Below are 72,089 nucleotides of genomic sequence, written 5' to 3'. Positions count from 1 at the left end.
AACCTACAAATATACAAGGTCTACTTTGTGAATCCAAGGCCTTACATTTCTTTGTAGGAATGTGGGCCCATGCAGGGGAGCCAAAAACTCAAAAGTGCTTAACTGATGGTTTTCAACTGCTCCAAGCTTCAAAAGGAGTAACTCCCTTCATGGCTCGATGAGGAACATAGTTCTGGATATGACAAGCACAGTTAATAGCTTCTGCCCAATACTGTGGTGCAAGAGATCTATAGTGAATCATACAATTTTCCATTTCCTTCAAGGATCTATTCTTCCATTCTGCAACACCATTTTGTTGAGGATTGTATGGAACTGAATGCTATAAATCAATCCCCTCTGAAGTGCAAAATCTTTCAAACTGATGGTTGACATACTCACCACCATTGTCTATGTGCAAAAGCTTGATGGCTTTTCCAAATTTCTTTTCTAAAAAAATTTTGAAGTCTTGAAAATGATCAAATACCTCTAGCTTCTGTTTCAGAAAGTACACCCATGTATATCGAGAAAGGTCATCAATGAATGTGAGGACATATCGAGCCCTGCTGAAAGAAGGATGTTGAAATAGACAAGCCAAATCACTGTGAACTAACTCTAGTATCTGTGAAGCTCTCCATGCCTTACTTTTGTCAAACTTCTCCTTAGGATGCTTACCAAGAATGCAACCTTAGCAAACACCTCCTGAGAATTGAACTGAAGACAATCCTCTGACCATGCTTTGCTGGTTGAGCTGATGCAAATAGTGAAAGTTAAGATGGCCAAACCGCTCATGCCATAATTTACTCACATCATTAGAGTGAGTGAGAAAAATAGATGAAGGAGGATCAGGAACAAAGTGAGAAAATAGATAGAGTAATGATTGATGATTTTCTCTCCCAACTATAACTACAGAATCACTATGCAACTCACGCATCTCCACTGAAATAGGAGTGAACTCAACCCACTCGCCTAAACCTATGTGAGTGATCTAGTATATTGATAGGAGATTAGTTGATAATGAGGGTACATAAAGAACATCATGGAATGTGCCATCCTCCACATCAATAGACCCTCTCCAACACACCTCAATAGGAGTGTCATTACCCATCAAAATAAATGGCATAGAACATGGCTCCAAGGATGCAAGTTCTTCTTTAGATGAAGCCATGTGGTGCGAAGCACCTAAATCAAGAACCCAAGTGGATGGTGAGGAAGCAACTGCAACAAGAGCCTTGCCCTTTCCTTTCCCCTTGTTGTTTTCTTTTGCCTTGTTAGACTCTTCATTAGAACTTTGTTTAATAGACTCAAGAACACTAATATTATTCTTCTCAAGAATGTATGTCAAGTGATCAATTTGTTTCTTCAAACATTTATGTTCATCATGATCGGGTCTTTTATAATAGGCACATTTAACCTTTTCTTTCTTAGGCTAATCGCCCTTAGAGGATGAGGTATCAATAGTTGCTTTTGAAGTAATTGGTATCTGATCCTTCTTTTCCTCACTATTATTTTGTTTCTCATCCTTACTATTGTTGTTACTACTTTATCCTTTTTTTTCTTTTGTGCCTTGGTTGGTTGCTAAGGCATGTGACTTAGAGGACTTAAGAGTGCCCATCTGGATTAGCTTTACCTATTCTTGAGTGAGATTGACAGAAAAATCATCTAGAGATGGCATGGTGAATTGAGTACCAAGTGCACCCTTAGTAGCATAGAAGGTAGAGACAAACATAGAATATTCTAAACTTAGCTTAGAGAGAATACTAAGAATCAGTTGTTCATCTTTCTTTTCAATTCCACATTGTTTTAACTACAACCTTAGTGATTTCAATTTGGTGAAGAAATCTTGGATTGTGTTGAAATTGCCTAGACTTAAACTAATTAATTCATTTTCCAACATATGACCCCTCATTGAATCTTGTGTGCCAAATAGTGTTTCTAGCTTTATCCATACTTCATTTGGTGTATCCAAAGACTCAATGTGAAATAGCAAGTTAGGAGAAATAGGCAAACACAATGTTCCATATGCCTCATCACATTTGTTAAACCACTTAGGCTTATCTTCATCTTTATTAGGTTCAGTTTCAAGTCCCATAGTTATCCCATTTAATCTCGCTTTCCCTAAGTGAATTGTCATGCGTGATTTTCACTCAAAGTAATTGTATGGAGTTAGGATGGGCATATTTGTTTGATCAATGATGAAGAAATGTAGAGAAGAAATGTTAAAAAGAAGAGAACCCAGCCACAACAATGCCCCTTTTAACTCAATCAAAAAATCCCCCCCAAAAGAAATATGATTTGGCACTTTATTTTAGTGTATTTAAAACTACCACTAGAAAGAAATACTTAGTGGTCTTGATTTCAATGCATTACAAACCATCAAAAAGAGCATATGTTGAAAGTGAAACTTAGGCACAATAATCAAGGAAATAAATAGCACCACTATGATCTACTCAAAAAATTATGCACTTTCAAAAAAGAATCGCCTCGATAAGAGGTCATATGAGAAATTTATGATCTTCTAAAGTTTCCAAAATGAGAATTGTGCACAGTTACGGCCAAGAACCTGCAATTTCTAAAAGATTTATGCATGAAAATCAAAAAACAACTCCACTAGTGGATAGAGCACAAAAAAAAGCCAAGGTCATAACAAGAATCGTCAAAATTGGAGTCCATATAAGCAAGAACGATACATTTGATAACTGCATTCAAATTTGCAATTGCCAACGGAGAGGGGTATGGCTGTAGCTTTCCACACTCGATCCTAAAAAATATATAGATTGCATGCAAAATCTAAAAGAAACTAGATGGTTTTTTGGGGCTACGGACAAAACCCAGAAAGCATTTTTCTTGCTAATGTACAGAAGATGTTGTTGTAGTGTAAATCAGACGCCTTTAATAGTAAAAAATGGCTCCAAAAATCAAGAAACGACCCCAGCAACCAAAATATGACATGCAAATGCTGGATCGGCTTCCTAAGTCCATCAATGGCATGCTGGAACCTGCAATACTAATTGAAAACTCCAAATATGCAAGTTGGTTGTTAGATTTGAGATTGAAACCCTAGAGAAAAATCGTTTTTGTCAAAAAAATTATGATTCTCAAGATCATCCAAAGATGCAAGAGAAGAGCATACTTCATTTTTCAAAAAACTACAATAAAATTTATTTGCCACCCCTCCCTCCCTCCCCCCCGCCCTCCCCCCCTGAATCTCTCAAATAAGGAAACTAAAATCTACTCTTGCACATAGAAAAGCTCTAATACCATGTTAGAATTTGAAAAGATTAATAACCCAGAAAACTAGTACAAAGAATAAATATCTAAACTATGAATGCAAATGATACAAAATCAAAATAGCAACACAAAGTTAGTCTCCAAGAGAGTAATGCAAATGCTAGAAGCAAAATAGCATTAAGAGGATGCAAAAAATAAGAGATACAAAATACAAGCCAGGTAGCATGCTTATATAGGCTAAGAAGAGGGAGGAGGTGGCAACACCAACCAATGAGGAGCAACCATATATCAGACTAAAGATAGAAAAGTATATTCCCAAGATAGCTAATGGATGCTCACATGTAGGAAGGTGACACCTCACAACCATTCACCTAATAAGACATGCTTTATTAACGTAAGAAAGATTATTAAAAGTGTAGGAAAAACCTAGCAAAATAGGAAAAATAAAAAACTACACTAACAGATAGCTACATTATTTTATGTTTATATGTTGATGATATGCTTGTAGCTGGGTCTGACATGGATCACATTAAGGGGATGAAATGCCAGCTAGCAAATGCATTTGCTATGAAGGATTTGGGAGCAAAAAAATAAATCCTTGGTATGAAATTTTGTAGAGATAGGAAGAATAGAAAATTGATTCTATCTCAGGCTGATTATGTTGAGAAGGTGTTGCAACATTTATGTATTGAGAATGCTAAAGCTCTCAGCACACCTTTACCTGGTCATTTGAAGTTGACTAAGGAGATGTGCCCCAAGACACAAGAAGAGGAGGATAAGCTATCCAAGGTACCCTATGCTTCAACTATAAGAAGCTTGATGTATCCTATGGTATGTATAACGCCAGATACTACACATGCAGTGGGATTCATTAGTAGGCATATGAGTCATCTAGGGCTTGAGCATTGGAATGCAATAAAATAAATTCTTAGATATTTGAGAGGAACATCCAGTAAGTATTTACACTTTGGGGGCTCTACTACTAACTTACAGGGCTATGTTGACTCAGATTTGGTAGGGGATATTGATACTAGGCAGAGTACTATAGTTCATGTATTTGTTATTGGTGGAGCAGCCATGAGCTGGGTTTCTAGGTTATAGAAGGTTAATGCTTTATCCACAACAGAGTTAGATTATTTTGCTACTACAGAGGTAGCCAAGGAGATGATATGGCTTCAATTCTTCTTGGAAGAATTAGAACACCCTCAGTGGGATGATTATTTGTTTATAGATAGCCAAGTGTCATTCATCTTGCCAAGAATTTAGCTCTAAATTCAAAGACAAAACACATTCAATTGTGATACCATTTCATTCGGTCAATTTTGGATGATGGACAATTAAAGATGGACAAGATACATACATATGATAGTCTAGCAGATATGTTTACAAAGGTAGTAACAAGGGAGAAGTTGAACTCCTCTTTAGCTTCAATTGGTCTTCTAGACTAAACATGAATAAAAGAACAGCTGAGTCTTCTTTACCTAGTAGCATTATTGCTACCAGATCAGTCTCCAAGTGGGAGATTGTTGTTAAGTGTGGATTTTGATCAGTCCCCAAGTGGGAGATTCTTAGATTGTGGTGACTAATCAAGGAAGTATTGTACATACTCCATAATTGCTCAGTGGGGTTTGGGGCCAGGTCAAGCCTCAACCAAGGGTTTGGGCGCAGTAGCCCCCAATACAATTAGGATCATTAGGCCTTAGCTATTCGAAGGTTTCAGGGTGGAGCCCTTAAGAAAAAAAAAATTGGGCCCTATTTTATCAAAATTTTGGGCTGACATGTAATCATTAATTATAAGCCTAAAGCAGTAAAAATACTTGTATATAAGGGCTTAGGGTTAGGGATTGTTTTATTGTGGTTGATGCAAAATTTGATTCTTGTGGTAGTATTGAGTTGTAAGTGATTACAAATTGTAATTAGGTTGTAATCACTAGATCATAATAATATTGGACTTGTTGTTTGGTGGACGTAGCCTAGGGTTTGGGTGAACCACATTAAATCTTGTTGTCTTGTATTCTTTTCTTTGTGATCTATTATTTTCTGATATTGTTTATATTTGCATGTAATTTTTATTTCTATCTGAGGTTTAATCCTAACAATACATGCAGCTAATCAGATTAAGGAAAGCAATAGGTGGAAATAACAATGTCATTGATTATGACCTAGCCCATCTCCACAATGCCTATTTAAAGGGTAAACCATAAGGGTAATGATGATGATGTGAAGGGAAGTATCATATGTGTGAGGAGAGGAATGTTAAGACCATAGAGAGTATTTCATGCTAGAAATGATGGCTAAGTTATGGAACTACAATGCAGAATCATTTTCAGAAGAACAAAGAGAAGCATGAAAGGATAGAGAAGATACATTTGATCAAGAGGATCAAGAGGAGACCAGTAAAGAGAAGATCTAACATCAAATAGAAAGGTACTAATTGAAGGATTAGGTGTTGAATCATTTTAATAGGTGATATAGAGTAAATCTCATGAGAGAGTAGTCCTAATAGACTTTTGTAAATATCCTAAAAGAGTGCTCACTTTATTGTGAGTTTAAAATCCTTTAGTTAAGGCGAGACCTAATAGTCTTGTAAGCCTTTAATAGGGAATACCTTTCACAAGGTAGATCCTAGTTTATGATCAAAACTTTGTAGCCATAATTGGCCACACTTTACAACTATAGTAGTGAAGATTCATGGGTGTCATCCCCACCTCGGTTTTATCTTCTCTTTGGAGGGTTTTTGCATAACCAAAATCTTATGTGTTATGTGTTGATTTACATTATTCTTTTGATGTGATGCATGGTTACTTATGTTAGTTTACATGTTAATTTAAGAGATGGTTTTATGGTGAATTATTTTTATGGTAAACATTTTAAGTGTTTATTTACACCCCCCCACCTCCCCCCCCCCCCCCCCCCCCTCGGCCTTAGAACTTACTTTCCTATTTACATTTCCAAAAAACTAGAGACAAAATTTAGAATACATAGATACCCTACAACTACTCTTTGTATTAATCTTCTAGTTGATAATGATGCATTTCTCTGATATAAGACTCTAAAATATAACAAAGAACTAAAAAATACTTTCTCATTTAATTTTTGTAAGCTATCATAATACAAGCTAGAACGTCATAAACTATGTGTAAAACATGGACCGACTTAAAATTCAAACCCTCACTGCACATCTTAGAAATCCTTTTATAGAACAAGGATTACAACAAGCTTTAGATGGGAGGACACATGTTCAAAATCAGATGTAACAATATTGTTTTGCATAAGACAAGACAATTACATGAGAAAATTTTAGAGATAGCCAAAATTGAGCAGCTATCATTCTAGATGTTGAGGACCAACTTCATTTCTTGAAACAAGAGAATACCCACAGTAGGTGAACCACAAAGATAAGATATCTCATTGAGATAGTTTTCCTTCCTCTTCTTGTTATTTTAACTTCTTCTAGCTTGCTTAGTTGCTATCTCCAGATGGTATTTCTTTGATATCAGCCACAACCTCCAAAATGATAATATTAGAGTCCTCATTTAGCTAGGTAGCTTCTCTAATAGCACTCAACTCATTCAAACACTTGTTCCACTTTGCATCTATTATAGCTCAAACCTCTACAACTATCTTGTTGATATATACTTCAATTTTATACATGATGTCAATAATATAAAATAGTGCATTAATATCAATTTTACCAGTGCAATAAGCAATGAATCTCTCATGCCTCGAGATATTGTCAAAGGAATCAAACCTTTCCTAACATTCCCTTAAGTTAATTTCATCATCAACAATGTTTGGAATGAAGCCATGTGTCCCATTAGCAATGGTCTTCATCTCATTTTTTATCAACTACATTTTTCCAAAAACAAACCATTTAGCTCCTTGACTCTATTTATCATCTTCCTTGTCGGAATGATAACTTCCTTAGGTAATTCTTTCATTGGTGTCAAAATTGGGACAATCCTATGAAAGAATGACATGTATGGCCCCATTTGATAAACAATAGAGACAACAAAGTTAATGCTTTTGAACATTGGTGTTTTACACCTTGTAAAGCAGTGTAACTACTGTGGATATTTTGTGAATATTATTTTAGAACATTTATATTATATGACAGCATGCTTTCCATCATCCTTATTTCCGTATCTTTATCTTCTTCTAATTCTTTTATTTCCATTTGTTGATCCATATCCACATTTGATATATCAATGTTTGTTTGGGTCTCTTCGCCTTTCACCTCAGTATCTAGCCTCATTATATTCTTCAAAATTTTGACCTCATTCTCTAAAGCAACCATTTTTTATTTAAGCACGTATGTTTTCTTCATTTCTTCTTCATATGGCTTCCTTGCCTCAATGTACCTACTATAAGCCTCAAATAGTTGTTCCTCTAACAAGTCCATCTTATATTTCCCCATAAGTGACACTGTATTCATCATGTTGTATATCTAGTCATTGGATATTGTAGTAATATTCTAGAATATCACATTTTCCTATGGGGAATCTCTGACCTCCATAAGTGTTGGCTTATCATATTTAGGGGCCAAACTCTAGATTGTCATTGTCTTAATATCAATATTAAAACTAGCTCCTTGAAATTCTTTAGTAATATCAACTTCTTCAAATGGGATAGACCTACTTTGTCTTCTTATCTGATCCAACATGAAAGATGAGCTTATCTCCCATCCAGGGAAGAGCAACATTCCACTTCTTTTCACAAGCTCTCTAGCTTCATTTACAATAAGAGTTTCACTGCTTGGATCATACTCTTGCAATTTTTTCACTAATTTTGCAAGCTTTTCATCTAAATCCCCTAGTTACAATTGTAATGACAATTCTTTTTTCTTTATCTTGAAAATAAAACTTTTAAACTCCTTAGAACTAATGAATTCATCATCCCTCATAAACTCTTGAGCTTGTATAATCATATTGTCTATCATTCTAGCCTCAAGCTCAAGTTTATTTGGGATTCTTTCATTCTTAGTGGCTTCCTTCATCATGAAGTTGTGCCTCATATCATCAAAATACTTACTCCCTCTTGGTAGAATCTGGAGGTCTTGTTCTCTTTCTTTGTTTGGTATTTTTTGGTTGTTTCTCTTCTTCATTAATTTTAATCATGAAGTCTTATTTGGGAACACTAGGTTCTACCCTATTTCTGACTACTGGAGGCACCTGAGACATTATGTTTTCATAATTTTGGATGCATTTATTGAATCTATATAGTATCTCTCTTCATGATAAAAACCCTTGAAAGAAGGATCTATCATCTTCAATTTTGATTATCTCTTTCCACTTCAAGGTCCTATCTCTGAATTCCTTGGTCTCCAAGCAATTTTTGATCACATTTTCTTCCCAAATAGGCTTGCTATTGGTCAAGTTATGCTTTCTCATTTTCTTAGAACATGTCTAAAAACATCATTAGCATCATAAGTTCTAACAGGGTAGAAGGCAATAGAAATCTCCTCATAAACTCATCCAACTCTTTTTTTGCATCTTTACCTATAATAAAATCCCCAACTCTGATATTTCTACACACAAAATATCATTTTTTGATTGTGGGTCCCAAGTATTCTCGGTTCGTCATAATCAATTGCCAAAATTAATTTTATGTTTTATATGTTACTATAAAAAAAATGTAAAGCAAAAGTGCACATTCTATCCTCTATATAAATACGTGACTATAAATTGCTTTCTAGCTATTTAGATTTGTCAATAATAAAATTAGACTATCAATTATATTTTGGTAGAGATGATGTATATTGACTGCATATGGCACTTTAGATTTTTGTAGTCAATTGGAATCATGGTCTAGATATTGTATTGCATACATGTTGTTTTGTTATCTTGAGGTTGCCTTAGCTTCGATTGTTCATAGTTGTTTCTAGTATTATTTATGTTGTTCTCTTATCCTCAATATGTCAATTATTTTACAATTTATAAATCTTTGTGATGATTATGAACAATAATATATAGTCTATGTTGTTGTGGATAGTTTGTTCTGAATTATTTTTAAGAGTGAGATTATTTATAACTTTATTGAGAGTGGTAGACCTATAGGATTCATATATAATCTTTAAAATGTTTCTGAATTTGAATTTTATTGTATAGTATTTTTTTTATCAAAGATTATGTGATCTGTCATAAGAATGAATTATAGAAAGCATAAAAAGTAAATGATTCATTGAATTTGGTATTAATTTGGATTTTTAAATTCTCCTACTAAAATTCAAGCAAATAGGTTTATGAATTGATTCAATGAATTTGGTATTAATTGGGATTTGTAAATTCTTCGACTGACATCCAAGTAGATAGGTTTATGAATTTAATTATTCACAATAGAATATTTTAACAAAATCTCCTAAATTCTTCAAAAAGTGAAGACAGGAGATATAAAAAAGAACTTGAACCCTATATGGAATGAGGAGTTGTCTCTATGTGTCACACATGCTACACCCCTTTTTGTGAAACCAAAAAGTCTCTACCACTTTTAAAGCACTTTGCCTTTGTTTCAGGTACTTAAATCAGCCCATTAGTGCTCATAGTTTTAGGATAAAGCCCATGAGTGCTTTTTTTTTGTTAAGTTGTGGGTATAGGAAGTGTTTGACAAGGACAAGATGACTGGAGATGACAAGATGGGTGATGGCGAAGTGGATTTGAGTGACCTTGCAAGTGTTGCAAAGATATTAAAGACAAACCCATCACAAGCTCTAGCAATGAAGAAGAACAGTAAGGAGGGATCTTCTTGTATCAAGTGTGTGAATGGGTAAATGGTGGAGAAAGTTTTTTTGAAGCTTTATAATGTGGAGTCTAGTGAACTAGAACTCCACATCAAATGGGTTGATGTCACACACTAATTCTTCTTCTTATCTTTCTAGGAAAGAAAACTTGTTGACTTTTGCATGGTGGAAATTATGATTAGCTAGATATCTTTTGTTTTTGTGTATTTATAATTTCAAACACCTAATTATCAAGCTTAAACATACTCTCTCTTTTCATTGTATATGGTAGCTTTAAATGGATGCTTCGACTACTATTTGTGTTTTGTTGTTTTTATTTAATTTTTCATTATTTGCAAAAAATATCTTATAGATTTTATTATTAAATTATCTTTTGGTTATCAATATAAATAGTGTGATAAATTAATTTAATTATCTATGAATAGAAGTGTGTGATAAATCAATTTAATTATCTTAGGATCGATCTCTTCAACTTCCCGTTTGAGGTACAAGGCTAGTTCTGAAATGTAGAGTAGTTTAGCCCTTTTCTTCATTGCTTCACATTTCACCTTGCACATTTTGGTGAGCTTGCTCATCGTTCTTTCCTTTGTTTGATTTTAAAGTTAGATTATTTCTTTTTGTATCTAGATCTACTTTGTATGATATTTTTTGCATTGGAGGTGTTTAGATTCTCTTTTGCATTGTTAACATATATTGCATTTCATATATTTACATTGTGAAAATACAAAAATAATAATTCATATCTAGTTCATTTTTAGATTGCATTTCATTTATTGTCATTTCATTTGCTTTCAATGGGATTGTTATTTTTGTTTTCAATTTTCATTCAAGATCTTCAAAACATTCAATTTAATGCATATAATGACACTTCATTGTGTTATTTTATTGAGACTAGTCATTTAAAAGATGATGTTGATTCACCTCTAGTGCATCATAATGTTCCTAACATGGATACTCCTACTATTTGGGATGCACCTTTAGATAAGGACATAGATTAATCCCTTCCTCGTGAGGAAACTTTTACACTCTTTGATGATAGTATTATTTCTCCTAATGATCAGCCACTTTCTATGCATTTCCTAGATATTCTTTCTATAGATTCAAGGCATTGATGAGTTATGTTTGTCCTCCTCCTAAGAGTTCTTTAGCCATCAAAGACCACACATTTGATTATTCTTTGTGCCCCTTTCAATATATATCTTAATTCAAATCAGGTCTTGTTGAAAATTATAATCATTATGACCTTATTTTCACCAATATAATCCTACTCATATTGACCCTATAATTGGCTTCTCAACCCTTCAAGATTGGGAAACTTTAGATTTTACACCAACATCCTATATTCTTGACTTCGTGAATCAAACATCTTTATTTAATGGGTATAGGCATATTGGTGGCTTTTGTTTATATTTTCATCTAATTACACCTAAGAGAACCCCTTTTTCTATGCTTCCTTATTTTCAATATAAAAAATTCATTTTTTATGTCATATTTTATATGAATTGCAATGATGAATGATATCTTTTTCACGACCATTTTCTTTGATACATCTACAACCCTATTATGTTGCTCCTAGCTAGGTGAAAGTGTTAGTCTATCCTTTGTAGGCTTGATGTCCTACTTTGTGAGTAATATAATAGTCCTTCCCTAGCCTCCTCACTTGGGGGCAATGGCCCTATTTCCTTTTTTTTCTTTCTATTTAATAGGATCCATTTTTCTCCCTTTGCTAATTTGTTTTCCTTTTATATGATGACATATTTTCTTCCATTCATTTATTGTGATTACTTACAAATTAACATCTCAAGTGCAATCTTATATTTTCTTGAAATTACATGTCTAGTATAAATTTAAACCATTTAGGGAGGCATAATGTGTCCTTATTCCCTTATTATATCCATCTGATATCATTTATGCATTTACATTATTTTATAATTTGATGCCTTCTCTTGCATGCATTTATTGTGTTACATAGGGATTAACATCCTAAGTGAAATCTTATGCTTTTAAGTGCATCTTTTTTATAAGGAATCTATCATTTAGGGGACCTATATTGGATTGTAGGTTTGTCTTCTCTCAAGGATCCATTATCCCTTTGCTATGTCTTTTGTGATAACTAAGTAGGCATAATGTGATATCCTTTCATCCTTCTACCTCATTTCTATATAGATTTGTATTATTTTATGATGTATTCTTCTCTATCAATATGTATTCCTTTATTACATGAAAGACCATTTGTCTTTTCCTAGCAATATATTTTCATGCATTGGATTTTAACATTTCTCATTTAATAATCATCTTTAGGCTTACTCCATATGTGATATCTTTTATAGCATATCATGTTGTTTGGAATTGATTATCCTATGATGTTTTTTTCTTTCATTTTCTCTATGGTGTTGCATTATTTTATAATACTTCTTGTTGGATATGGGGTGTTTGTGTTTTGTGCAGAAATATAGGTTGTTGCTTACAACTCATCTTTATATCTTCCAAGACTGTTACATATTGTGCCCCCTGCCAAATATTTGAATTTTAAATACTTGCCCGCCCAATGGTCACTTCCTAGTTTAATGTTATTTTAAATACCCCAGGAATATTGAAAAAAATTAAATACTAACCTTATGATATTTTTCCCCTGCGCATTTTAATGTTTTTGCGGGCCCGCAAGTCCCCATCATTGGATCAATCAAAATCAACGGTTGGCGCTATCTCGCTATGGGAAGTTGCATGTTGTTTTTCCATAGTGACATAGTGCCCTTTTTCTCAGTGTCAGGTGGGTCCTTCCTTTCCTTGTTGTTTCTCCAGTGCTGGGTTTTGCTATCAATCTAGATCAATGGTGGGCACTATCTCACTATGGAAAGCTAAGAGCCTCAATGATGCATGGCAGGGTGGGGCTGAGTGTTATGAAAACCACAAGGATGGTACCAATTTGGGCTGAGTTAGATGCTAGGTGTGCTAAGTTGGTTCGTGGGCCCAGAATTTTAAGGGCAAAGCACAGTAATACGGTGAGTCTTCATGATTGTCAGATCTAAGGATATCGATGGTAGGCGCTATCTCACTATGGAAAGCTACGAGGATATTACCCATAGTGATATAGCACCATTGTGCCACATGGATCAATGGGGTCAAGTCTCACCAAGATGAGGATGTCAGGTTGTGCCAAGTGGTTGCCAAGTGTTTTGTGGGCCTAGAAGTTTTAAGGAGATAGTGCAATAATATGGCGAGTCTTCACGATCATCAAATTAGTCTAAATCCATGATGGGTGCTATCTTGATATGGGAAATTTCTCAGAGGATACACATACAAACATAGCACCTCAGTCACATGTGTCCCAGTGGGTCCAGTGGAGGTAGTAACTGTCAGATGCGCTGGCAGTTAATGTGATCATCTCAGTTGGAGTTTGAGGGTTGGCGCAATTAGTAATGAACAGAGATGGTCAACCACATTGGACTCTTGCGAGGTGGCAAGAGAAAAGGAGGTTATTGGCCCACGTAGCCCATTTTGGATGAAAAGTTTAGTTGACTTGCTGACCTTGCTAATTCAGGTGCTCAAGAATGAATAGAGTCAGGATTTTTTATGCGATTTGATCTTCATGATCAATGCCACCCACTCTAGAATGAATGTTGAATGCAGAAAAGCACTCCATTGCCCCCAGTCAATCCATTTACCTAATCAGGACAATCAATGGCACCATTTTCGTCCTCTCAAGGCATTATTTGACACAGAAGATCAGATATCATTGCATCTAGATCCGTATCCAAATCAGATTTTCTCTATGATTATTCTCTACAAGACTTAATGGTAGGTTGTTGTGAAGTAATTACAATTGGAGGACATCCCAGTTATGCCTGAGCTATAAAGGCAAAATTTTATGAATTTTGTAGGGTCGACCTTTCTCTGTTTTCTTTGTTACTGCTTTGCAGATTCTCAGTGTAAATCCCCCTGTGCCTCTGAACTACATGATTTTATGTCTTATCTCCTTTAGCCATTGGTATGAAAGTGCAAGAACCCTTTGCCTCTTACTAGTGTTTTGTAGAGATCTATGATCTGCATGACTATATCTCCTTGGCCTATGAATGATAATATAAGTGAATCTCTCTTTCCTTGTGTCATTCATCTTGGTCTTCTAATTTGCATGTGATTATTAGATTAAAGCAAGTTTGAATGTGTATATCCTTACTTTCATTATGGTTCAATAGTGCATATATGGGCAGAGTTTGGTCCGAACACTCTATTTTGGTGCATCACCTCTTTAGACTAGATTAGGTAGATTTTCTTTCATGCTCTCCTTCTCCCTTTTCCTCTCCAAGAGTAGTTAGGTGCATCCTGGTAGTAAGAGGAAGCTAGCCTTCTCTAGAGACTCAACCTTATAGTTCAAGTCCCATAGCTTGGAGGTGGTTTCCATGTTTCACTAGGTTGTCCTCATACATAGGCTTTGGACAAGGGTGCAAACCTAAGTGACAACAATTTTTGGCATACCTGATGAGACAACCCTTTTCAAAAAAATTTAAGCCTACTAGTGTCAAAAGGGAAGATTTCAAGATCAATATTGAAAAGATAGTACTGGCTTTGATGTTTAAGCCTTCAAGAGGCTCATTCTTCAAAGTACTTGGTAACTCTGAGCTTCAAATACATATCTGGTTCCAGACCAAAGTTACAGTGATTTATGCTCAGAGCTGAGACAAGGGTATCTTCTAGAGGTAAGTTTTAGTATCAAGAGCTTTCATTTTCAAACCCTAGAAGAAGGAAGACTAGAATATCTTTATCACCAATTAGGAGTGCAATAGTAACAAATACACCTACAAGATCTATCTCTACTCCTCCTACTATTAGATCTCAGCCTAGACTGCCATCAATACATATCAATAGATCACTTGTCTATATGGCGTTGCCTAGAGCTCATACTCTTTCCACCTTTAATGGTGGGATCCCTCTCTTATTAGCCCAAAGACATGACATACCAGTAGCTGCCCTCAAAAGTATACAAAATTTTACTAGTGAAACTTCTATCTCTCCCTCAAAACACATTCAAGAGATTGCAAATGTCTGCAATATCCATGGTATTATAGAGGATGATGTTGCAATTAGGCTCCTAGCCTCATCCTTGAAAGTAAAAGCACTACAATGGTATAGAGGTTTAGCTCATGGTTCTATAACAGATTGCGATGGATTAGGAGCAAGATTGTGCAAACATTTTGAGGATAAAAGTGACTATTTGTCACTTTTAGAGCAGTTGACTACTATAAAAAGAGCCCCATATGAATGTATGACTGACTTTAATTATAGATTTCAAAAGACATGGGATAGAATACCTACTTCAGTGAAGCCTACCCCTGGTAATGCCTTCTTGCATTACCTTGGAGCTTTTAACAGTGATATTGCCACTACAATCCAAACTATGGGAGGAGATACCTTTCCTAATGCTTATGACATAGCAATAAAATCAGAGAACATCCTAATACAAGGAGGTAAGCTAGCTCCAAGGCCTCCTATGCCTTTCTTCTCTAATGTTCCAAATCATCAACCAGTAATGGCTCCTCTTCCCACAACTTCTACATCACAATCACTTGTCCCTGTCCCTCAAGCTTCCACATACTCAAATGGGATAGATGAAATCAAAGAGATGATTCAATCTCTGATGTAGAACATGGATAAAAAAGAAAAGAACCTAGAGAAAAGATTGCAAGATTATGGGAAGAAGCTTGAGGATAACTACTCTATGATGCAGAAAGTAAGCAACAAGGTGGTGACTTTAGAAAGACAGCAAGCTCAAGGTAGTAAGCCTCATCAATTGCAATATCAAACTCCAAGCAATGGTAGGCCTCCAAATCCTAATCATTGGAACAATTCTTTTGATTAGAGTAGGTAGGGTGGCCATGCTTCAACATCAAATGTAAACTAAAGTAGGGCCATAGTCCCTCAAAACAATATGGCTCAAGATCAATATTTTTGTCCTTCCTATAACTACTCCTATGCCTATTGTATGTGTTAGAAGGCTGAATCTTTTATGGCTTTGATAGTCCAAGAGCCAACAAAACAATCATACAAGGAGGACCAATTTAAAGATGCCTCAGATATGCAAAGATAGGGAAATTTCTCTTTTATGAATCATTAGATGGAGGAGCATTGTAATGTAAACTAGGATTCCATTGCTCATAACACTAGAAGCAAAAGAAGAGCTATGGAAGATGTTATCCCTCCTCCTCCCAATCAGGCCTCAACTTCAAATGCGATATCTCATGAGCAAGCATAAAATAATCAATCAAGTACCTTTTAGCAGCAAAGGCAAAAGCATGGCAGAAAGGATGCAAGTGATCCTCGGGTTATTCCATCTCAACCTCATGCAATTGCAGCTCCCAAAGCTTCTACCAAAGCACCTGCTATGCCATTCAGTATGGTAGAGAAAATGAAGAAGACAAATGTGAATATCTCCATGTGGGATGTTGTTTCTACTATACCCATGCAAAAGAGGTTGTTGCAGCAAGAATTGGAAAGAATTGAACCAAAGGATCAGCCACCTAGTATGGAAAGTGCCACAAGCCTAGTCCAACCATCAAGGGAGGTAGAAACAAATAAAAAGGTTAGACCTCCTCCATTTTATGTTTCTCTAATTATAGGGGGCAAAATAGTCCATAATTGCATGATTGATTCAGGGGCTAGCAGTTTAGTGATGCTTAGGTGTGTTGTTGATGCTTTGGAGATGAAATATGAGCCCATTGTTAGGGATGTATTACAGTTGGATGGTAGTACTGTCAAGACTATAGGGATCCTTAGGAATGTGGAGATGGCCTTACATGCATGCCCTAGTTGCACTATAACCCAAGATATCTCTATTGTTGAGGTCAAGCCATATTTTGCCATCTATCTGTCAAGAGACTTTACTGCCCAAATAGGTGGTTTCATATATTCTGATTGGTCATATATGTCTTTTAAAATGAGATATGGATCCAATGCTTCAATCAGAGTAGAGCCTCAAGCCCTCCATCATACTGAATCTTACACCCCTAACCTCATCAACATGAATTGCCCTATTCTAGAGATGGATGGGAATGACATAGTGAATGAGCCCATCACTCCCCTAGCAGAGATACCTAATTTTTTCTTGGATGAGTGGGCTAACACATATCAATTTGACCCTATGCCAGAAACCCTTGAGATAGGTCTCAGTACATATTGAATATTGGAGAAAGATGCTCTAGTTCCCAATCTTGTGGAGACTAAAGAAGATATGAGTGGGATATGGAGTATGTACTTTGATGGATCAAGGAATAAAAATGGATCAGGGGCTGGTGTGATGTTGATTTCTCCTGCACAAGTACAGTACTACTTCTCCTTTAGGCTCCAATTTAGTTGCACTAATAATGTAGCTGAGTATGAATCCTTGATTCAAGGTCTCCTACTTGCTCAAAAAAGAGGAATCCAAGCCTTAAGGGTGTATGGAGATAGTGAGTTGGTGGTTAATCAAGTGAAAAATTAGAATACCACCAAGAATGGTTTTCTCAAGTCTTATAAAAATAGGGTATGGGATTTTCTTGAAGGTTTCAATGCATTTAATATTCAAAGCATCCCTAGAAAGGAAAATAGATATGCTGATAGACTTGCAGCAATAGGTGCATCTTATGATGTGCTAGAGAATCTTGAGGAGGAGAAGAAGCAACAAATTAGAGTGGTAGTAAGGCTTGCTATCCCTGATAACAATATCCATTGGTAGATGTTTGAATCTAAAGAGAAAATTGTGAGCTTCTTGCAGAATGAGACAAAAATTTTAGAGAGAAATCAGTCAAGACTGCAGGATGAGTATGGTGACCAAATCATTAACCTCAGCTCCAACAAGCTACCTAAGGGTCTCATTACCTTAGAGAGTGTTTTTAATCCTTATGATCAAGCAAGAGGTAGTGCCATGAACCTATTTGTTGATAAGGATGATCACATTCCAATCATGGTTGCCGATGGAAAATCCTTAAACATGGGGAAGGTATGTTTTGAAATTGAACAAGAAAAATTTATTCATCTACGTCAAGAATTTAATAATTTATTTGCTTGGACATATGATGACTTAAAGGGCTTTGACCCAAGGTTGTTTCAGCATACCATAGATTTAATTAATGATGTAAAACCAGTAAGACAAAAATAGAGACAGTGAATCCCAAGATTGAACCCTTAATGAGAAAGGAGCTATCCAAGTTGATTGAGGCCAATATATTTTTTTTCCATCAAACACTCATCATGGGTAGCAAACCTTGTCCCTGTTAGGAAGAAGAATGGAGAAATTAGATTGTGTGTGTGGACTTTAGGGACCTTAACGAAGCTTCCCTTAAAGATCACCATGCTCTCCCTTCTATGGAGCAGATTTTGTCCAAGGTTAGTGGTTCAAAGAGATTTTCATTTCTTGATGAATTTTCTGGCTACAATCAAGTGCTGGTTAAAGAGTATGATAGATACAAGACTGCCTTCACCACTAAATGGGGTACCTATGCTTCTTGTAAGATGCCATTTGGGCTAACCAATGTAGGTGCTACATTTTAGAAGGCAATGGAGATGGCCTTCAAAAGATTGATTGACAAGTTTTTCTTAGTTTACCTTGATGATATTACAGTGTATTCTAAGAATGCAGAGGATCATTTTGATCATCTAAGATAGGTATTCCTAAGATGCAAAGAGTTTGGGGTTTCCCTTAACCCAAGCAAGCGTGTCTTTCCTACTAACCAATGAAAATTATTGGGACATATTGTATCTAAGGATGGCTTAACCATTGATCCAGAGAGAACAAAATAAATACTTTCTCTCCCTCTTCCTAAACACAAGAAAGGGTTGCAAAGTTTCTTAGGCAAGATAAATTTTGTGACAATATTTATTCCAAATCTTTCTACCATGGTGAAACCTCTTATAGCTATGCTCAAGAAAGGTATGGTCTTTGCATGGACCAAGGAAGGGAAGGAAAGTTTTGAAGAGATCAAGACAGCCATAGCCTTAGCCCCTACCCTCATGAATCCAAATTTTGAGAAAGATTTCATTCTTTATACCCTAGGTGGTGAGTCAAGAATTTCTACTGTCTTGACTCAAAGAAATGATAATGGTGACAAGCATCCCATAGCCTTCTTTAGTGAAGGGTTAAATACAGCTATGAAGATAAATACAGCTATGTAGAGAGGCAAGCCCTTGTAGTCATCAGAGCTTTAAAGAAATTTAGACACCTCATGTCTCATAACAAGATTCATTAGTTAGTACCCCATGCCAGTGTGAAGGATTTCCTTTTGAGCAAAGATATTAGTGAGAAAAGAGCTAGCTAGATTACTAAAGTGATGGAATATGATATTGACATTCAGATTACCAAGCTAGTAAGAGGGAGGGGATTGTGTAAATAGATGCTATCATCTCAGGAACCTAATGAGGAAGCTGCTATGATACTGACAGAGCAACATGAGGTAAGAAATAGCAACCCAAGGAGTTGGATGAATGATATGATGAATTTCTTATTAGGCAATGGATACCCTCGAGGATTAGATAGAACTGAAAGGAGACAGTATAGATTACAGTCAATTCCTTATGTCATAGTTGACAGTGTCCTCTTTAAAAAATATTTTAATGAAGCCCTACTAAGATGCCTTGATACAGACTAGGCTGAAACAATGATCAAAGAACTTCATGATGGTCCTAATGGTGGTCATTTCTCAACAAGGACAACTGCAATGAAGATCATGAGGGCTAGTTATTACTGGCCATCTCTATTTCATGATTGTCATAAGTATGTGAAGAAGTGTGAAAAATGTGCCTTCTTCTCTAGCAAAAAAAGACTCCCAGCTCTTCCCCTTCATCCTATCCAGGTGGATCAACCTTTTACTTAGTGGGGATTGTATTTCATAGGCCTTATCAATCCTCCTTCTAATTTAGGTCACAAATGGATTTTAGCTGCTACAGATTACTTCACCAAATGGATAGAGGCAGTTGCATTGAAGGATGCCACTGAATCTTTAGTTGTTGAGTTCCTTGATGGAATTGTGACTAGGTTTGGTGCCCCTTCAACCATTATTTCAGATAATGCAAAGTCTTTTGTTGGACCTCAGATTTGTGCATGGACAGTGGATCATAATATCTATTTGAGCACATCCTCAAATTACTACCCTCGGGGTAATGGTTTGGCTAAGTCCTCCAACAAGAACCTGATTAGAATCATGAAAAGGACAAAAAAAGATAACCAGAGGTGCTGGCATAAAAAGCTGAAGAATGCACTATGGGCTGACAAAATAATGCCAAAAAGGTCAATAGGGAATTCACCATTTGTGTTAGTCTATGGTAGAGAAGCAAGGCTTCCAATTTCATTGGAGTTTCCATCCCTAGAGCTAGCTCATCAGCTGGAGATGATTGAAGATGATACCATGATAGTAAGAATGGCAGAGCTGATGGAGTTGGAAGAGAAGAGAAGTAAAGCTATGCAGACCGTAGAGACACACTAGCAGTAAGTAAAAAAGAGCTTTGACAGGAAGGCTAAGGTCAAAATCTTTAGGGAGAGAGATTTGGTTCTGAAATGGGATGCAGATAGGGCAAAATCAAGAAGACAATCAAAGTTTGATGCATTGTGGAGTGGCCCCTATCTTACTATCAGTTGCAAATAGGCCAATGCTTTTTAGTTAAGCAGGCCTAGTGGTGAAATTTTTCCCATCCCAATCAATGGGATCTATCTCAAGTCATGTTTCTGAGGGTTTGAGATTCCATGTACATAGTTAGCTTAGTCTCATTTCCAATTTGTTCCCTAATTTTTCAAGAAGTGCACGAGCACAAGATTGTCTCTGTGAGACAGCAAGTTTTTAAATTTTGAAGGTCACAGAAGGAGGTTTTGGTCTTTGGTTCCAGTTGCAGAGACAAGAGTTTCAAGGTTTTCCTCTCAGAGGTAGGGTTAGGGTTTCATAGTATACACAAGATCCACATCTTTTTTACTCTCTAGCCCAATGGATACTTTAGGTCACTGGTCTTATGCATAGCAGGCTAGCATCCCCTGTGAGTTGCCAAAAATGTTACATATTGTGCCCCCTGCCAAATATTTGAATTTTAAATACTTTCCCAACCAATGGTCACTTCCCAATTTAATGTTATTTTAAATACCCCAGGAATATCAAAAAAAATTAAATGCTAACCTTATGATATTTCTTCCCTACGCATTTTAATGTTTTTGTGGGCCCGCAAGTTCCCATCATTGGATCAATCAAAATCAATGGTTGGTGCTATCTCACTATGGGAAGTTGCACGTTGTTTTTTCATAGAAATATAGCACCTCCAGGTGGGTCCTCCCTTTCCTTGTTGTTTCTCCGACACTGCGTTTTGCTAAATCCATGATGGGTGCTATGGTGCTATCAAAAAAATCCATGTTCCTTGCCATTAGCGACATAGTGCCTAGACGAAAAGTGATACTATGGCAACATCAGAAGGAAGGTGGGTCCCAAGTATGCCCTGTTGGATATTAGTGATGAAATTTGGCACACACGGTGGGATTTCAGGCAACATGGAAGGATGACTGTGCTTGGAACAAGGCTTTGATTCGTCGCCAGCTGGGCAATTTTTTGATGCCAGCAGTTACCTAGACCCACGCCCCTTTCGAATGCACGAAGATTTCCTCACCCTTGGATCAATTTGGATCAATGGTGGGTGCTATATCGCTATGGAAAGCTGCGAGGATATTACCCATAACCACATAGCTCCTCAACAACGTGTGGCAGGGTGGGGCCGAGTGTTATGAAAACTATAGAGATGGTACCGATTTGGGCCGAGTCAGATGCTAGGTGTGCTGAGTTGGTTCGTGGGCCCAAAATTTTAAGGGCAAAGCACAGTAATACAACGAGTCTTCACGATTGTCAGATCTAAGGATATCGACGGTAGGCGCTATCTCGCTATGGAAAGCTATGAGGATATTACCATTAGTGACATAGCACCATTGTGCCACGTGGATCAGTGGAGCCAGGTCTCGCCAAGATGAGGATGTTGGGTTGTGCCAAGTGGTTTTCAAGTGTTTCATGGGCCCATAAGTTTTAAGGAGATAGTGCAGTAATATGGTGAGTCTTCACGATCGTCAGATCGGTCTAAATCCACGGTGGGTGCTATCACGCTATGGGAAATTGCTTAGAGGATATGCATAGCAACATAGCACCTTAGTGACATGTGTCCCAATGGGTCTGGTGGAGGTAGTAATGGTCAGATGCACTGGCAGTTAATGTGATCATTGCAATTGGAGTTTGAGGGTTGGCGCAGTTAGTAATGAAAAGAGATGGTCAACCATGTTGGACTCTTGTGAGGTGGCAAGATAAAAGGAGGTTATTGGCCCATGTAGCCTATTTTGGATGTAGAGTTTAGTTGACTTGCTGACCTTGCTGATTCAAGTGCTCAGGAATGAAGAGAGTCAAGATTTTTTATGTGATTTGACCTTTGTGATCAATGCCACCCACTCTAGAATGAATGTTGAATGCAGAAAAGCACTCCACCACCCCCAGTCGATCCATTTACCTAATCAAGACAATCAATGGAGCCATTTCTATCCTCTCAAGGCATTATTTGACATAGAAGATCAGATATCATTACATCTGGATCCGTATCCAGATCAAATTTTCTCCATGATTGTTCTCTGCAGGACTTAATGGCAGGTTTTTGTGAAGTAATTACAGTTGGAGGACATCCCAATTATTCCTGAGATATAAAGGCAAAATTTTATGAATTTTGTAGGGTCAACCTTTCTCTGTTTTCTCTATTACTACTCTACAAATTCTCAGTGTAAATTCCCCTGTGCCTCTGAACTACATGATATTTTGTCTTATCTCCTTTAGCCATTGGTATGAAAGTGCAAGAACCCTTTGCCTCTTACTGGTGTTTTGTAGAGATCTATGATCTGCATGACTATATCTCCTTGGCCTATGAATGATAATATAAGTGAATCTCTCTTTCCTTGTGTCATTTATCTTGGTCTTCTAATCTGCATGTGATTATTAGATTAAAGCAAGTTTGAATGTGTATATCCTTAGTTTCATTATGGTTCAATAGTACATATATGGGCAGAGTTTGGTCTGAACACTCTATTTTGGTGCATCACCTCTTTAGATTAGATTTTATTTCATGCCCTCCTTCTCCCTTTTCCTCTCCAAGAGTAGTTAGGTGCATCCTGATAGTAAGAGGAAGCCGGCCTTCTCCAAAGACTCAACCTCATAGTTCAAGTCCCATAGCTTGGAGGTGGTTTCCATGTTTCACTAGGTTGTCCTCATGCATAGGCTTTGGACAAGGGTGCAAACCTAAGTGACAACAAAGACTTTTTATATAATCCACCATAGACTTTTCTATCTTGTCTCACACTTGGGAGAAAGGTAGTTTGTACATTCTTTTTCTTTCTAAGGATCTACTTTCCTTGGATCTAAGTAGTGCTTGTTTATTATGTGACATCTTCTTATAAATAATTATGTCTTGACTATGGATTATATCTTTTAAAAGAGGTGCATGTCATGTGTCATCACCTTTTCTTTATCAAGAAAAGATATGTCTAAATTTTAAATACTTTCCCCTTCTGTTGAGTTAAGTTTGCATCCTTCCTCAAAAAATCATCTCTCTCTCTCTCTCTCTCTCTCTCTCTCTCTCTCTCTCTCTCTCTCTCTCTCTCTCTGACATAAAAGGCTAGATGGTTGAATGTGTGTTCCCCTCTTCTTGGAGATTTTATAGTGATCAAAAAATTCTTTTAGGTGCATGTCTTGTATTCAAGATTCCTCCCTTTTTAGGATCCTCTTTCCATAAGTGATGTAGGAGCATCCTGGGCTGACATGTTATCTTGATCATATGTGTTCATTCTGCTAGTTCTTGTCGAGTTGTAGCCATTGTCAAGTTGTAGTCATTGTCGAGTCCTAGTAATTATTCAATATCAACCAATTTGTAAGTTTTCCCAACTCATTTTAAAATAGGATAGTTTCCATGTTATCCAATTCATTCTATCAGTATTGACCAAGTTATTCAGTGTTGATTGAGCTATCTAGTGTTGGTCGAGCTATCTAGTGTTGACCAAGCTATCCAGTGTTAGCCAAGTTATCAATTATTGGTTGTCTGTTCCTTCATGTGCCGAGTGAGCATATTATTTGTTGATGCTTGGCTCGTTCTTTGACCAATTTTTTCATGATTGGTTCTTTGTGTGAGCTAACTTACATATTTCATTTGGATCATGAATTTAATGATAGGATCTTGTCTTGGGATGAGTGCATACTATTTTAAGGTTAGTCTTTTTGTTATGAAATGTTCTAGAATCTTTTGTAAGCCATTTTGGAAAGTATAAGTAGAGATATTTGGTTTAGTTTAAGAGTAGAAGGACATGGAGAGTCAAAGCAGATATTTCTAGAATTATGAATTTGAAGTTGGATCATAGATCTTGAAGTTATATTTTGTATCTAGCTATAACTAGAAGACCTTATAATCGGGCATGTATGTTGATAACTTGATGAATTGATAAAAGTGTTCTCTCTCTCCTTGGTGTTGTTCTCTATGTATTTTCTTCCATTGTGTTTACTAAGCAAGTTGGTTGGATAGTTCGGTGTGCCTTTGGCCCTAGCTATTCATATGCCTCCTTGTGTCAGGTGATATTAGAGTTTGAGGTTCGCCCTTATGGAGATTGGATCATGTAGAATCCTAAGTGGAATTTGGTTTTTAGGTTGTAGATCTATGGATTTCACCTATAACTTGTAGAGGTTTACAATCTTGCAAGAACCTATTTGTAAAGATGGTGTGAGCTAGAGGAAATGGTGACAATGCTATTATGGACATGTTGAGAAAAATTGTAGCCAGATTAGATGTTGTAGAGATAACCCAAAGGAGAGGAGAACATTTTGATGATGTGGGTGATGATGCCCATTCATCAAGAAGAATATCCAGGACATTGTCTAGCTGGGTTCTATTTTCAACAGCGGCATGATATTCTGTTTGGTCAAATGCAAGCAGGTTCGCATTGACAGGACTAGGAACATAAGGCTCTATATGGTTTTTTGCAAGTAATTCAGATTTAATCGTTACTTTTGTGCCATATCTAGTCCTAAAAATCATGTGGGACCAATCGGATGACAAATAACCACCAATCTTTGCCGTGAAATCTCTAAATAAACAGATGGCAAAGTATGGAGGTAAATCTATAACATAGATATCTTGCTAAATGGAAAAATTAGGATAGGCATGTAGGGTGACACTTGCATCTCTAATCATGCCTATAGTACCTACAGATGTTCCATCAAGTTGAATGACACCCTTTTCAATGGATTGGTATTTTAGTCCTAACTGGTCAGCTATCTTTTTGGCATGACTGAGCTCATAGTTCCACTATCTACCATATAGTTATGGACTAGTTTATCACCAATGATCAAGGAAAGATAGAAAGGAGGAAGTTTTATTACCTTATTTGGATCCTTGGCAATTTTATTGCTATCCTCCTCCTTTTCATCAGTGTTGGTTAACACTGCTCTTACTGGTTCATCCATCACCCTTTTTGGATTTGCTTCATCCAAGAGAGCCTTTTGCAATATATTCACTTTACCAGGAATAGCCAAAGTCTCCCACATTGACATAGACACATTCATCTTCTTCATGTTCTCCACAATATTAAATGGCACAGCAAAGTGGAATTTTTGATGTGTTTTAACAACACCATGCTCCGTTGGTTTGTGAATGGTTTTCTTGGTGACAGGGACATGAGCGTCTCCCACCATGTTTATAGCACTTGATAATTGCTCAATTGTATCTAATAGTTTACCCTTATTTTTTGTTTGCTCTTCTTCAAGGGCTCTTTTCTTAGCTTGGGTATTTGTTGATATTGGTGAGTCATTATTGACTACACAAAACTCATCTTTCTACCAGTTAAGGAAACTAGTTTCAAGAGTAGATGCATCATGCTACTGTTCAGATGCATCATAAGTGACATTTTTTTGTCTTGCCATCGTATTTTGTACCATTAATGCCTGATTATGTGGTTCACTATAGGGGTAACACCACTCAAAATCCACTATGAGGTTGTTTTTCATGGGGACTATGTCTCTTACTGGATTTGCAGCATTAAGAGGGGTTAAGTTATAAGGTCAGAAAGGTCTTTGATTAATATTTTGCCTATAACCCATTACATTACCTTGAAACATTTCTCTATTTCCTTAGGCTTGACCTTGATTATGCTACTGGTAAGGCAACTTTACAACTGGATTTTGTTGTTGGTAAGGTGGCCTAGGCTGGAACTACTACTTTTTTAGATTAACTAGCTCATTACTAAAAGTTTGCATCATATTTTTTATTTGAGCTAACTATTCTTAATCTCCTACAGCTCTTGTGAAGGGCCTGTAGTACTTGAAGGGCCTGCCACAATAATTTCTTTGCTGGGAACAGCAAGTAACTAGTTAAATGGTGGAATTGTCAATGGTATATTTGGGTGAATGTCTGGAAAAATAGGCATTGGAGGCCTAGGGGCTATTTTACTAGCCTAGATAAGACCATTTTCAGCTCTAATGGTGATATCATAAGCTTGAGGCAGCGAAACACCTCCCATAGATTGAATCATTACTGATATATTACTATTTAAGCTTCTCAAATAATAAAGAAAAGCATGATCAGTTGAAGGTCTTACTGTAATGGGTATTCTAGTCTAGGTTCTTTAAAACCGATTGTTAAAATCCATCATTTGTTCTTGTGGTGCCCGCTTTATGGTTGTGAGCTACTCTTCCAATGACAAGAAGTCAGACTTATCCTCAAAATGTTTTGTCAAAGTGTCACCCAAAGTATCCCATGAGCTTATGGAGCCAACAGTAAGGCTTTTGAACCATTGTAGTGCTTTCCCCTTTAAAGATGATGCCAGTAGCTTGGTAGTAACATCTTCCTCTATAATGTGGTGTACGTTGCACAAGGTAGCAACATCCCTTATGTGCTCATAAGTTATAATCTAGTTTTCTCCAATAAAATCTGGCAAACTCTTCAATGCAGCCAGTGGTGTGTCATGATGTTGAGAAAAATTCAAGGGACTCCCTTGATTAAAAGGCACAAAAGAAAATTGTCTCACCATTGGTGGAGGTTGTTGTACAGGCTGTTGCACTAGTTGTCATTGTATAGGATGTTGTTGAGCAGGAACACTCTACTGCAAGCTTGTATTTGTTGCACTAACTAGTATAAAACCAGTGTTTTCTAAATTTTCAGTAGAGTTAGTAGGTATGTCAAATGATTCAGCACTAACTGATGGACTTGCTAAATGCTTAACTTTCCCTTGATGTGTTTTGCTATACACACAAAGACCAGAGGCTGAAAGTCATTTCCTTGATACTGGCTTCATTCTAGTAAGACTCCTTCCATGTCTTTTTGGAGTTTCTAGCTGCAGATATTCAAAAGAACTAGAACTTCTTGTTTGTATCTTTCTCATAAATTCACCATCTCCTGCTAGCTAGTTGAAAAATGACTTTCAGTTGTACCAGCATAGTTGGAAAATGTGTTCGAGTCCCACTGGGCATGCCAAAACTATTAAGTTTCAGGATTTGCACCCTTTACGGCACTGGAAACATTCATTAATCCTTACTTAACATGGGATTCATTCCACTATGTGAGACTAGATAATGAAATGAAACCTTCAAATTCTAGGCCGGTTCCTATTGAATTCTTTAGTGATAACCTCTAAAACTTTAAAGAAAAACTTGAGGGAAAAGGAGAAGAAATCTATTGAAAACCAAACCTAAACCTAAAGTTTAAACTAAGGAGGTGACACACCAAAAAGGAGTATGGGAATGTAACCCACATGTAACAGAGAGGATTATATAGCCCTATGAAACACAGATGAAGCACAACTTCCTATAAAGGCTTGCACAAATGATTTATAATAAGGTTTTCACACTGAAACTACAAAGAGAAAGATAAACTAATACCTCCCTTTGACCAATTTCACCTAAAAACACATGTCATAACCTACAAACAAACTTACTGTTCTACACAAAGGTGATGAAATGAGATAGAAAAACAAGGAATAATGAAACATTCACAAGTTAACCTATCCAATCATTTGAAAATGCAAAAAGAAATTGTAGAAAGGAAAAGGGCTAATTGATAACTTCACCAAGCATAATCAAACTATTGTAACCTGTATTATATCTCTAGAAATGAATTACAGACTCTATAGAATAAAGTCCAGGACTCAGAGAATAGCCACAAAACTTCTATCCATAAAATCAGAACCCCCAAAATGAGTTGAAAAACTCATACTTAACACCTTTTTTCAACTGTATTTTACAAAAGCCATAAATGCTAGGTCAGATTCAGCCCTTGAGGCCAACTTGAGTCTCTAAAAAGATATCAAAAAGGTGTACCGAATACCCCAAAAGGCATGGTCTAATAAGTCATCACAACTGCCCCTCATAAATGTAGTTATTGTCTCTGAGCAAACTCCAAAAGTCTCAAAAATGAAATAAAGACCTCTCAACTACCCTGACAAAATCAAATCTGACCTAGACATATAAAACTTCTAGATATTTCAAAATATCTAATATAAAGGCTATGAGAAGGAAAAAGATGACCTACCTCCTTTTGCATTTAATGATAGAAAACATTAAGTGATTTATAAATTTATCACCTTAATATTTTCTTTACAAGTAAACTCATGCAAAAGAAAATAAATGAAAACCCTTATTCTTGCATTTCACTATAGGAATTAACATTAATGATTTATAAAAGATCATTAAATATTAATCTTTTACAACAATTTATATTAATGCAAGAAAACAACTTTAAAAAGATGCCCTTTTATTTTGCATTTGGAAAGAGAAAATAATATTAAATGATTAATCATTATCATTTAAATATTATTTCTTACAATAAAAGCTATGCAAAATAAAATACAAAACACTAATATCAAAACAAAAACTCCTAAGGGAAAACATAAGCGCCCCCCTCCTTCACACTTAAAACAAAATATGAAAAGGGATTAAAATCTAGCGAGATACCAGCAGACTCCAAACTTTATAGAAAGTAGGAAAGGGCATGGATATTTTGAATACCCTAAAAAGGGTTTACTTTCATTATTTTTCATATCCACATTTAGAAGTCTCTAGAAGAATGAAGAATTTGCGAGGAGGTAATGGGGTTTTAGTTCGCACCATGGAAAAGTTTGATGGCCGCCATGCTTGAGATTTACTGCTGTTTGAAAGTTGAAGCCAAGATGAGATGCATTTACTAAAAGGTATCGAAAACTATACTATTATATGTTTTTTCTCTTTTTGATACACCTGTAGGTTGCATTTGGAATGAGAAAATTGATTGCTTGCTACCATTGAAAAAGTTTGAAAAGTAGCTCAATGCATTTGATTATTTAATTGTTTCCTGTTGGCCGCCATTGATGAACACAAAGGGTATTGTTTGAGCAGCCATGTCTAGATTCTTAATGCTGTTGGAAATCAAATAGTATTTGGAGTCTTACTTGAATTTTATTTTCAAAACTTGAATCGAGTTTTACTGCTGAAAGTTACTAATGTCGTCATGATAACTTGTTCGCTGGTTGAGCTCGTGGGCTCTTCCCTTTCTCCCCCTTCTGTGTAGCACCAAGAGATTTTCTGGGTATTGATAGCTTTATCTTCATTGTTGGCAGTTGTGTTTCTCTACTTACTGTAGTCGGTTGTTCTTGGACTAAAACAAACTTGTGTTGGAAGAATTCTCCATTTCTTCAGCTCATATTGAGAAACACATTATCCTTTTCATTTATTTGTGCTCTTTACATCATAGATAATCAAAACAAGGTTAAAAACAACTATTGTTATCACCATTGGTTTGGCATTTGTTCATGTTGTGCTCTATTTTAACTTGTATTGATCTTCATTTCTTCCTACTCAGCATGCTGTTTGGAAATCAGATCTTTTATTATTCTTTCATGTTGCTCAGAAATCCTTAACTCTTATCATGTTCTACCTATCTATTTGTTGGTATCTTTATTACTGTATTGTTGTAGCATATTCCTTTTCATTTATTGCTTTGTTAGATCTTGAAATGCAAGATATTGATCAAATTGCTTGCATTGTGCTAATATTCCTGAAAGCTCTTCACACATTTGACTACCATGCATCTTCATTCCTTCCTGCTTGGCATGATGTCTTATGCATCTTTTCATTGAATAATTCTATGCATTCTCTGGACTCATGTTAAAGAATTATTGCATTATGTTATCCTAGTAGATTTTACTGATGGAAAATGCCATGTTTACTTTGTTGATTTATTTAATGAATGCCTCTAATGAGGAAGGAAATTTTGCACTTTGGGGTCACTTTGGCATTCTTCTGTTGTGTTTCTTTTCTGAAGCTGACTATTAGGTGATGCCATGAAGAAAATATATGGATTTCTGAGGCATTTTTGAAGCCCTTTTGTGTGTTTTTGGTAATGTTGATTTGTTGTTGCTATGAGGAATTTTCTATAAGAGGCCATCAGCTCTGAGAGGAGCATTATCCTCAAAATGCGGGTCTTTAGCATGTAGTCGTAGAGGTAGGTAGTCATTGCTTAGATCCCTCAGGATCTAACATCAATTGCTTTTATGTTTTTCAGATGTTGGAGATCATGAAGCTTGGAGCTAGATGGGCGTGACAGGGATCTCGAGAATACATATCCAGTTTATAACTAGTCAAAGCAACAGGCAATAACTGGTTATCTCTATCACTATTTCTTTTGTGCATATGTATTTCTGTTTATGTATTTCCTTATGAAAGAAACCTAGCTAATTAGACTCACGGCTTATGTGAGATCTTCTCTAATCAGCATGTTAATTCATTTCATACTTTTTAAAAATGAAAATTGTACATATTAGTTGATGATCTATACAATGAACATTGTATCTCTTTTGCTTAGGATTTCATAAATGATTGCAAAATGATGGAATAGTAATGAATAGAAAATGTACGTTTTCTTTTGCAATGTTACTTCTATGATGTTTACTTGAAGTAAAATTCAGCATGTGTAAAATTTGGTAACACTAACAATTCTATGCAAGATAAGGAAAAATCGGACTAGAATAATGGTGACAAAGGCAAGACTGAATGGAAAGTTGGTAATTCTTATTGAGCAGGTACTAGTTCTTATCAAGGAAGAGGTAATTCTTATTCTAGAGGTGGTTTTTGTGGTAATTGTTTCAAATGTGGGAAAGAAGGGCATAGATTCTTTGAGTGCAGATCCTCTAGTGAGAATGAACAAGGTAATAGAAATGTTGTGATTCAAGGATATCTGGAGGGTATCTAGAGGGTTCACCAAATGGACTTGAGGTTGGAGAAAATCTGATGGTGAGAAGAACTTTGTGTAATAAGTGAATTGATGAGGAACCTATTCTAAGGAGAAGTCTTTTCAAGACCAGATGTAAGATGGTTGGAAAATGCTACAAGGTGATCATTGATAGAAGAAGTTCAAAAAATTTGGCATCAGAGGAGTTGGTTACAAAGTTGTATTTGTAGAGGCTAAACTATCCTAAACCCTATCATGTTTCATGGATCAAGGATGAGTATAAGATATTGGTATGTGAACAATGTATTGTGAAGTTCAAGATTGGCAATTACTTTGATGAAGTTCTGTGTGATGTTATACCCATGGATTGTTTCCATATTCTGTTGGGTAGACCTTGGCAATATGATAGATATGATATGAATGAAGGAAGATTGAATCAATATACTCTTTGGGTGAATGGAAAAAAGAAAGTATTATTGTCTTTGATTGAGTCTCGTGATGAGATAAATTGTATTGCTATGAGAATTTGCATGGTTAATGGAAAGAAATTTGAAAAAGAAATGAAAAGAAACTAAGTTTGTTTTGTTATAATTCCTAGAGGAAGGAGTCTTGCTAGTAATGACAAAGCAGCAAAAGCTGGTAATGACCAAGTGACAACAGAAGCTGGTAATGACTGAGCAACAACAGAAGTTGGTAATGACTAAGTGACAACAGAAGTTGGTAGAGATTGAGTAACAATAAAATTGGTAGAGGTCAAGTACCAGTAGAAATTGAAAACCTATTGTATTTAGGAGATTGTTACAGAAGATATACCTGATAGTTTACCACCAATAAGAAGTATTAATTCATTGTATGGACATGATTCCTAGAGCTAGTTTTCTGAATAAATCATCATATAGATTGACCCCTATAGAGAATGAGGAACTTAATAGACAAGTTCATGAGTTGTTGCAGAAAGGTTTGATCAAATAAAACTTGAGTCCATGTGTTGTGCCTATTTTATTAGCACATCAGAAGAATGGAGAATGGAAAATGTGTACTAATTCCAGAACCATTAACAAGAACACAATGTAATATAGGTTTCCTATGTCGAGGATGGATGACATAATGGATTGTTTGAGTAGAGAAAAGTATTTTACCAAGATTGATTTGAAGAGTGGTTATCATCATATCAGAATTAGAGAAGGTGATGAATGGAAGATTGCTTTCAAGATAAAAGATAGTTTGTATGAATGGTTGGTAATGCCTTTTGGTTTGACTAATGCACCTAGTACTTTCATGAGGTTGATTAATGATGTTCTAAAGAAATTTTTGGGTAAGTTTGTGATTATTTATTTAGATGATATTATGATATTTAGTAAGACTAAGGAAGAATATCATGAGCATGTTAGACAAGTGTTGCATTGCAAGAGGAGAAGTTGATGATTAACTTGAAAAAATGTTATTTTATGCAAGAGGAGATTGTGTATTTGGGATTTTGGGATTTTAGCTGATGGTTTGAGAATGAATCTTGAGAAGGTTAAACCAATTTTAGAATGGCCTACACCTCACAATGTGGGTGAGGTAAGATCATTTCATGGTTTGGCTAGGTTATATAGGAAGTTTATAAAGAATTTTAGTTTTGTTTGTAATGCTATGATTGAGACAATGAGAGGAGATAAAAAGGATTTTAAGTGAATACATGGAGTTAATAAGATTTTTGAGACCTTGAAGCAAAAGGTTGTTGAGTTACCTATATTGGCTTTGCCTGATTTCAATAAGGTATTTCAAGTTGAATGTGATGCAAGTGGTAGTGCAATAGGAGTTGTGTTGAGTCAAGAAGTTAAACCTATTGCTTTCTTTAGTGAGAAGTTTAATGATTATAAAAGGAAGTGTTCTACGTATGATCAAGATTTTTATGCTATTTTTCAAGCCTTGTGGAGTCATTATTTGATTCCTAAGGAATTTTTTTTGTATACTAATCATAAAACTTTACAGTACTTGGGAAGTCAACATAAATTGAATCAGAAACATATGAAGTGGGTTGAGTACTTGAAAAGTTTCACATTTGTGATAAAGCATAAGAGTGGAGTTTTTATCCAAGTTGTTGATGCATTTGAGTAGATGACGTTCTTTTTTTATCAGATGAAGGTTGAAGTTCTTGGTTTCAATGAAATCAAGGAATTATATGATATTGGCCCTAATTTTTCTGAGGCGTAGAAAGAGTGCAGAGCACCAAATCTATCAGATCACATGAGTAAGTATGATTTGTATTTCATTCAAGAAGGTATTTGGTTTAAAGGAATTCAGTTGTGTATACCAAGAAGTTTTATGAGAGTTAATTTGATTAAGGAAAAACATTGTGGTGGATTGGCTAGACATTTTGGAATTGATAAGACATTGAGTTTGTTGAAGGACAAGTATTATTGGCCATAGATGTATAAGGATGTTTAGACATTTTTAAGCAGTTGTGGAATTTATCAATTTGCAAAAGGAATAAGTTAGAATACTAGATTGTATACACCAATTTTTGTTCCTAAGAACCTTGGAGTGACATTAATATGGATTTTGTTCTTGGATTACCTAAGATAGCAAGAGGGTATGATTCCATATATTTTGCTGTGGATAAATTTTCTAAAATGGCTCATTTCATACCATGTAAAAAGACATCAAATGTTGTGCATGTTGCTAAGATTTTCTTCAAATAGATTGTTAGATTGCATGGATTACCAAAAAGTATTATTTCTAACAGAGATAGTAAGTTTGTTGGTTATTTTTGGAGGACTTTTTGGAAGAAGATGGATACTGAGTTGAAGTTTAGTTCATCATTCCATCCATAGATAGATGGAAAAAAAATGGTTGTGAGTAGAAGCTTGGGTAATTTGTTGAGATATTTAGTTGGAAATAAGCCAAGTAATTGGGAGCTAGTATTGGCACAAGGTGAGTTTGCATATAATATTTTTGTGAATAAGAGTATAGGAAAAACAACTTTTGAGATTGTTACTGGAATGAAACCTAGAGGAATATCAGATTTGAGGGATGTTACTGATGAAGGGAAGAGAAGTGCTAAAGGGGAAGAATTTTTCTAGTTTTATGAAGTGTTTGCATGAGAAAGTGACATTGGCACAAACTAATCAGAAGTATAAAGAGGATGTTGATAAGTCTAAAAGGCATCATGTTTTTAAAGTTCATGATGAGGTGATGGTTCATATGAAAAAAGGCATATTTCCTATTGGAACATACAGTAAGCTTAAAATGAAGAAGTTTGGACCTTGTAAGATTTTGAGAAATTTTGATAGTGGTAATGTTTATGAAGTTGAGTTACCTGATGACATGGATATATCTCATATATTCAATCTTGTTGATTTGTATAAGTATCATGAGTCAGATGATGAAGTTTTTGTACCTGATGATTATCCTAAGAAGCAGATTGAAGAGGTTGAACAGATATGGGATCAAAGAGTTGGTAAAAGCACAAGAGGAAAAGACTACTATAAGTATTTGGTGAAGTCAAAGAATAGACCAGTTGAAGATGCTACATGGATTTGTCAATTTGAGTTGGATTTAGCTCAGGTTGTGACACTTTCATGATTTAGGAGAATCATTTATTTCTACCCTAGTTGTCTAATGTAGGAGCATCATGGGTTGACATGTTATCCTACTCATTTGTGTTCATTCTATCAATTTTTGTTGAGTTGTAGTCATTTTCAAGCTGTAGTCATTGCTAAGTGCTAGTAATTATTTAGTATTGACTGATTTGTAGTTTTCCCAAGTCATGTTAATAGGATAGTCATTGTGTTATCCCATTTGTTCCATCACTATTGACTGAGTTGTTCAATATTGGCCAAGCCATCTAGTGTTGGTCAAGCTATCCAGTGTTGACTGAGCTATCCAATGTTGGCCAAGTCATCCAGTATTGGCCAAGTGTTCCTTCATGTCTCGAGTGAGCCTATAATTTTTTGATGCTCGATTCCTTCTTTGACCAAGTTTTTCATGATTGGTTCTTAGTGTGAGTCACCTTACATATTTAATTTGGATCATGAATTTAATGATATGATCTTGTCTTAGGATGAGTGCAGACCATTTTAAGGTTGGCCTTTTTATTATGTAATGTTCTAGAATATTCTATAAGTCATTTTGACAAGTATAAGTAGAGGTATTTGGTTTAGTTTAAGAGCAGAAGGACTTAGAGAGTCAATGAAAATGTTTTTGGGATTGCAAATTTGAAGTTGGATCATAGATATTGAAGTCATATTTTTTATATGGTCATAACCTAGAAGGCCTTATAGTTGCACATGTATGCTAATAACTTGATGAATCAATAAATGTGTTTGTTCTCTCTCTCTCCTTGGTGTTGTTCTTTGTGTATTTCCTCCCATTGTGTTTACTTAGCAAGATGGTTGGATAGTTGGGTGTGCCTTTTTCCCTAGCTGATCATATGCCTCCTTGCATCAATAAGTGATATATCCTTTTCATGATTATATATCTTCTTGGATTATAAAGGTTATTTCTCTTCAATATGAATATGGTATGTGTTGTTTCTTTAGGGATATCTCATTGTTGTGCAAAGTATCCTCTTTGTCTTCCTTATCATATCTATTAAATATAGACATGGTAAGGAGGGGGCATACATATGCCCTCCTTTGTATTATAGTTTTAGACTTTTACTTTTATGATATATGATAAATCTCATATATGGGTAATACATTCAAGCACGAAATTATAACTCCCATACATGGGTAATGCTTTTTATTGGACCATGTCATGGTGATACAAGGAAATTGATCTATGGATGGAACAACTATGGGTTGACTAGTGAGTTACCACTATGTTAGACAATTAAATGCCCTCTTTTACAAGAATCTCTTCATGTGGTTCATAGTAGGGTGGTCACCCTATTGGGAAAGGTAATCTCTCTCTCTCTCTCTCTCTCTCTCTCTCTCTCTCTCTCTCTAGTAGGAATAGATCATGAAGCTACATTATTAATGATGTTTCTATTGCATTTGTTATTTCATCCCTTATGCTCTTGTAATAGCTTTCCAAACATGACATTAGTGGCTGAGACATTGTTGGTTGGGGTCTCTTCACTAGTTGATTTTGGTTTTTGTTAGTATTAACCCCTTTTGTGTCTTTGTCTTTTTTTTATTTTTTTTTCTTTTGCTTTGATTTTTCACCCATGTGCATGAATGTGGAGTTAGGACCCTTTGTCTTAGGGGATTATTTCCTTTGACTAAGTGATATATGTCTCATTGAGATTTATCATGCTAGATTATCTTCTCCACTTTATTGTGAGTATGGGTTGACCCACACTCTTGCTAAAGTGGGGGCTAAATGTACCATCTTAAATTAGAATAACCTCAATTTAATAATGATTTAGCACCCATTTAATGTGACAACAAATCATTTATTTGCATGTCTCCCCTTTTTTATTATCTCTATATATTCCTCCTCGACGGAATTGGGGTAGGACCTAATAAGTCCTCCATATTCTTTTTTTATGATGCAAAGATTGAGGTAGGACCTATTCGCTTGGGTACTCTCTTTCCTTCCTTCAATCACTCAAAATCTCTTTTCTACACTAAAAATGAGTTCACTCAGAATTTGCACTTGATTTTTATTTATTTTTATTTATTCATTTTATTTTTAGATCCGTATTAGGTTAGTTTACTTTCTCTTTTAACTCCCTTGACTTTTCACTCATAGTTTTCTTCATTGCCCTCTCCTATAGGTTTTGTGTTGCCTCTATTTCCTCTTTTAACTCTTATTTAGTTTCTTTTCATTTATTTTTATTTCTTATTGAGTTGCTTTTATTTTTACGTTAGTTGTTTACTTCTTGATCATTCTCTTATCTATTTATTATTATCATTTTTATTATTATTACTTTATGTTATTTTTGTCTTCACTTCTTTTTTCTCTTTTTATAATACCACTTTAATTTTAATTGATTTTTTAATTCATTCTTTAGTTGGTAGTTTGTACTTTATTTTGGTTTTTCTTGACCTTAATTATTTTTCTTTTCTTCTTTTTTCTCTTGATTTGTGTGTGGCTCTCCTTTACCCCTCCCTCTCCTCTTATTACTTAGCCTAGTCTACAACATATCATTCTTCTAAATTCTTAACTCTCTCATTAACATCCTAATGATAGATCATGGAGTATGATCTGAAACATTAATGTTAAAAAATCTTACACAATCTCACCCAAAAGCTCAAATACAGGTGAAATGTGCCTGTCTCACTATGTCATCGCTCACACAAGGCCATCACCATCACCATATACATACGTGTATAGGGAAATCTTTCTAGGTACCCTAGGCCAATGTTCTCAATCCTAATCCAGTATTTCAATGTAATCTACTCTCTAGCACATAGCATGGGCGCTCATCACTTGCGTGACACCAAAGCGTCCAAGGACCACTGCCCACAAACCAATCACATGTCAGTACTCCTTTTCATATTTACATCCCCTCACTTAAAACCCATCCCCCTACCAAATCTTTTGTTGTCTACATACCTTTCCCTTTTTTCCCCTTTTTCTCATGTTCCCACAAACACTTGCCAACTCATGATCCCACTGACCATTGTTCCTACGGTATCAATCTTTGATAGTTTGACCCCTTAGCAAGCCTAACCTAAGTTTCCACCAGCATGTTCTCGCACAAGCTAAAACTCAAAATCCTACTGACCGATGTTCTTGCAGGATCGCGCTTGAACTTCCCCCCCGGTCAATCCCTATCATGTTCCTGCATTGACCTCATCTCATGTCACAGAATCGTGTTCGCGCAACCTAACACATATTTTTTCTAGTGAGATCACATTCCTGCTACCCTAATTGCAATCCTAAAAAGAATCCCTATCCAAATTTGTGATCCCATGAAAACTATTTTCTAACCCTTTTTTACCCTTACCCCTAGCCATTTTTGCAGTATCGCAATCCCACCGATTCCTATAGTGATCCTACCAGACCTGTGTTGATGGGATCACATTTTCTCATTTGCAGGAATGCTATAATTGCTCAAAAATAAAAAATGAAAGAATGGTTTTTGACCCTACCAAATGATTTGGTGTTTGTTGCACTCATACTCATCGTACCACATCTGCCCGATGCTTTGGTCATCCAAGCACAGCCATCGTCTTGTCCAAATTAGAGCTCCTAACAGCAATATCTCCTCATCCGTATGAAAGCAAATTACCCTTTTTCATCCCCTTCTAGCCCCTTATAGGCCCCTCGGAATGCCCTATCTTCCTCTATGATTCCTCTAGTGACCTCTTTTTGCCCTCCACCTTATTTTTTTTTTCCATTTACTATCATTTTCACCTTCTTTTCATCCTTCTATGTCCTCCTGTAGCCCCTAGTTTACTACAACTTTTCAAGAAGTCATTGTGCCTCATTTTCTTTCCTCATTGCCTTCTTGAGGGGGCAACATACAGTCCATTCTCTCCTTTTCTACTCAAAACTAGGGCATCATACAGTGCATTCTCTCTTATTTGCGTCATTTATATTCAAACTTCTTTGAAATAGTGTTGTTCAAACACTATGTCAAAGAGGGGAAAAATGTAGACACCTAAATCTAATTACATCATTAAATAATCATATTTAGTCATCTCCTAGGAAATTATTGATTAAATATTTATTATTTAATTAATTAACCATCATCCCCTAGTTAATTAATTAATTTAATTAACCATAGTCGAATTGATAAAATCAAATGATAACCCAAAATCAACTTATCAATTAAATCCCTATTCCTCTATTAAATTAAATAAATCCTCAAATCTATTTAATTTAATCTCACATCCCCCATTTATTAAATAAATCATTTAAAAAATCATTCTAAACCCATAAACCATCCCTAAACCCAACCTTTACCCCTAGTCCAACCCAATCCACCTATATTATCCTCACTTAGCCACCTAACTAACCCATCCCATCAAAGCTAAACCACTTGCCTCCTAACCCCCTTTCTAAACTAAGTCTAATCCCCCTCCTCAACATGTGCACAACTTTAAGCCTATATTAAGACTTTCTAACCCAAACCAAAGTCAATAGTCTCCCCCATGTGCTTACTTGCCTTAATGGCTCTTACATACCATTTAATGTCCCTTGCATCCCTCTTACACACTCATCCTCCCTCATTACTCCCTTTGACCAACCATTTGCACATCCCCTTACACTCATCCTCCTTGTGACAAGTGTCACTCCCTGGTTGGCTACAAACAAGCACAATCCATGTGCTCTCCTCTCCTTGCATCCTAGCCCTCCCTCATCCTTTCACCATCCTCACATCCTGACCCTCCATCTGATCACCCCTTAGCCTATAAATGAAACCCTCTCCCTTCACAAATATCATCCACTTTTCAAGAAAGCTTATAATGCTATTTTGAGAGCCTAAAAACTACCAAAATACCATCATAATGTTGAAACTCCTTCATACCTCCATCATTGAATCATCCATCCACCCCCATACTTGATAATCACCCATCCATTGGAAGCTTGAGCACATTGTGAGCACACATCTCCATCCATTAGGGACATATCCATGTCATTGCGAGTTATACCATAAGGAGCCTACCATTCTTGGTTTGCCTTCTTTCTTGGTGATAACCTTGGTCCTGTCACAAGTGTTAACTATTTAGTTTTGTATATGCTTTTGTTATTAGTTAGTATTCCTTTTATTGCACTGCTAGATTAGGTGAGACACCAATATTTATATGAGGGTTCATACTTAAATGGGAAGTTGAAGAGTGAATTTAAAATCATCATAGATAGAGGGTTTGAACACATAATACATTTTCCATCGGTGTTTGAGGTCGAACAAGAGAGATACGATCCAAGTATAATTCATTACTAGCTCATTTGGCTGCATAAACCTTATCATATAATCATTAAATCTATCCATTATGCAAATGGTTTGAGCGCAACCAATGAGGTACATTATCATAGGATTTTTCCACAAGATGTTGTAACTAAGCTCACAAGATCTCGATGAGACAAGAGAGAAATTATTGTAAACCATATAGAAGATCAAGATATGAGGTTAGGATCAATTATTATTGGCTACAAAGTGTTTCACTCTACTAGAGTGAACAATATTCCTAGTGTTTCCATTCATGTTGCATATAAAATCATAAGAGAGAATAAAGAGTGTGATCTATGTATTGGGTATGTGCACAATGATGGGGGACCAAAAAGTTGCCACTTTATGATTTTTCCCTATAAAAGACATAGTGTGTATGCACTATATTGCATATGCACTATCCTTGTATTACGCAAGCCATAAGCTTGGGCAAGGAAAAACATAGTATGTAAACACTATTATTTTTTTATAGTGTGTATGTGGTATTTTTTTAATGGTGCATAAATTTTATAGTGTGTATACACTATATCCTTTTAAGTGTGTATGCACTATGCTTTTTCATAGTGCATATACACTACTTAAATATAGTTTTAAAATACCAATTTTTTATATTTCTATAATGCATACACACTATAGTGTGTGTGCACTATGGAAGACAATTAAGATTACCATTCCTAAGGGTTGGATTTTTCCCTTGGATATCCAATCCAAAGGATTGGACTTCTTAAACATTTTAAGACATATTTTCTAGCAAACCAAATTTACAAAAACAATTGTATATTTGGTTGTGTGGCATCCATCTGGTATACTCACAGTTATAGAATGAGAGAATTGGGTTACACGAGATTATACATCTCTTTGTTAGCTATCTAACCATATAGTTATTTTTGAATTCATATTATTTTAAGTCTTTCATCACTAATTTTTTATCAATGGATGTCCATTTTTTGTCAAAAACCAACGTGTAGTATTCTGAGGATAGATTATTGCTCTTTCTTTATTTCTTGCAAAAAGCTACCTTTTTAGAAACTAGACTCTAGAATTTATGCATTAAAAAAAAGAAATTTATGTTTTTTATTAGTCTTCAATGATTTTTAGAGGTGCCATAACAAAATTTCACATTTTCAGGATGACTCTCCATCACAAATTCATAATAAATCAAATATAGAGTGAAAAATTACTAAATAAATTGGAATAAACTATATAGTGTTAGCTAACTTTTGACCAGAGCGAATAAATTTTTTCAAAAAAAAAAAAAGATTTTAGGGGAAGCATACCTAACACTACATTAAAAATTTACACAAAAAGGGACCAATTTGTGTGCTTTCCCTTCTTGAGAACTCGAAACTCCATCATTTAACAAAAAAGTTAGTAGTTTAGAAACTAGATTTAGAGGACTACTAATTTTGTTCTTGTCGAAGTTTAGATTTATTAGATGTATCCCAAGGGGATCCATTAGAGAAAACCTGATCCAAGAGAAGCACAATGGTGCTTTAAGTGGACATTTTGGAGTGCATAAGACAGTGGATTTGGTCCAAAGGTTCTACTACAACCTACCTTGAGCAAGGATGTGAAGCAGTATGTTGAATGTTGCATGGTTTGTTAAAAAGCCAAGGGATTTTCCACTAATGCAAGACTATACCAACCATTTCCTATTCCTCAAATACCTTGGGAATTTTTAAGCATGGACTTTTTGGTGGCACTTCCAAAAATCGAGCAGGGTTTTGATATTGTTTATGTCATTATGGACAAGTTCAGCAGAATGGCTCACTTTGTGCCATGTAAAACTACTTGTGATGCATGTGTTATTGCCAATTTTTACTTTAGGGAATTAGTAAGGATACATGGAATTCCTCTTAGCATTATTTCTGATAGGGACACTAATTTTATGAGTCACTTTTGGAAGACTCTATGGCACAAGTTGGGTAGAAACCTTTCATTTGGATTTGCCTACCATCCTCAAATGGATGGGTAGACAAAGGTGGTTAACAAGAGCCTAGGAAACCTCTTGAGATGCTTTACCAAGGAGTATGATCATATTTTGGATCACATTATTGCACAATAAGATTATTTCTATAATGATACTATGAATAGGTCTACTAGGAAGAGTCCTTTTGAAGTAGTCTATGGAGTGCATCCTAGAGGTGGTGCAAGAGCACCTAGGGGTAAAGGTGAAACCCTAACTCATATTTGGTTTTTAAATATTCTAACTAACCATTTAGGCAATAAGGACTAGGAATAAATTCCCAAGGTAAGTTTAGGAGGTTTGAATGGGTAGGATTTGGAATGTGGGTCAAGTTTTGTCAATTAGGTCCTGATAGGCAAAAATTGCTTGGAACTACTCACTAAGGGAAAATGTGGAAAAAAGTCCTAAAAGGGGGAAGATATGTTCAAAAGTTTCACTTAGTTATTTTAGGTTCATTTTATAAGGTTTGATAACAAACTAGTCATGTTTGAAGGCTCAACTTGCAAAATTGCAAAAGTTGTCAAAAAGTTGCTCATTGACAACTTTGCAATTTTTGCAAAGTTGCATAGCAACTTTTTGCATAGTTTTAAAGAATGAACTACATGGGTAGTTATGGATTGAACCAAAGGCTAATATGAAGGATGGAGCCTACTTAAGCACCTTCCAACTCATCTCCAAGGGTTGGATTCTAAATTGTACAGACAATACATTATGAAGGAGAGTTTTGTCTGAAAGAAAATGTGGTTTGAAGGATTGAATAAAGAAAGTGGATTGAATAACCTATTGTTTTGAATGAAATAGTGTCTTGGGATTAATTTTTTAATCTTTTCATACTTTTTTTGGTCTTAGTCAATCATTTTATGAGGTTTTAAAAATTAAAGTTTTGTGTCCTCCTGTCCAATTTTGTATTACTAGCATTCAAATGGCTATGGCTTGAACTTCCTTGGTCAAAACACCATGGCTCTTTGAAATAAATAAATATCCCCTTTATACTATGTAAATAATAGTTTTGGGGTTTTTGCAATTGAAGTAGTTAATTTTTCAAGTGAGCCCTAAGCAAGCAATCAAGGCTTGGCAAGGTGAAATGGAAGCTTGAACTAAAGTTTTTGTGAGAACAATGGATTGACATGTGCAAATCTTGCTTATTAAATGAATGATTATGATGTTAAGGGTTCATAACTTAGAGGAGGATTTTTGAAGTAGATTTTGAAACCATTAGTGAGATATTCATTGTCATTGCTTTTGAAACCATTGAAATAAGGGTTTTCTAGAGTGTATTGTACAATCACCTCAAAGACCTAAGACCTCGAAAATCTTCTAGCCTAGGTCATTAGGAAGAAATTTCCTAAAGGCACAAAGTTTCCTTGTTAAGATTTTTTGGGATTTATTGCTTGTTCATTTTTTTTAGGAGGGCTAATAGGGGCTCTTAGGGCTATAAGGGGAAACATGGCAATATGGAGTTGTGGGTGTGTGAAACTTATAAGAATGATGCAGAATGGTAGGAAAAGTGTCAAGAATCTCATAATGATGGTTCAAAATTTATTTTGGGCTTTTAATTTTACTTGTTTTAACCTTGGCATACTAGGTCAAATAGTGCATAGTTGGTGAACTGAAGGTAGAAGATGGAGACTTGAATTGTTGGGTGAGTTTCTTGGTGAAAGGGGATTGGGAAGGAGTCCTCTAGGTTGGGGTTTGGGATAGTAACCCTAAGTAGGATAGAAGTAGGCTTGGTAGAGAAATAAATCTTTAAATTTAAGAAGCTCCCCATCAAGATGTTTTCTTGAACTCAAAGACATGAAGGCAAGTGTAGAGGTCAATGAAGTAGTTAATGACTTTTCCATTTACATGAAAGAGGTTCATGACATGGTGAAGCAAACCTTGGAGTAGAATACAATAAAGATGAAGAAATGGGAAGATGCAAGGAAGAGATATGTTCAATTTGTAGTTGGGTAATATGTTATGATTCATCTTAACAAACATAGGTTTTCCAAAGGAGAATCTCACAAGTTCCAAATGAGGAAGGTGGGCCCATGCAAGATTCTAGCTAAGTATGGAGCCAATGAATATCAAGTTGATCTACCAGCAGATATTGACTTATCCACTACATTAAATTTTGAATATTTGGTAGCCTAAAAGTTTCCTATTACACCTTTCATTCTCCCATTGGATACAAACTTTCAAGACATTGTAGCTACCTTGCCAAAGCCATATACAAGAAAGTTACAAGCTGAGAAGATTTTGAGTTCTAAAGTGAATAAGGTGACTAGGAACAAAATATACATGAAGCATCTTGTGAAATGGCATGGGAAACCATCTAGTGAAGCCACTTGGGTTGCACAAGGAAACTTCAAGAAGCATTGCATTGATCTTTCTCTTATTCCCTCTTAGAGTCCTAGAAGGACTTTCAACTCATTGGGGGAGTATGGTGTAGGAGCACCTAGGATAGGTCATCAAGAAGAAATAAGGGTCTTAGAAAGACCTAAGAGTAATAAAGAGGTCCTTATTTTATGGTTCCTCATTCATTTGAAGCACCAATTTAGTGCATTATAGGAAGCTTGATATCAAAATGTTGCATTGGCTAAATGTTGTCAATTAGGGGCAAAAAGTGTAAAAGTTGTCTTAGAGGGCTAGTTAAGTGTAGAAGGGTAGTTAGGAATGGAAATGACCTAAAAATTGTTTGAATAAATTCCATGGGTGATTTGGATTCATGTTTCATAGTTTTACAAGGTCAAAAGTGTAAAAATACAAAAGTTGTCAATTTTTCAAAAATTGACTATTATCAATTTTGTAATTTTGCAATTGTCTTGTCCAAGAAGTTGCAAAAGTGGTTAATAGGAACAAGGAGTTTACCAATAAGAATTATTTGGTTTAGTTAGTTGAAATTTTTTATTTTAAATCCCTCTAATTCATCTTACTACTGGTTAGAAGTTTGAGGAGTATGGATGCATACAATAGATAGAGAAATAATGATAGTTTTTGAATAAAAGAGAGTGGATTCCATAGAAATGTGATTGATCTAAGTTTTGGTGTTTGGTTTTTATTTTTGATAATTTACTAATTTATTTTTGTTTTTTTTTTAAGGTTCTATCAATTTGGTTGTGTCCACAATAAATGTTTTTGTAAACTACTTGATTGCTAGCCAATACTGTGGTAGACTTTACAAAATGGTGTCTACCAACATTTCCCATGGTTGAAACTATCTTAAAACTTGAAAACTTTTAGTAGACACATTTTACTTTGTATAGTAGGAAGTATGGAGCAATAATTAAAGGTCTAATCCATTTCCTTGGAAGCCCTAAGCGATATTGTAGGTTGTTCTCGGCTAGAAGTTGAAACAAGGAAGGCAATTTCCTTGCAAGGGTGAAGTATTTTGAATGGAATGAGTGTTATGGAAGGATATATTATAGTTTGAAGATGCTATGACTGCAAGGAGAAGCTTTGGAAGTTTTTGGTGAGTGAGAAAGGGAAAATTTGCCTTTGACTAGTCTAAATTGCTAATAAACCCTAGCAAACCCTCAAATTTTGGGTTAGGGCATCTGGTAGATTTTTGGAACCTAAGACCTTGTGAATATTGAAGGCCTTTGAAAAGGCTATCTCAAAATGAAGTTTTTTTTCTAACCTTGTTAAGGAAATATTTGCAAAAATCCAAGTTTGGTCTATTCAGAGGGCTAATTGGGAACTATTAGGCCTAAAAGGAGTTTTTCATTGGTTTGAAGAGATTGTACAAAAAGTTAATGAATGGATTATGAAATATAGATGGAAAGAAGTCTAAGACACCCTAGGAAGATCCTCCAACCCTTGCAAGATCATATAAGTCATTAGGGAGGCCTAGAAAGAAGGTTCAAGCTAATATACAAGCCTAAATGGGTAGGTTGGTTTAAGGGAAAGTTGTCTCTAAGTGATTAGGGTTAACCTTGTGTAAGTAGAGAATATCAAGGAGTGAACATCATCTACCTACACTACCCTAGACTAATCCTATCATTACCATTCCTTGCATTTCCTTTTGAAGGTCTTCCTTTAGCTTAGGCGCAATAATCACAATCTTTCTTCTTTTTTCATCCCTTTTGTTTCACAACTGGAAGTTCTTTACCTTTTCCTTCCTCAACTTCTTAGGTTTGTCTTGACCCTTCTCCTTGTTCAATCTAACTAACCTCGGAAACTTTTCTTTTTCTTTTCTTTCCTACCTTAGGTGTGCATTCTTTAGTAGTCATCTCAACAATAAATGTTTCATATGTGCCAAATTTCTCGACACTAGCATCTATTTCTTCTACTAATAATGCAATGACAACTGTTGATAAGTCATCAACATTTACCTCATAAGGCATAGGTCTCAACCATGCTACCCTAGGTATTATTTCTTGAGCATACAAAAAATCTATGTCCATAATGAAACAAATTTCATCATAATATTTATCTACAACTGATTTTGGAATCCTCATCATGTTCTTCATTTTAATTTTAAATTCATCAAAATAGTTGTCCGTGACTACTTCAAAATTATCTCATAATCTTTGTATTAGGTCATTCATCTAATCTACAGTAGTTATGTTTCTATCACATGCAACCCTTCCAATAGTAGGGAAATAGTTTTGTACATAGAAAAATATGCAAACTAATAAGGATCCAAACTTACAAGATGTGTTTTTAGCTTTTCTTACTACTTCCAAGTTGTCTATAAGTTGTTATAGTTATAGCTCGGCAAGATCGTATTCATGATCTCTCTTCACAATTTTATATCCTAGATCAATTGCAATGCATGACACATTGTTCAATCTACAAGATTGATAAAAAGTATGTACAATCAAATGAACAACAAATTCAATTAGTGGATCCTCAATGTCATCTATTGACATTCCACATCCATTCCATTTTTCCTTAGTTAGGTTTTCAATTTCTTTTTCCTTATGCTCTTAGTTTCATCCAATGTAGGATACCTAGTTACTCTTTGAATAATTATTCTATTGATCTTGATTGGTCCACCTTCCAACCATACTTTCATGTCATGAATTCAGCTTAAAATAATTTGTATCCATTCATTCTTGAAAACTTTGGGAAAATCTAGGGCATGAGTCAACCCTTTATTTGCAATGATTTTGAATTCATCTTTCAGATCTCCATTTATACATAACTTGTTAAAAGTTGTTCTAATTTCAAAATCCTTGATTTCTCTGATTTAACATTGATAACATGATCTGATGTCTTGCATAGTCAAGACACTAGGTGCAATGGATGAGAATGCTCCATCATTATCATCAGGGGTTTCAATATTAATTGTGTTTCTAAAATTTTGTGGAGGCATGTGATTATTCATTACGATTTGTGCATTATTATCCTTTTCTACTTCACTTCTAGATGCCATTATGAACTAGGGTTTTCAATAAAATCTTTTCACAAAATACCTTACTCGGCAATGAGAGTAATACTTAATTATTTTCACAAACTTGATAATTCCTTGTTGTGATTCTTTGCTCTGGTTGCTAAGATTGCCTTTAAATATTCTTCTTCAACTCGTTGATTGCTAGGTAAGAGAAATAAAGTTCAAATTCTATATATACCTTTGATATTTCAACTTAGGTCTATAAAAAAATTCCTTAAACTCAGATAGTGTATGACAGTTGGGCTCAACATTAACTTTAGTTTGATCAACAAAATGCACTTGGTCATAACCAACTCATTTGGTCAGTATGTAATCCTTCCTGATCACTCAGTCTATATTGTAGAACTCAATCAATATAGACTATACAAATGATGCTCAATACTTACTAAAATTTTCATTTTTAATAATTTTCATGCATCTTTAATTATTAAAATATATATTTTCAACATTTTAATGCTAGGAATTGATGTAAAATATAGCTATCAAGTATTCAGTTCCTATATACCTTTTTCTTTCAGTAAGATGTCGTGTGATCACCAAATCCATCAAAATGGGTGATCAAATGGTCTTTTTCTTTGTTGCTTCCAGCTCACACTACCTCTATCCATGTCTTCTTCTTTTTTATTTTTTCATTTACATCTCTTGACGCTGGTACAGGTCTCCCGATTTTGTAATTCTTACTAATGTATCACACTCTAAGACAACTGAAACATACTATCTCACGATTTAGCCATTTCTTGTAATTTCCATGAAATGTGTCCTAAAGAAATTCTCAAGGATATGTCCATATTCTCCATAATAGTGACCATTGTGATTTCTTCTTAACTTTTCACTCATAAGGCTTATGTCCATACTTTTAAAAATTATTGTGGTAACCTTGGAATCTAGATACCTTTCTAGTTGAATCAGTGTTCTTTGTCCTACATTCATGAGCTTGATGTCCTATTTTCTTACATTTAGAACAATTACTATTTGGCTTAGGTATAGGATTTTTCTTTCCATTTTTGCATCTAAAAATGTTAGTTGTATGTCTAAAGTTTCCACAATAATAGCACATAGGCTTGCCTTTAGTTTTTGCATTCCTTTGTTCTCCACTTTTGGATGATTCTCCTTCCTTATTAGTTGAAGATTTCCTATATCCAAGTCCAAATGCATCTTTTTCTCTTGGCGACTTCATCATATCCTCAAAATATTTAATTGCTTCATTTGGTTTGTTCAACCTTTCCATGAGTTCCTTTTCATGCTTTAACTCATTCTTCAATTTCTCATTTTGTAACTTTAGATTTATGATCTCCAAGTCATTTTTGATTGCTTCCTAATTTGCAATTACTAATTGGTTTATCATATCAAGCTAAGTATTTGTAAGCATCTGAACTTCAAATGATATTTCTTCAAGTCTATTATCTATCAATCTTTTTTCTTCTCCAACTACAAGATTATCTTCTATTGATTTCTTCTTTTGTTCGTTAGCTTCAGGTAGTGTGACAGATTGGATTTCTTTTTCTATCTTCAAATCTTTTACTTCCTTCACTAGGGGACTATTCTTCTCTAGTAATTATGTCATTGCTTCATTTATATATATATATATATATATATATATATATATATATATATATATATATATATATATATATATGTATACATACATACATATATATATATATATGTATACATACATACATATATATATATGTATGTATGTATACATACATATATATATATATATATATATGTATGTATATGTATATATATATGTTGGAAATGATTGAAATGATCATAAGAAAATTTGTTGGAATAATATATGGAACTAGTAAAGAATGTCCTCAATCATTGTTTTGTCATTGATGTCAAACTTGCTACTTGCAGGGATGACAATTGCTTTAGTGATCCAAATACTATCAATTAGTTGATTTTCAAGGTGGAGGCAATCAATAAGATGTAACTAGAACACCTAGAGAAAGGTTGAAGTTATGATGTTGTAATGAAGTACAAGGATCAGTTAAGCCATTGATGAAACAGTGTATTGGATGACATACTAAAAGATACAAAGAATGAGCACGCTGAAACATATCAAAGATCTAAAGTTTTAGCTAAGTCTTTTGTAAAGCTCAAACTAAGTTCATTAGAGAGAAGGAGCTGAGCAAGCTAGTAAGAGCCGAGCAAATTCCTAGTTAAAGTGCCAAGTAGAATCAAGTGCCGAGCAAAACCAAGTGTCGAGCAAAACCAAGTGCCGAGCAGAATCAAGTGCCGAGCAAAATCAAGTGCCGAGCAAAACCAAGTACTGAGCAGAATCAAGTGTTGAGCAAAACCAAGTGCCGAGAAAAACCAAGTGCCAAGAAAAATCAAGTGCCGAGCAGGTATAGGTGCCGAGTAACATAGAGGTGTCGAGCACCAGTAACTCAATAATGTCGAGTTGCTGCATTATTTTGGAAATCAAAGATTCGTCAGATCTAAGCTAACAAAGTTGTTATCTAGAAATCTATGAATTAAAAGGAAGATAAGAATGATGAGTTGGTGGCACAGAACACCATGTAGAATGTTTTTAAGATACAACTGGCGAAGTTTCTAGAAGAGAACAAGATATGGGGTAGATACATTGTATCCTACCTAATCCATTTTGAAACCCTTGGAAAGGAAAAATTGAGCGGCAAAAGGCAAATCAGACCTCTATATAAGAAGACATAAGTTAATAAGATAAAAAATGTGAAAAGAAACAAATAGTGAGAGAGAGAGCCGTGGTCAAGCATAAAAGCATGAAGTGTTGTAGAATGTGCTAAGGTGAAGAAAGCACAGGAACTTTGTTTAAATAGACGACCACAAGAATGATTGCATTGGTAGAATGAGTAATAAGGATCAAGGAGGCAAAGCTTGAGAGGGAAACAAGCAGTCAGAACTGAAGTGATTGAAGCCAAGCATAAGGATTGAGTTGAAAGAGTGATCTGAAATCTACAAAGTATGTTGAGAGTTATGTCAGATCAAAAAACCATTATAGTTACTTTCTAGCAATTGTAACAGTAAGATAAATCCTATGGACTTAGGTTGGTTTAACAGCCATTAGATAAATCCTTTAAGGTGAAATTCCAAGTGAATGTTCTAAAGACCTTTAACCAGGCCCATTCCTAATAGTTTGGTGAAATCCTCTAACAAGGTCACATTTAATAGTGTGTTGTAAGCCTTTAACAGGGCAGGCTTTTAATAGGGCATTGTTAGATTGTGGTGACTGATCAGGAAAGTACTGTACATACTTCATAAATAGTGGGGTTCGGGGCATCACCCCGAAAAAAAAAATTTTGGGAAGTAGCTGACATGGTAGCCGACATATTATGGCCGACATATGGCTGAGATGTTATAACCCTAAAGCGGTTTAATACTTGTATAAAAAGGGCTTAGGGTTGGGTATTTTTTATGTGTGGTGATACGAAATTGGTTCTTGCGGCGGTATTGAGCTGTAAGGGATTACAGATTGTAATCAGGTTGTAATCACTGGATTGTAATAAGATCGGACTTGCTGTTTGGTGGACGTAGCCCAGGGATTGGGTGAACCATGTTAAATCTTGGTGCTTTGTGTTCATTTCTGTGTGTTCTATTATTTTCTGTTATTGGTTATATTTGCATGTAGTTTTTATTTCTATCTATGGTTTATCCTAACAAGTGGTATCAGAACAAGGTTGTCTTTCCGTTATCCTCTGCAGGAAAGTCTCACGGTTAAGTGGGAGTCTCACAGTTGAGTGGGAGCAATGGTAGATGAGGGTAAGTTGAGGGTTGACAGGTTTAATGGGTAGAACTTCCAGTCATGGAAGATGCAAATGGAAGACTATCTATATCAGAAGGATTTATGGAAGCCGTTGGAAGGAAAAGCCAAGAATCAGGGAACTATGTCAGAGGCTAAATGAGATCTTTTGGACAGAAAGGCACTCAGAAGCATTCGGTTATGCTTGGCACCATCGGTGGCATTTAATATTACAAAAGCAAAGACGACAGAAGATTTGATGAAAACCCTAGCGACACTGTATGAAAAGCCCTCTGCTTCAAATAAGGTATTTCTCATGAAGCGTTTATTTAATATGAAAATGGCAGAAGGTGGATCTGTTACAGATCACTTAAATGAGTTTAATACTATTACTAGTCAATTATCTTCTGTGGGTATCAATTTTGATGAAGAAATTAGGGCTCTCTTGATTTTGTGTTCTTTGCCTGAAAGCTGGAATGGCTTGGTAATGGCGGTGAGTAATTCTGTTCCTGGATCTAGTACCCTAAAATATGATGATGTGATCGGTGTTATTTTAAGTGAGGAAACTCGTAGAAAATCCTCAGGTGGATCTACATCAGGAAGTGCTTTAAATGCACAAAGCAGGGGCAGAACGACTAAAAGAGGAAGTAACTCTGGAAATCGTGGGAAATCAAGAGGAAAGTCAAAGGGGAGGAAGTCTCAATCGAGAGGACCAAATGATTGCTGGTACTATGGAAAACTAGGGCACAAAAAGAAAGATTGTTGGACTCGAAAGAAAAATGAAGGAGATAAATCAGATGGAGACAAAGAGGCAAATGTGGTAAGTAACAAATCCGAAGAGGATGCTTTGCTTCTGTCTTTAGAGAGTGTTGATGATTCATGGGTTTTAGATTCTGGTGCTTCTTTTCATGCTACACCTCATAGAGGTTATTTCATTGATTATGTCCAAGGGGATTTTGGGCTTGTTTACTTGGGGGATAATGAACCCTGTCAGATTTTTGGAAAGGGAAAAATTAAGATTAAGTTGCAGAATGGGAATCATTGGCTACTACATGAGGTAAGACATGTTCCAAAACTAAGTAGAAATTTAATTTCAGCAGGGCAACTTGGTGATGAGGGTTGTGTAGTTACTTTTAATGATAAAAATTGGAAGGTTTCAAAAGGTTCCCTTGTAGTAGCAAAAGGTGTGAAAGTAGGCACCTTATATCTTTGTACAGGTCATATTGTTCCTTCTACTTTGATTGTTTCAAAGAAAAATGAATATTCAGGAACAATTACTGCAGTTGAGTAGGGAGAACAAATAGCTGTTGTAGATTCTGATACAGCGTTGTGGCACAATAGACTTGGGCACATGAGTGAGAAAGGTATGAAAGTACTTCATTCAAGGAAAGTTTTACCAGGTCTAAAATGTGTGAATATGGATTTTTGTGAAAGTTGTGTGTATGGAAAACAAAAGAGAGTGAGTTTTGTAAAGACAGGGAAGGAAAACAAAAAGGAGAAATTAGAGCTTGTGCATACAGATGTATGGGGACCGGCTCAGGTATCTTCCCTTGGTGGCTCTCATTATTATGTTACATTTATTGATGAAACAACTAGAAAAGTATGGGTTTATTTCCTTAGACAAAAATCTGATGTATTTCAAACTTTTAAGAAATGGAAATGCTTGGTTGAAAATGAGACTGGTAAGAAATTAAAATGTCTCATATCTGATAATGGTGGTGAGTATTGCAGTCATGAATTTGAAGATTATTGCTCCACTAATGGTATTCGTAGACAAAAAATTGTTCCAAGGACTCCACAGGAAAATGGAGTGGCTGAACGCATGAACAGGACTATAATGGAGCACGCAAGGAGCATGAGGTTGCATGTTGGGTTGCCCTTACACATGTGGGCGGAGGCTGTCAATACTGCAGTATATTTGATTAATAGAGGTCCCTCTACTCCTTTGGGCTATGGTATTCCAGAGGAAGCATGGACTGGTAAGAAGGTGAGTTATTATTTTCTCAAGACCTTCAGTTGTGAAGCTTTTGCTCATATAGACTCTGAAAATAGAACCAAGCTAGAAGCTAAATCAAAAAAATGTGTCTTTGTTGGATATGGCATTAATGAATTTGGCTATAGGCTTTGGGATTTTGAAAATCATAAAATTATAAGAAGTCAGGATGTCATATTCAATGAAAAAGTGTTGTACAAAGATCTGTTGCAGCAACATGAGAAGAAAGAAGATGATTATGTAGTGCTGGATGATACTCCAAAAGCTAATGTTCCATCCATTCCTCATGATGTGCAACAACTGCAACAACAAATACCACACACACCAGTGAATGTTAGATGATCAACAAGGCCAATTAGACCTCCACAAAGGTTTTCTCCCTCTTTGTATTCTATTTTACTTACTGATGCTGGTGAACCTGAAAGTTATGATGAAGCTATGCAGGTGGATACTAAGATTCAGTGGGAGTCTGCAATGAAAGATGAAATGGACTCTTTGCTGAAAAATAAGACATGGGATTTGTGCAAGTTGCCTGCAGGTAAAAAGGCCTTACAGAATAAATGGGTTTACAGGTTGAAAGAAGAGGAAGGAGGTAAGAAAAGATTTAAGGCCAGGTTAGTTGTAAAAGGCTTTGCATAGAAAAAGGGAATTGATTTTGATGAGATATTTTCTCTTGTTGTTAAAATGACTTCTATTCGTACTGTTTTAAGTCTTGTGGCTACTGAAGATTTGCATTTGGAGCAGATGGATGTTAAAATAGCCTTTCTTCATGGTGATTTGGATGAAGAAATATATATGGCTTAGCCACAGGGTTTTGAGGTCAAAGGTAAGGAGAACTTAGTGTGCAAATTGAAGAAAAGTTGATATGGCTTGAAGCAAGCACCTCGGCAATGGTATCTGAAATTTGATAGTTTTATGCATGAGCATGGATATAATATGTGTCATTCAGATTACTATGTTTATTTTAAGAGGTTGGATGATGATAGCTACATTATTTTATGTTTATATGTTGATGATGTGCTTATAGATGGGTCTAACATGGATCATATTAAGGGGTTGAAACACCAATTAGCACATGCATTTGCTATGAAGGATTTGGGGGAAGCAAAACAAATCCTTGGTATGAAGATTTGCAGAGATAGGAAGAACAGAACATTGACGCTATCTCAAGCTGATTATGTTGAGAAGGTGTTGCAACGTTTCTCTATGGAGAATGCTAAAGCTGTCAGCACACCTTTACCTGGTCATTTGAAATTGACTAAGGAGATGTGTCCCAAGACACAGGAAGAGGAGGATAAGATGTCCAAGGTACCCTATGCTTCAGCTGTAGGAAGTTTGATGTATGCTATGGTATGCACTAGGCCAGATATTGCACATGCAGTGGGAGTCGTTAGCAGGTATATGAGTCATCCAAGATTTGAGCATTGGAATGTTGTCAAGTGGATTCTCAGATATTTGAGAGGAACATCCAATAAGTGTTTACACTTTGGGGGCTCTACTACTGATTTACAGGGCTATGTTGACTCAGATTTGGCTGGGGATATTGATACCAGGTGGAGTACTACAGGTTATGTCTTTACTGTTGGTGGGGCAGCCGTGAGCTGGGTTTCTAGGCTACAGAAGATTAATGCTCTCTCCACTACAGAGGCAGAGTATGTTGCTGCTACAGAGGTAGCCAAAGAGATGATATGGCTTCAATTCTTCTTGGAAGAATTGGGACATCCTCAGAAGGATAATTATTTGTTCACAGATAGTCAGAGTGCCATTCATCTTGCTAAGAATTCAGCTCTGCATTCTAAGACTAAACACATACAGTTGCGCTACCATTTCATTCGGTCAGTTTTGGAGGATGGACAGTTAAAGCTGGAGAAGATACATACCAATGAAAATCCAGCAGATATGTTGACAAAGGTTGTAACAAGGGAGAAGCTGAACTCCTCTTCAGCTTCCGTTGGTCTTATAGACTAAATGTGAATAAAAGAACAGCAGAGTCCAGGGTGGTTTGATCCAGTGGGAGCCCCATGCGGTAGTTGTATTGCTACAGGATCAGTCTCCAAGTGGGAGATTGTTGTTTAGTGTGGAGCCTGATCAATCCCCAAGTGGGAGATTGTTAGATTGTGGTGACTGATCAGGAAAGTACTATACATACTTCATAAATAGTGGGGTTCGGGGCATCGCCCCGAAAAAAAAAATTTGGGAAGTAGCCGACATGGTAGCCGGCATATTATGGCTGACATATGGCCGAGATGTTATAACCCTAAAGCAGTTTAATACTTGTATAAAAAGGGCTTAGGGTTGGGTATTTTTTATGTGTGGTGATACGAAATTGGTTCTTGCGGTGGTATTGAGCTGTAAGGGATTACAGATTGTAATCAGGTTGTAATCACTGGATTGTAATAAGATCGAACTTGTTGTTTGGTGGACGTAGCCCAGGGATTGGGTGAACCACGTTAAATCTTGGTGCTTTGTGTTCATTTCTGTGTGTTCTATTATTTTCTTTTATTGGTTATATTTGCATGTAGTTTTTATTTCTGTCTATGGTTTATCCTAACAGGCATCACTTTAGAAGAGTGAGAATCAAGTAGCATGTTACTGGTGGTTTTTCCCAAATTGGGTTTCCACGTAAATCATTGTGTCATGTGTTGATCTTGAATGTTTTATCTTTGCATGTTGATTTACAGTAATTTGCTTATATGACTGATTTAAGTTTGAATAGATGAAAAGGGTATGGATTCATTAAAAAGGTATTAATAGGGCATTTGGACCTTGAATAACTAATTCACCCCCCCTCTCAGTTATTCTAAAAGAATTCTAACAATATATATATATGGGAAACAAGATACTAAGAGGGGGGGGTGAATCAATATCATAAACTTTTGACTTCAAATCCATTTCATTAGATCATACCTAATTCATCATTAAAAATGTAATGCTGAAACATAAAATAAATTGATCACATCCATAATAGTTCAACACATAACACAATGATTTAGTTACCTAGAAATACTTCAAGATGAAACCCACAATTCTTTATTGTTGCAACAATAAAGTTAAAATTTTAAGGTTACAATTTTTGATCATAAGATATGATCTACCTAGTGAGAGGTTTGTCCTATTAAATACTACAAGACTATTCGATCTTTTCTTGTTAGAGGGCTTGATACTTACAATAAAGTAAGGACTCTGTTAGGAGATTTACATAGGCCTATTAGGACCACTTTGTTAAGAGATTTTCCCTATCTCAATTACAAAATAATTGAATCAGTACATGACCCTCAGTATGCTCTATAAGTTGGTCTTGGGTCTCCTCTTTCCTCTATCTCTAATTTGATTCTCCTAATCTAATAAATCTATTCATTCCTTCACTACTTAATTATTCTCTCTCTGTGTGCTAGATCTATCTGTAACTCCACATGTGTGAATCCTTTTTTTCATTTTATCCAAGATGATTCTAGGGTTAGAATCTTCCTTCAATAGACTTCATGTGAAGCTCCCAAATCTTGAACAACAACATAAATTTCATTATCTTTTGTCCTTTATGCCCCTTTTTCTAATTTGTTAAATTATTTTCCTAGGGATCATCACCTTCTGCTAATGATGTGTAAATAGAATCTAGTTTGGCTCTACAGATATTAAATCTCATAGAAATGTCAGCCAAAATGATTCTCATATGAGTTTTTTGTATTACAAACTCACATATCAAAACTGTATTTCTTAGCCCATGAATGGTCTGACGCTCAATCATGTATGTTGTTTCTTGACTTCTATACATGTGTTCAATATTCTCGGTCATCATTATATTACTTGGCTCATACTATATTCCTCAAGTTGTGTATCTTCTCAGTCTCTATTGAATGCTCAAAATCATTCATCTACTAGATCTAAGTGTAACTTGCTTGGCCTTTACTAGAAAACTCGGTTGCAATGATGACCTTGTAATCTTGCCTAGTAAATGAATTGGAAATGACTAAGTGTGTGGTCACTAATTGGCAACATAGGCTTAGAGATCAACAATGCATATGTGATAAGGACCTTGGATAGATAATGTGTTTTCTAGGAAGGACCTTAAAGGGAGCACTTCATAAAAGATGGAGAAATAAGTGAGGACCTAAGGATCCTCACTAGGGTTTTTGATCCTGATATGGAGATGTCATTAAGGTCGGGGTTAAGATATAGGGTATAATAGTATAGTTAGATTTATTATTATTTAAATTCTAACATTTTTTGTAGGTATTACTTGTCCCACATTAGCCCCAGTAGTGGGGACATTACATATTTGTAGAGAATCCTAAGTTAGGTTAACCAGAGTTGATTTTTATTTTTATTTATCTTTGATGATCAAAAGTTCCATCCCTTGTATTATTTCCATAAGCATTGGTCTACAATTTGATAGGCTTTCTAAATATTGTTCCCAAAAATAATATGTCACAATGGACCTCTCATTAGCGACACCCTAATTAGGAATGGTCATTTATAAAAAAACTATTTTTAATGACCTTAAATAGTGTAATTTAACCCTAATTGATTGTATAGGTTTAAAAGTACATACATAAATTAAAGTGATGATCGATGAAGTATATCCTTCCTAAAGTTTTCTACTAGGATTTTTGACCTCAATGGTCAATAGTGGGTATGTTTTCATATTAAACTGAAGTTCTTCTAGTCATTTTTATGGTAGAATTTGTTTGATTCTTATAGGTTTTAAATTGTTCATTGATTTGTATAAAATGGTTTCCCTACAATTCTTATTGCAAGGGACATTAGTAGAGTATTGACCTATTGCAAAAATCCTCCATGATCATGATTTCCATAATGTTTTGTTTCATAAAGTGGATGTATGTGCCCTACTCCAAAGCTATCATTTTGGCACAAATAGGAAGAATACAAACAAAGGTTGTGGAATTTGGATTTACAATGATCAATTGCATTTTTTTTTTAAATTCTAAAATATTTTCAATGAATCCATTTTATGTATACCATGCAATCATTCCATTAGGATCTTGTTTTAGAAAAGGCTAGGAGGATTCTAGAAAAGGTTTTAGAATTTGGTTTTGGCAGGGGCTTCTACATTTTGCATACATGACTATTAGGGTGCTTGAAACTACAACACCTAATGAAAAACAATGTTAGTTGAGACTATGGTGGACATTCAAACCCAAAGAACATGAAAACATTGAAACATGTTCCTATCAAAATTAATAGTGGATGTGAAAGAATTAGATATAGTACCTCCATGGAAAATTTTAGACCTAGATAATATGAACATGAACAAATTAAGCAATTTGTTTTCCAACTTACTAATAATAATTTAAAGCATGTCATTATAGTCTCTTGCTGATACAAATGATTGCAACTAGTCACATCTCACTACTAATTCATTAATGTTTGATTATCATCTTGTAACCATCTAACAAGTTTACATGCTAAGTACTATTAGAAACTACAATTGGAGCAATTTTTATATTGTCATTAATGTCAAACCTATGGGTAAGATAGAATGTAAAACCTATTGGAGAGACATTTACTAATAGAGTAGAGTTCCATATCATTTGATTGATGGAGAGGATTTGAAAACAAGAGTTAGCAAGGTAAGCTAGCGAGTTTTTTTGAAGTGATGAGAAGTTAAGTATCATGGAAATACAATGTGCACTTGATAAGTTAGTCCTTGAAAAGATAGTGTGGTGTTCAATTAATACATGAAGTGAAGAAGACAATTGGATGAAGCTTAGAGTTGAAATAAGTCAAAAGGATAAGCTTGACCAATTATCAACATTGGTTGGTCAATGAAGAAGTTGAAGAAGAAAATTAATGAACTTAAATAGATGTCGAACAAAATAGTTCAAGACAAGTGCTAGTTATTGTCAAGCAAAGGTATGAAGAAGTGTTAATAGTGATCGAGCATAATAATGACCGAGTGGGGTCATTGATGTTGAGTGATACAATATAGTGTATGTCAAGCTACACATTGATGACTAAGAAGAACACAATGATTTTCAAGTGACAACAAAAGTTACATTTTGGGAAAGATTTGAATTTGAGGCAAACATAGTTGGAATTTTGAATTAGTCAAAGTGTGTGGAAGATAAGGATTGTTGTGCTAGCATATTTAATGCATGAGGAGAGTTTGTTAAGTGATCAAAGGCAAGGATTTGATTAGAAGTTTCTAGAAGAAGGAGAATAAAAAAATAGAAGGATTCAATGAATTTGACCTAACCCTAAGATCAACGGTGATGTTTAAGAGAAAAAGATTAAAATGTTTTATAAGGTTGGTTCATTGTTGATTGGTGATCTTAAGGAGAACTTGTGAAGAACATAGAAAAATAAGTAAAGTGTGAAGAGTGATTGATTGAGGAGATGTCAAGCAGATCAGTGATGGAGATGATAATGGAGTCTAGTCAATAAACCAATACATGAGCAAGTGGAGAGTTGAATTTTCAAAGTGATTTGTACTTTATAGATCAAACCTATAATTACATTCTAACCATTATATCAGTCACAATCCTTTAATCAAGGTTGACCTAAAAATAATTTTGTAAATCCTTTAATCAAGGTGGCATTCTAATAGAATGTTCTAAAGTCCTCTAACAAGGCCACTCCTAACGCGGTGATTAAATCCTTTAACAAGGTCACATTATATAGTGTGTTTTATAACCTATAACAAGGTTAGCTCTTAACCAAGCTCACTTCAAAAGAGTGAAAAATTGGTAGCATGTTACTTGGTGGTTTTTTTCCAAATTGGGTTTCCATGTTAAATCCTAGTGTCAAAATGTTATTTTCATGTGTGGATGTTATTATTATGCATACTATATTTTATAGTAGTTTATTTACTGATTGTAAACGCATATAGGGAACCAAGAGTTAAGTAATTACATGAAAAGATATTGACTAAGTGAGTATGTGAGATTGTTAATCTATTTGAAGTTATTAAAAGTTGAATTGGTACATTTGGATCTAAGGATAACTTATTCACCCCCCTTCTCAACTATTCTAAATCATTATAAAAATTGGTATCATAACTTTGGTGCTTGCAAGTAAAGTTCGAAGGACTCAAGCCAAAGATCAAGATGTACAAGAGAGAGATACCTAAGTTGAACAAGGAGAACTTCCCATCATGATAAAGACTAATGAGATTGCACTTATTTGGTATTGGAGACTATCCATTTTACTATTTGGACAATGAGTACATTAAGTTGCCTAGATCTATGATAGTTGAACAAATGAAAGAGAAGTAGGAGAACAACCAAATGATGATTGAACTTGCAACAATCCTTAGTTATGCAGCATTGATGTTGTGAAGGAATGTACTAGTGCTAAGAAAATGTGGGACAAGTTGGAAAAAATACATGGAGGAGACAAGAATGTGTTGAGAGCTAAGGCAAAAAGCATGAGGGGAAAATTTGATGACATGAGAATGAAAGAAAGTAAAACAATTGCATAGTATTGTGGCTGAATCAAAGAAGTGTTGTATGATATCAGAGGAGCTAGAGGAGACATATATGACAAGAATGTGATAAGTAAGGTATTGAGGACTTTACTTCCTATCTATGAAATTAGATTATTTGCAATTCAAGAACTAAGATGTACACCTAGTAATGATCTAACCTTGGATAGTCTAATTGGTAGACTTATTGCATTTGAATTATTAAACTTTGATAATTATTCCCTTGCTAGTGTTGATTTAGCATTCAAAGCACAATTAACCCTTGATGGATCTTAGATAAGAAGAAAAGGGAGTATGTAGAAAGTGATATTGGATCTAATGATGAGCTTAAAGAATTGTTGGCTAGAAGACTTCCTAGAGGAAAAGACAAATACAAAGGTAAACTTCATATTATCTATTTTACTAGTAACAGAGTTGGTCATATTGATTCTAGATGTCCCAATAGAGATGAGAAAGAGGAAAGGAAAGACCTAAAGTAAAAAGGAAGGAGAGATGATAGAGACAATAGAGGAAACAAAGATAGAGGAGACTACAAGGAAAAAGGTAAGAAATCTTATTATATTGTTGAAGAGGATGGTTCTGACAGTAATTCAGATGGTCATGATGAAGAAGTTGCTTATGTTACAATGAAAAAATATTCTAATGAAGATGAGTAAATTGCATTGATTTCACATGTGAGTAAGAATAATAGATGGATAATTGAGAGTGGTTGTACACATCATATGATTGGTGATACAAGTAAATTTGAGAAGCTAGAACATTATAATCGAAGTAGTTGTTAAGTTTGGTAATGATGCACCATGTTATGTGAAAGTTAAAGGATCAATTAAACTGAATGATAAGATTAAATGTGATAATTCATATTGGTTTGATGGTTTGAAATATAACTTGTTAAGTGTGGCATAGTTGATAAGTTCAGGATACATAGTTGATTTCCATAACAAGAAGGAAAAGATCTATGATGCTACTAGTGAACTAGTTGGAAGTGGAGAACAAACAAGAGGTAACTTGTTCTATCTAGACCTATATGAAGATAATTTTTTATTTTCACAATGTTTAGATGTTTGGTTATGGCATAAGAGGCTATGTCATGTAAAGTTTGATAATTTGGTAAGCATTAGTATGATGAAAAGAGTTATAGTATTACCAAACTAAGAAAACCTGATAAAGTGATGTGTGGACAATGTCAAATGGGTAAAATGACAAAGTCTAGTCTCAAGAGCAAGACCTATTCTTCTAATGATATTCTAGAGCTGGTTCATTCTAAATTTTGTGGTCCTATTGGAATGCAAAGTTATGATGGTGATAAATATTTCATTTTATTTTTTGATGACTTTTCTAGAATGATGATTGGAATGTTTTTTAAAGAAAAAATTGATACATTTCAAATGTTTAAGTGGTACTTGGCTAGAGTTGAGAAAGAGACACGAAAGAGTTTGAAATTTTTGAGATTAGATAGAGGTGGTGGATTTATTTTAGATGAGTTCAACATATTTTGCAATGATAAAGGAATCAAGAGACAAATGAATGCACTAAGGACTCCACCATAGAATGGTATGGTTGAGAGAAGGAATAGGTTGATTATGGATTGTGCAAGAATACCAATGATGGAGAAGGAAATTTCACAAAATTTTTGGAGAGAGGTTGTAAGTATCGCAGTCTACACTCTGAACCAAGTGCAAGTGAAGAAAGGAACAAACAAAACACATTTTGAACTCTAGTATGGATATGCACCAAATGTGAATTATTTAAAAGTTTTTGGAAGCAAGTGTTACATATTGAAAGATTCAAGAAAAGGTAAACTTGATGCAAAAAGTGATGACAACATATTTTTAGGTTATTCCATTAAGAGTAAAGCTTATAAGTGTTTGAATTCTAACACTAATAAGATTGTAGAAAGTGTAAATGTTAGAGTTGATGAATTTGTAGAGAAGAATGCAAGAAAGAAATTTTAGACTATAGAAAGTTTGTCTATATCTATGTAGGTGAATGTAGCACCTTACCTAAACTAGAAAAGGTTGCTATCAAGCATCAGTAGCTAGGAACTATTGAGGTTTTGCAGTGAGAGAAAATAGAAGAAGTTGAACATGTTGAATCCAATGAAAAATAACAAGAGGAACCAAGACCTAAACTTGTATTGGAAAAGTATGTGTGAAGACGTCATGCACCAAATCAAATTATTGGAGACAAAGATTCAAGAGTCATGACAAGAAGATAGTTGAAGAATGATACATGCTTATAATGTGCATTTGAGACTAAATCTATCAAAGATGCCTTGGAGAATGAAGAGTGAATCAAGGCAATGAACGAAGAAATTGAACAGGTTGAGAATAAAAAGACTCGAACATTGATACCAAGAGCAAAGGATAAAAATGTGATTGAAACTAAGTGGGTTTTCATAAACAAGTTGAATGAGAAAGGTGAAATCACAAGGAATAAGGAAAGACTGGTTTCTATGGGATATGCACAAGAGGAAGGAGTTGAATATGGTGAAACTTTCACCCTAGTCACAAGGCTAGAAGGAGTGAGAATGTTGCTTGCATATATTTTACAAAGGATTCAAAGTGTACCAGATGGTGTAAAATCTATATTTCTGAATGGAATTATGGAGGAAGAAGTCTATATTAAACAACCTAAAGGATTTATTGATCCAAACAAAAGGAATATGGTATATAAGTCAGACAAAGCTTTATCTGGTTTTAAGAAAGCCCCTAGAGCATGGTATGAAAGGTTACACAATTGTTTGGTGAAAATTAGTTTTGCAAAGACTAATGACAATAGCAATCTAAATCTGAAAAGTGAATTTGAAAAGACAATATTACTAGCTAAGATTTTTGTTGATGACATCATATTTAGAGGAAAGGACTCATTGAGCAAGTCATTTGCTAATCAAATGAAAAAGGAGATTGAAATGTCAATGTTTGGAGAGATTAAATTCTTTGTTGGTTTGCAAGTGTATCAGATGAATAAAGGTATTTTCATTCCTCAATCCAAGTATACCAAAGAAATTTTGAAAACTTTTGGAATGGAAGACTCAAGACTAGTTGGAACACCTATGGTGACTGGACATAAATAATCAAAGAATGATAATTTAGCTAAGGTGAATCAAACATTATACAGATCAGTGATTGGAAAACTATAATATATTGTACATAGTAGACCCGACATTGTATTATCTTTTGGAATTGTTGCTAGATGGCAATAAAGAGAATACTAAGATACATGAAAGGAACATAAGACTATGGATTATGGTATAAGAAAAGTGACAAATTTGAGTTAAAGGTTTATACAGATGTTGATTAGGAAGGAAATTTTGATGACATAAAGAGTACCAGTGGAGGAGATTTCTTCTTGTGAAGAAGATTGATTTCTTAGACAAGGAAGAAGAAAAATTGTATTTCACAATCTACAATAGAGGCTGAATATGTAGCTGTAATAGTGAATTGTTCAAATATTGTATAGATCAAGAATTTGTTGAAAGGAATGAAGGAAGAGATAACTAAACCTATTGTGATATATTGTGACAATACAAGTGCTATAAACATATCAAAGAACCCTCTAATGCATGAAAAGAGTAAGCATATTGAGATCAAGTATCATTACTTGAGAGATTTGGTACAAGACAAACAAGTGAGAATGGAATATGTAAACACAAAGGAACAACTGGCTAGGATACTCACTCAGGCACTACCTAAGGATCCTTTTGAGTATCTAAGAGGTAAGTTAGGGGTCATTTCCCTACCTAAAGAAAACTAAGTAGAGATGTTGCATTGCATCAAATGTTTGAATCATAATATCATATACATTGATGCAAGAACTCGCACTTTAGGAGTTTCCTAAAGGTGTGAAAATGAAGACGCTAAACTATGGGTAGATGAAGTTACCAAGATGTATATTGAGATGACATTTTCTATATTAGTCAAAGCAATGATGTGATGATGTTTGGGAATGATTAATGTATTTGGAATCTTTGTCAAAGAGGGAGAGAATGCATGAGTTACCATACAATTATACATAAAGATCTAGGAGATTAGCATGATTGAGTTATTAGAAAAGGATGGATACAAATAGAGATTACTATATGGAAGTTACCATTCATAAATTGAGGGAGAGAATGATTTTTGTCAAGAGGAAGAAATATGCTATTGTGTTTTTGATGTGCTACTACTAAGAAAGTGTATGCATTAAACTAATCGAGGGAGCATCTTGAGCTTGAATGGATATGAATTAGAATGAAACTAAGAAAGAGAGAACACAAACACATAGGGAGTTGACATTACAAGTATTGAATATTTTGGATTACATGGTAACTAGTACAGTGTTGCCATCAATCCCAAAGAGGGAGATTGTTGGAAACTACAATTGGAGCAACTATTATGTTATCATTGATGTCAAACCTATTGGTAAGAAATAATACCAAACCTACCAGAGAGACATTTTCTAACAGTGTAGAATGCCATACCATTTGATCAATGAATAGGATATGAAAAGAAGAGTTAGCAAGGTAAGCTAGTGAGTGTTGTTGAAGTGATGAGAAGTTAAGTATCATGGAAATACAATGGGAACTTGATAAGTTAGTCCTTGAAAAGATAATATGTTGTTCAATCAATGCATGAAGTGAAGAAGATAGTTAGATGAAGCTTAGAATTGAAATAAGTCAAAAGGATAAGCTTGACTAAGTATTTACATTGGTCGGTCAATGAAGAAGTTAAAGCAAAAGATTAAGGAACTTAAATACAAGCCAAATAAAATAGTTCAAGCTAAGTGCTAGTTATTGCCGAGAAAATGTATGAAGAAGTGTTGGTAGTGATCGATCATAGTAATGACCTAGCAAACCTGTTGATGTCGAGTGAGACAATATAGTGTATGTCGAGCTACATAGTGATGATTGAGCAAAAGAACACAATGTTTTTCAAATGACAACAAAACTTATAGTTTGAGAAAGATTTGAATTTAAGGCTGACATAGTTAGAAATTTGAATTAATCAAAGCACATAGAAGATAAGAATTGATGTGCTGGTTTATTTAATGCATGAGGAGAGTTTGTTAAGTGATCAAAGGCAAGGATTTGATCAAAAGTTTCTAGAAGAAGATAGAGAACAAAAATATGGAAGGATTTGATGAATCTGATCTAACCCAAAGATCAATGGTGATGTTTAAGTCAAAAAATATCAATATTACCTATTTAAGGAGGCATAAGATATTTTTTCTAAGGTTGGTTCATTGTTGATTTGCTATCTTAAGGAGAAGATGTAAAGAATAGAACAACAGAAGTGAAGTGTGAAGAGTGATTGCTTGAGGAGATGCCAAACAAATCAATGATGGAGATGATAATGGAGGCCAATCAATGGACTAGAAGATGAGTGAATGGAAATTTGAATTTGCAAAGTGAGTTTTACTTTACATATCAAACCTATCATTACATTCTAACTATTATATTAGTCAAAATCATTTAATGTAGGTTGACCTAACAAACATTTTGTAAATCCTTTAATCAAGGTGACATTCTAATGGAATGTTCTAAAGTCCTGTAACAAGGCCACTCCTAGTAGGTTGATTAAATCATTTAATAGGGTCACACATTTTATAGTGTGTTGTATAACCTTTAATAGGGTTGGTTCTTAACCAAGCTCACTCCAGAAGAGTGAAAAAATAGTAGCATGTTATTTGGTGGTTTTTCCAAAATTGGTTTTTCATGTTAAATTGTGGTGTCGAAGTGTTATTTTCATGTATGGATGTTATTGTTATGCATGCTATATTTTACAGTAGTTTATTTACAAGCAATCAACACATATAAGGAACATAGAGTTAAGTAATTACATAAAAAATTTGCTTTGTTGATGATATGCTATATAGACCAAGTGGGTATATGATATTGATTAATATGTTTGAAGTTATTAAAAGTTGAATTGGTACATTTGGACCTGACGATAACTAATTCACCTGCCTCTTAGTTATTCTAAATCATTATAACAAAGTTCATGTTAATAAATGAGATGGGTAAGAAGAAACAAATCCCTTTTAAATTACAAAATGTTAAATTATGAAGAGTACAATTTTGCATAAAAAAGTGTGAGCAATGGGAACATCAATCTTTAAACCTAAAATTTTCCACACTAGTTCATGAACTTAGGAAGTTAGAGTATTTGCAAGAATAACTTGGGAAGGATGCCAATAAAGCTTTGGAGGCTCTTCAAAAATACATAAAGGGGCTACATCTAGTAGAGTTTGGGACAAAAAAGGATGTTGCATCTTCCTTGATAGAGATAAGGGGGGGAATTGGAGCCTTGTCTAAGAAAATTAAAAATTACAAGACCAAATCCCTTTGAAAAGCATAAATATGACACTTGGGGAATAAATTGCAACACTTAATGGCCTAGGAGATATTAGAAAATATATTGATATAGATGGAATGATTATTGAATTGGAACAACAACTTTAGATTATGCAAGACTCCTTTCAAAATCATATCCTTCCTATTCCCTTTGAAGCCCTTGTGTCTCCTTTAAGAAGAACTTCATCATTTATGAATAATACGTAAAGGGGCTACATCTAGTAGAGTCTGGGACAAAAAAGTATGCCAGTAAAGCTTTGGAGGCTCTTCAAAAATATGTAAAGGGACTACATCTAGTAGAGTCTAGGACAAAAAAGGATGTTGCATCTACCATGATAGAGATAACAGGGGGAATTGGAACCTTGTCTAAGAAAATTAAAAATTGCAAGACCAAATCCCTTTGAAAAGAATAAATATGACACTTGGGGAATAAATTACAACACTTAATGGCTTAGGAGATATTAAAAAATATATTTATATAGATGGAATTTGATTATTGCATTCGAACAACAAATTCAGATTATGCAAGACTCCTTTGAAAATCTTGTCCTACATATTCCCTCTGAAGCCCTTGTGTCTCCTTTAAGAAGAACTTCATCATTTATGAATAATACTTATTATATCTTCTTTTTTTTAAAGTTTATTCTAGCTTAAATTGTATCTTATAATTTAACTTTCTGCATGTTGTCTTTAATTACAATATGTCTGAAATTTGCCTCATGATTATACATTTGAATTTTCTATCCTTAAAGAAAGTTGTATGATGAAGAAAATTCCAAAAGAATACATGAATGATGATTTGATATATTAAAAATTTGACATATGTGGTAAAAAACATAGACTTTTTTATCTTTGTTTAAGTTAAACATCAGCTAAATGTATGTGCCAAGGAAAAAGAAATTGGATCTAGTATTTTTTTAGAAGTTTTTGGGTTTTTTAAAAGAAAAAAGTTTTGTTTAATTTATTTGAATATTCAAGAGACAAAGAATCAAGATGAAGATAAAAGCCCTCTTAAATTTCCACCAACAATAGCTCTTCATATTTTCCCATTTTATTGAATATTTCTAGGATTTTCACAATAAGCAGGGACGCCTACTCTAATAGAGCTCTTGTTTCTTTAGTCACCAACTTAGTAATAGTATATGTCTATAATTAATAATGACAATATGTCTAGTACAAGACATTAAATGTCATCCTTATGGATAACCCTTCCATGGCATACCTACTCGCTATAAACATGCATTATATGTGTGTCTTGTCTTATCAATACACTATGAAGATTTCCTAGTAACCATGTAAAAGGTGATCTCCAATACCCATTCCTCAATTTGTAGTGTATAAATTTATATATTAGAAATAGGGCTAAATATTTTAATTTAAAATATGAAACATATTTTTGGAGGATACCTAAACAATATTATTATTTTTTTAATCAAAATTAATTTAATAGTGCTTATTGTTACATTTAGAAACAATTTTTTATTTTAGTATGTTTTGTTTTTATATTATTTTAAAAAACTAAAATTGTGAAATTTATTCTAAATCAAGTATATTTTACTATTTTAATGGCAATTCAAATGTGCAAATAGTTATATTGATTTTTCTAATCACTTTAACATTAGAATTTTGTATAAAGTAAGAATTTAATTTTAAAAAATTAATTTTAAAAAAAAATTAAAAACATAAACATGAGAACATGACTATTCTTCAAAATAGTTTTAAAACTTTTTTTGTTAATTGATGTGCAAAATGAATTTGAAAACTAAAACATAAACATGAAAATATAAAGAATTATTAAAGTTTAAAGTATTTAAATATATTCACTTCAAATTTAAAAAAGCATCACCGAACTATTTTACCAATTAAAAACAACTCATTAAAAGATAAGTGGGAGATATTTTCCACAACAAGTCAAATTGTGATACCGCTATTAGGATTTAACTGTCTAATTTTTGAACACTTAGCACTCATTGGATCTAGGTGATGCTCACAAAATTTAAGCATCGGTACTTCCAAGGAGGTCACCCATCCCAATGCGACTCTAGCTTGAGTGTGCTTAACTATGAACCATTCATTATAAAACCCCTTAAGCTCAATAATTGATAAGTGGGAGATATTTTCCACTACAAAACAAATTGTGATACTACTATTAGGATTTAACTATGTAGTTTTTGAGTCAAACTCATTGACCCATATTTCATGAGTAGTAATTCACATGAACCCATCTCTCTTGAGAATGAATGGAACACTTAACACTCATTGAATCTAGATGAAGCATCAGGACTTCTCGAGAGGTCACACATCCCAATACTACTCTAAATTGAGAATGCTTAACTATAGAGTTACCTCCATGGTTAAACCCACTCAGCTTGCAACCCCATTGGCAAAACCTTTAGCAAGTGTTTTGCCTTATGAACCATTCATTAGAAAACCCCTTAAGCTCATAAATTTATAAGTAGGAGATATTTTCCATAGCAAGTCACATTGTGATATTGTTATCAAGATTTAACTGTGGTTTTTGAGTCAAACTCACTGACTCATATTCATGAATAGTGGTTCACATGAACTCATCTCTCATGAGAATGAATGACACACTTAGCATTCATTGGATCTAGGTGATGATCATAGAGGTGAAGCACTATGACTTCTCGAGAGGTCACCCATCCTAGTACTACTCCAACTTGATTTCCTTATCTCATCTCAATGCAACTTTCCAGCTACATTCTAATGAATGATACAATGAAAATGGTACTTCTCTATAAATTTCTATAAACACCTTTTGAAATTTTTTCAAACCGCATCTTGTACTTTTACTTTGTTCTTCATTTAACTTCTTGTAATGAAGTTTCACACCTTCTAATAAACCATACTTTTTCACTTTATCAAATTGGTCCTCAATAGATACAAAGGTTTTGAAATCAATGTCAGATGTATAACTAGACTTCAACTTATTACTTGATGGTTCTTCATTAACATCTTCTGGTATATCATCTTCAATCTCTTTATCCTCTTTGTAACCTTTTTGTTTCACTTTCTTTCCTTTTTCATATTCCTTGTTAGCTTTAACAGTGACATCAATGGAATTCATAGGTTATGATTTGGCTTTATTTTCTTGTTTTCTAGGTGGTTGAACTTTTGAAGGAGGAGAGGGTTTCTCCTTCTTGACTACAATGTAAACCCTTGTCTTCTTGTTGATTTAACTTTGACTAACTACAAAAGATAGAACTTCTACCTCTTCATCTCCAACTCCAAATAATGGTTTTGTAACCTTTTGAGCTTCATGTCATGCTTCTTGTAAAACTTATCTATTCTTGTGTAAACCCTTGCTATTTAACAAAAGATTCAACTACTTTCCTTTCTCTTTTCTTAATGATGGGTAAACACCTATGAAACCTCATGGTACTTTTCATGATATTTTCCAAATCTCTTTACATTGGTATCCACTAGATTACATAATAAAGAATTAACATAACTAATAGAAGTATATGTCTCTAGCTCATACCTCATTGGCACTACCCAAGTAGTCCTAAAAATAACTTCTTTTGTCTAATAAGTGTCAGTGTCTGCCATAAAGAACATTTCTTCTTTATATTTGTCTACTAATAGGTAGGAATTATTTCCCTCTAATTCATATCTTAGATTTTTTTGAAGTATTCCCATGATTGTTTATTGGAGTTATTACCAAGAATTTTAGCAAAATGCCTCATTTGATCATATATTGGTGTACCAAGTTATTCCCATGTAATGAAACCAATACTGGGAAATGACCTTTGGAAGTAGAAAAATATACCCAACATCAAATGATGTACTTGAAAATTGCCTTCCTCTAATTCTTGATCTGGACTCAAGATTATAAATCAATTGATCTCTTATTGCAATAGGGTAAGTACACAAAGATGGGGGATCAAAAAGGGGGTATAACTTTCCACTTTTTCTTTTCTTTCTGAACAAATTTGCTTCAGGGATGAAATCTATCTAATGGCTAATAGCTCTCTTGGGTGGCAATGTTGTATTTCCATCACCTATAATATCATCAAACTATTCAAGCAGGTTTTACACTTCCTTAAGCAACTGTGATCTGATTGTGCTTTGTGCATTTTGTCACTTGACAATGATGCCATACCCTGTGCCTTCTCCTTCCCTCATGATGTTTAGAAATTCTCACCCACCATTAGGATATTAGGTCCCACCAATTGTGTTCTTTCTCCTGTTGGAAATAATCAAGACTAGCTAGGTTACTAAGAGGGGAGGGGTGAATCGGTAACCTTAAAACTTTTGACAAATTCAACACTTATATAACTTAATCCATTCACCATTAATTGATCTAATCTACTGCATGCATGAGAAACTGAAAGATAAACATTCATGGCACATGAACACAATATTTGGTGACCTAGAAACCTTCCAGTTAGAAAGTAAAACTGGGGTGGGGATGATACCCACAAAACTTTGATATTACAGTATAAAGTTGGCCTGTTAAAGCTTACAATGATCACTTCTAATGATCTACCATGTTAGGAGCAATTAGGACTGCTAGGTCCACTTTGTTAGAGTTTTTGCAAGCATACAATGAAGTATGCACTCAATAAAGAGATTTGAAGAAAAGACTATCAAGTCTACCCTGTTAAAGGATTTGAATCTGAGTCACCTATTAGGATGAAACAATAGATCTGACTTACAACTTAATTACTGATTTAGATCCTTTAAATGCTGATCACATTTTTGTGATAGATGTAACTTGACTACTCCTGATTTGACCTTGTTGTTCACTTTATTTTGTTGATTCACATTCACATGTTGATCATCACATTTCCTTTCACTCTTCTCAAAACATTACTTCATACACAATTGAGTATGATACAATACATTACATATATACCATCCCAATTCTCATAATTACAAGGTTGGCTAAATCACAAGATAACACCAATATTACTAAGTTGGCCCAACTGTAGAAACTCGGGTTCTAAAAGCTGACTTGGTGAACTTCTAATACTCAGTGTCCACTACATTACTCAGCATTGTCATGCACTCGATAGAAGTAGAGGCTCGGCCCATACTAATCACTCAATATAGCTTCAAACTTGGTGAACATTGGAGACTCAGTAGATATAGTGTCACTTGGTAGAAACTGAATACCATGTTTACCTTGCTTGCACTTGGTAAACACTACTCATCCCATCACTCAGTTAACACTAGCTTCACATCACAAGAACTGATGACTCGGTAGACACTATGAAGCTTAGTAACCACTAACTGCTCAGT

Source organism: Cupressus sempervirens, chromosome 2 (genome assembly GCF_028749045.1).
Source record: "Cupressus sempervirens isolate cs-2001-9-10 chromosome 2, ASM2874904v1, whole genome shotgun sequence".
In the NCBI taxonomy this organism is placed as follows: Eukaryota; Viridiplantae; Streptophyta; class Pinopsida; order Cupressales; family Cupressaceae; genus Cupressus; species Cupressus sempervirens.
The sequence above is the reverse complement of the archived record's forward strand: the minus strand, read 5'-3'. Positions refer to the sequence as shown.